At 40.8% G+C, this 62,432-nt stretch overlaps 1 protein-coding gene across 1 annotated transcript; it reads left to right on the top strand.

Annotated features, from left to right (window-relative positions):
* The first annotated feature begins 12,837 nt into the window (after window positions 1-12,837).
* Window positions 12,838-51,627, top strand: CBLL2 (Cbl proto-oncogene like 2). The gene is given in 8 exon segments (XM_060086555.1): window positions 12,838-13,014; window positions 13,017-13,067; window positions 13,069-13,477; window positions 13,480-13,712; window positions 20,736-20,851; window positions 22,454-22,603; window positions 33,668-33,815; window positions 51,337-51,627. Coding segments are annotated over 8 exon segments (1,575 nt in total).
* Window positions 51,628-62,432: the final 10,805 nt, after the last annotated feature.

Below are 62,432 nucleotides of genomic sequence, written 5' to 3'. Positions count from 1 at the left end.
GATCTAACCACAGTTACCAGTGTTCTTTTCCCTCCCCTCCTCATCTTTTTTGGCCCCTGTTGATAAGTAAAAATTTCTTCCGGAGCATTCATGACAAATCCACCCTAGCATTCTCCTAGACGCATTCACAGGCAACTCTGGAAGGTAGACAGAGATACATTCCTTTCAACTGAATTGTCCAAAGACTAAGTTATATGGCTTTAGGAGAAATGGGAAATACCAAATGCTCATGCATGCTTGTTTTATTAAAATAACGAAAGAAAAACTAGGATTGGCTTCTGCATAAAATAAAACTTGCCAGTATTCAGGTAGGAGTGTCCCTAGGATGTTGAGGAAGAGCAAGGAGGCTAGTGAGGCAAGGAAGAGTGCGGGACAAGGTCATGTCAGAATGCAAAGTGGCATTCCGATAGTTGATGGTCATGTAGACCATTGTAAGAATTCTTGTTTTCACTCTATGTGAGATGGGAAGCCGTTGGAGACTCTTGAGCCGAAAAGTGACAAGATCTGCCTGCTGATTTCCAGGACGATTCTGGCTGTGTTGAGACTAGACTGTGGGTGAACAAGGGAAGAAGTAGGAAAACCAGTTAGAGGCTGTGGCACTCATCCAGGTGAGAGATCATAGTGACTGTGTCTAGGAGAGTAGCTGGGGAGGTCATGAACGAATGCACAGTGACAACATTTGAAAAAGAAACTCTTTTAGAGTCTGGAACCTTAAACCTTCCAAGTATTTCTTTTTCATTTGTCGTTTTCCATGTTGCTCCCTGGATCCATGCATGATTATATGGTATAATCTTAGAGCATTATATGATTTTGCATGATATTTTTTCATTTAATAGTATTGGCATGCATCCATGGTATTTAATAATCGTGCATTTTAATGGCAGCATAATAATATTCTTTAGAGTTTCTGTGACATTTTATTCAATCATTTCTTTATTGTTAGAAGTTTATTATTGATTTCATTTGTAACTATTGTAAATAATACAGAGATAAGTATCTTAATGTGTAGAGTTTTTTCCTTTCCTCTTGATTGTTTCCTTTAGAATAAATACTTGAGAGTGAATTTACTTGACCAAAGGGGGCATGTTTAAGCTTTTGAAATATACTGACAAATTGCTTTTTAGCACGGTTGTATATATGAGGGTACATACTTCATTTTACAGCAGAAGTGGAGCAGGAAAGGGTCCTGTCCATAAGAAAGTTATGGTGTACTGGAGGAAGCAGGTGTGTAAGCCAAAAACTACAATAACAAGCATAATGAAGAACAGTATAAGAAGGCGCCACATTTAGTAAAACCTGCTAAGTTCTAGGCGTTATTAATTTCAACTTTACTAATACTTTGCATCTATTAAATATATAGAAGTGTGACTGGTTGTTTAATTTTAGTAATTAGCTTTTTGGTTTTTACTTCTCTTGATATAAATTACCTGCACATCAATGCCTTTTGCCCTTTAAGCTATTAAGATCTTGTTTTTTTCTTTTCAATTATATGAGATTTTTATTGCTTATTATTTTTAGTCATTAATTGAAACAAAAGTTCTATTGCTATGCTCTGATCATTGTTCTGTACTTTTGCAACTAGTATTCTTTTTTTCAATGCTAGAAACTTTTTAAAAATTTTATTTAAACAATTTTTTATTGGAGTATAGTTGATTGACAGTGTTGTGTTTCAGACGTGCAGCAATAGTGTTCTTTTGTCAAGTAGTGGAGAAAGGGCAGAGCGCTGTACTTCACAAGGTTTGCCTTGTTGGACTGAGCTTTAGACAAAGGAGTAAAAAGATAGTTAATACAGATTTAGGAAGAATACTATGTTAAATGCGTATCAGTTAACTGAACAAATATTTATTGAACCACTTGCTAGATATTATTCTAGGGCTGGGAATACAATGATGAATAAGAGCTCTAACTCCTAATTATTTAGTGATTTAAAAATTACTTAATTCATAAGGAAAAGTAGATATGTAAATAACAATTTCAGCAGTGTAGTATATCACAGAACAGAGTTGAACTCAGGGTTCTTTGGGCATAGGACTGGATAAAAACATTTCTAGAGCTAAGCAATGAAAGAATTACAATGTCCTCAGCTGTGAAATCTAAATAATAATAAATTAATAAGGCAGACAACTCAATAGGAAATTGGGCAGATGACATGTTCACAAAAGAGGATATCTGAATTGCCAACAAATATATGAAAAAGTGCTTAAACTTCACTAATCATTGAAACCATAATGTGACTCATTTGTATACCCCTCCCTGCAGAATGGCTAAAATTAAAATGGATTTAGACAAACAGAACTCTCATATAATGCTGATGAGATTATAAATTGGTATGGCCACTGTAGAAAACTATTAGGCCAGTATCTTCTAAAGGTAAATATGCATGTAACCGATGACCTAGCAATTCCACTTCTAGGTAGTAATAAGTTGCCATCTTAGTAGGTCGAAAATGGTTGAATATTGGCAATTTCATATTGTTCAACCTAATGTTTACCCAACAGAAATGCACACATATGTTAACCAGAAGACATTGTAGAAGATGTTCATAGAAGCACTAATACTCGTAATAGTTCAAAACTGGAAACTACCCAGATGCCCATCAACAGTAGAGTAAGTAAATACTTGAATATTAGTCTACAATAACAATGAAGAAACTACAGCTACATACATATGTTTATCACAAGCATGATATTGAATGAAAGAAGCTGAATTTTATGATTCTGTTTATATGAAACCAAAATATGCAAAAGTAATCTGCGCTATTAGAAGTCAGGGGAATGGTTGCCCTTTGAGTGTTAGTGACTGGAAGGTCCCACAAGGGGGCTTTTGAGCTACTGGTAATATTAGGTTTGTTGATCTGGAAGCTATTTACATTAACAATTTGTACACTTTTATATATGTATATTTCACTATAAAGTTTTTAAACTAACAGTAAAATAAATACAAGGAAGTCCATGTACGTTCTGATTTTTTTCCCCATGATAGCTACTTTGATGCTTTTTGAGGGAAATAATGAATATCAAATTCTTTCAAAAATCTTTTCTCTGCTTGTTTTTTGAGTTCTTGCTTTGCTGGTACTCTTGGGGAATCCTGCAGTTGTCATAGGAATGTACATAAGAGACAAGACTGGGTGTGGGGTCTCTTGGAAGAGATGAAGCTGGACCTGAGTTTTGTAGCATCCATTGGAGACAGCCAGGGGAGCTAGCAGAGAGCAGAGTTCCAGGCAGAAAGGCCAGGCTGCTGGAAAACAAGATGAGGGGGAAAAAACTGTTGGGAGGGGCTGGAAATGGCTTATTAGAGCTGGAGCTTGAAGAGTGGCTGAGGAGGGGTTAGTGTTAGGCAAGATAGTTTGGCAGAGGCCAGATGGAGAAAGGCCTTGAAGGACTGTGCTGCTGAGTCTGGACTTGATCCTCTAGGCATCTGGGAGCCACTGAACAATTTAAATCAAACCATTGATGCAAATAGATTTCTGGTTAATGAAGAGTGAGCTGGTGATGGTGTGGAGAACACTCGGAGAGGGATAAGACTGAAGCCTGGGGGACCAGTTAAGAGGCCACTGCAGTAATCGAAGGGAGGTATGACATGCTGGTGTCATGGGATGGAGATGTAGGGATAGATGTGAGAGCTCTTGAGACAGAATTGTTCTGACGGGACTTGGTAAATTGATGGGTTTGGAGTTGATATGTAGGTGTGGTGCTACATCCATAAAAAGATAAAACCTTTCATTCAATAAATGGTGAAACACATACAGCCTTCTTCCTGTCTTTTTTTCCCCCTTTAACACCTTCCTACAGTTACATAGGTCAAAGGATGTTGCCGTGACAAGGAAGAGAAAGCTTACCAGCTACTTACCATTGCTTCTTAGAATGAAGACTCAATGAAACATTTCGTATTTTTTCAGTGGAGGATCAGGTAGGTCATCTTGTGCACTAGCACACAAACTTCTTGATTTTGCCAAATAAGCCAGTCGAAAGGGAAATGGTAATTTATCTGAGAAGCCCTGTGTTAATGCCCTTCTGGAAATAGAAAAGAAGTGGTACCTATATATATTGTCATATACTATTGTAAACAAAAAACAACTTGTGCATGTGTTTATATGATTATATAGGTACAAAAATATGTATACACATATGAATAAACATACACATATGTGTATATACACACAAACATATATACACACTAGGAACTTATACAACTATGTAATACCCTTGAGATATTAGACAGAGAGATTATCTAGGTATATAAAGAGTAACAAAGTTTTATTTAATTTTCTCTGTCTTCTTAAGCATAATATTTGGGTGGGAGAGGATCTGGAGGCTATTTTCCTTACTTTAATTACCTCACTGCAATTCCTTCCTTTCAATTTTGGTTTTTATAAACGGGAACACTGTATTAATCCATTCTAATTAAAAACCAGTCATGCAACCCTTCAGTTAAAGAAACAATTTTTAGTCTGCCTTTGATATCATTTAGTCAGAAATTGCCTGTATGGCTTTTGGAATTATCACCACTACAGTGCTCTGGTGACCACTGGGGCAACAGCTTTACTTGCTGATTTTATTCTAAAAATATCAGGAATTGGCCAAGTGCTTTTCCTCTGGAGAAAGGTTCAGAGCTCTTCCAAGGGTGCCTGACAGAGTGCAGAAATTTCTATTCCTGCAGTAAAGGAAGAGGGAGAGTTATGGAAGGGGTGGCAAGAAAAGCCCCAAGTTCACCTTCTGCTTGTCCACATAACACCTCTTCACCTTCCGGCTGCCAGAGGAGCTATGCTATTCTTAGCCATCTCCTGCGAAGGTAATTACACAAAACCCCTCTGAAACCCATTTCTGTATTTGTCCAAGAAATGTTTTTATCTTCTGTAAATCCCCTGTGCTGTAACTAAGCCCTTGGTCTGCCCTTGGCTGGATGGGAGGACAGCCAGGCTTCCTTTCTCCAACAGAGCCCTTTCTGTACCTGAAGACAATTAGCTCATCATCAGGCCACCCTCCTTCCCCTCCTCCAGACTGAAAATGTTCATCTTTAGCTTTTTCTTGTTTTTCTCCTTGTTATTTCTTCGATCCCTTTCCTTTTCACTATTGCCAAGCACTTTTCAGAACTGGACCTCCTGCTATGCAGAAAGCCCAGTTGACCTTGCTCTCCAAACGATGGGGAAAAGGTAGAGTTAAACAGGGTCTGGGGGAGCAACAGAGAAAGTCAAGGCAGGTGCCTCTTACCCGCAGCTGTGGAGTACAGTTGAGTCATGGGTCAGGAAACCCAGATGTCAGTACAAAATCAAGGCCCCCAATCCAAGGTAGCATCCTCAAAAAACAAAGCCAAGTCCAAAGGTATTGTTGATCCAAAAACCCAGGGAAAATCCAGCAGAATTGCTCAGTGAGGGGAGCAGCCTGGACGTGGGCTGGGGTAGTGAGTGGGTAGCTGCAGCCTTAAAATTCAAGTCTTAACTGTCATGGGGTGGGGAGGGGCGGGTATCTCCCAAACGATGGAAGAATTGATCAGTAGTGAGTTCAGGATACTGTTCTGATGACCTTTTCAGACCAAGACAAAATTTCTCCATGTCACTAAGCATAGGCCTCAGACCCTCTGGTGGACCAGGGCCAGACTTACGAGGATGTTGACGAAGCAGATGTGGTCCATGCCAAATGGTTCCTTCCTAATTGGATCATGTGATAGTCTTTTGGGCTTGAAAACTTGGAGTCATTTCCCTTTCCCTCCTCTCCATTGCCAGTTAGTCCCATTAAGTTAGTTGCCAAACTCTGGCCTTTCGGCACCTCCCACATGCTCGTTTCTTTTGGTCTCTATTTCCCACTCAGACCTGAACAACCTCAGTCCTGAACTGTGAATTGCTTCCTCATAGGACTGTCTGACTCCTGTCCCAGTTTGCCAATCTACACTATGCTCTGTTCCCTTTCTTTTATATCTTTATTTGATGATTTTGAATTGCCTAGAGGGATAAGTTTATACCCCTCACTATTCCATCCAGACCCTTCAACATTTGGTCCTAAATGCCCTTTCCCAACTGTATCTCCCATCTCTTCCGTATGTGAGCCCTCGATTGAGTCAAGCATATTGCCCTTGAACACATCTGCTTTCCACATCTGTCTTTGTCCATGTGGTTCCCTAGTCACTGTCTTCTATGCCCATTTAAATTCTATCTTTAAGGATGCAGATCTAGTCTCAGTTCATCCAAGATCATCTTGGCCAGAAGTTCTCTACGTCCCCAGAATTCCTGTAGCACTTCGTGTCCGTTTCCCTCTTCCAACGCTGTATGGCACCAGGCTGTTAGCTGGCCTTTCATATGTGTGTATTGACTTCCCTGTCTAGAGTTTTAAATACTTTGATGGCAAAAGTGGGCTTTTAGTGGTAAGGATATCACTCTAAACAGCTTAGCATTGTCCTGAAGGTTGGGATTTTGCTGTGGATTCAGTGTACTTACTGTACTACAATGCAGTGATTCTCAATATTTTTCAAAGGCGAGGATCACTTTGTTCCCTTTTCATTGTTAAAAAATTTTTTATCTCCCACATTTACGTCCTGATTCACTGATTGAAATTTTTAAAAAAACAATGATCAAAGCTTTTGTGCATTTGATGACGCTTTACAATGGAATTTTGGGTATAAGAACACCCACATGTATTTGAAAATAAGTAGTGTGGTGTTTGTAAGATGTTTTTATTTCTTTGGTCTCTAGATGACTCTTAGTGAGCATGCGGTTTTGCTGACCCTGACAATAAGATCGGCTCCCCTTGTGCCCTGCTGCCCCATTATTTGGTCATGTCATCGTTATTATCTCACAGGCTGTTGTGAAGATTAGACGAGATACCATATATTAGGTGCATGGCACAATGCTTGGTGTTTAAGTGATCCTGATCTTTCTTTCCCTTCTCCTTGTCACCGTCAGCTAATTTTGAAGGTGAGGAAGTTCTGGGACCTTCTGGGCAATTTGATTAGGATGGGACTGAGTTTGGGGGAGTGAATGTGGGGAAGGCAGTGTCTCTCAGAGGAAAGGTGAAAGAGCATTAAAGATCACCTAGAGGAGCAGTTCTTAAACATTTTACTCTCAGGACTCCCTGCCCGTCTTAAATATTATTGAGGACCTCAAAGAGCCTTTGTTTATGTGGAATATCGAGAAACTTAAAATATTTATTATTTTATTTAAAAAGAATAATAAGCCATTACACACTAATATAAATTATGCATTCTTATGAAAAATATATTTTCCAAAAGAAAAAAAAGTCAGTGGGAAGAGTGGCATTGTTTTAAATTTTTACAAATCTCTTTAATATCTAGTTTAATAGAAGGCAGCTGTATTCTTACACCTGCTTCTGAGTTCAATTTTTGTGATATTTGGCTTTGGTGAAATTAAGAAAATCTAGGTTCATACAGATGTATTGTTGGAAAAAGGAGGAGTATTAGAATAGCCTTTCAGTTAATTGTGAATATTCTTTGAAATGAAACCTAACTCAACAAATGGTAGTTTGTTTTCTTTTTGTAAATTTAGTTATTTATCTTGGTTGCATTGGGTCTTCGTTGCTGTGTGGGCTTTCTCTTGTTGCGGCAAGCGGGGACTACTCTTCATTGTGGTGCGCGGGCTTCTCATTGCGATGGCTTCTCTTGTTGTGGAGCACGGGCTCTAGGTGTGCGGGCTTCAGTAGTTGTGGCACACAGGCTTCAGTAGTTGTGGCTTGCAGGCTCTAGAGCGCAGGCTCAGTAGTTGTGGTGCACAGGCTTAGTTGCTCCGCAGCATGTGGGATCTTCCTGGACCAGGGCTCGAACCTGTGTCCCCTGCATTGGCAGGAGGATTCTTAACTACTGTGCCACCAGGGAAGTCCCTACAAATGGTAGTTTCTTAAAGGTTAGTTGCAATATGGAATCTGAAACAGCCATGAAGTTTTCATACTCTGTTACACTAACATCTACTCCTGTCTTGATTTTAAATGGGTCTTTTAATTATGTATGATTTTGTAACATCAACCATTGGTCATTTGGAAAATATTGGTTCACTGAGTTATGCAGAACTTCCAAGTGTTGACACATTTCATTATACAGTTTCAAAAAATTACATTCATTATTAATTACCACTGATCTCATCAGATAAGTCTTTAGTACTGGGACGCTGCCAGGATCGTGGCAGATACAAGATTTTCAAAATTCGAATTTTCATTCAAAAGCTTGAATTTTATAATTGGCAACAAATACTGTCAGTTGTTTTTCTTGAAGTGACAGGCTAACTCTGTTCAGTTTTGAGAAAATGTCTGCCACATACCCAAGTTTGAATAGTCATAGTTTGTCAGTTGTTCTTTCAAATGAAAATAATGTCCCACACAAAAAAGCAGATAGTTTACCTTCCAACTCAGATGATGACATAAATGCTTTTCCTTGAGATAGCCACTGTACTTTGGTATGCCCCCAAAGTACTTCGGTGTACTTTCTTTCCATTTTGTCACACAAAATATGAAAAAGATGTGTACTCAAGGGTTGAGACTTAATAAAATTAATATTTTGTAGAGCTTCATCACATACATTCTTAAGTGAAACTAGCATTTTCTCTTTACTGTGTGGCAGTAAAAAATACAGTGACTACTAGGATACTTTGATACCACTGCCTTGCTTCGTGCTAAGAAGCCAGCAGTTTTATCCCCCATTGCTTTTGCATCATCATGACAAATGTCAAACTGTGGAAAAGCAAATAACATCTTAGTATTATTATGGAAATAGTTTTGACCTCCAGGACCCTCAGAAAGGGCCTTGGGAATCCCTAGGGGTCTGTGGACCACATTTTGAGAAACACTGCTCTAAACTTTTGCAAATGGCTGGCCCTCCCAGGATGTAAAATATAGCTACCAACACACGTGGGAGGAGGGCCGAAGGCTTTTTCACACCGGGCAGTTGCCTTACTTTTTGGAACCTGAGATGGCCTTTTTATTTCTTTGCAGAACTGAAGGCATCTGGCTTGGAAACATGATTATTCTCCACTCACCTTTAAACTGCCTCAGCTCTTACTAAGTCTCTGGCAGTGATATGTTGATTATGTGAATTTAAAGCCCACAGGAGCCAGAGGAATGACAGATCAGATTCCCTTAAAGGCGAAATGAAATCCAGGAGCCCCTGCCGACCTTTGGTGTCATTCTGGTAGAATGACTGCTTCTGGGCCAGATGGCATGTGGCTTAAGCAGAGATGTCTCAACCTGTTTCCTAGCATCAACTGTGCACGTTGATACTTCTTCATTGTGCAGTCCATAATTCTTCATTGTCACCCTCATTTAGATTTTTTTTGAGGCAGCCAAATTCTAACAAGACTCCCATGAATCCAAGCAATTTCAAAAGGTCCAATTTCTCTTAAATCTCCGAACTCAAACCTTTTTGTATCCAATCATTGTTACAGGCAGACAGACACTGAATCTCTCTTTTGTCAATCGAATTTAAGTCTAGCAACTTTTAAGAGCAGTGAGATTGAAGGACAGAGTCTCTATGCCCTGAAGGAGGTGACTGAATGGGAGCCCATTTAACTTTTTGTTTAAGGGCACTAAATAAGGATCAGTTTGTAAAGGCAGCTTTCCTAGTGTGGCAAAGTTAGCTTCTCATATCTGATGTGGATAAATGGAGGGTCAATACCCTTTATCGTATCAACAATTTCACCAAAAAATATTTATTAAGGGCTTTCAGGTCAGGCTTCTCAGCTATAAACAAGCAAATACTCCAAGCAAAGCTGTCGGAACCCACTTCTGAGGGTTGTTGCTCATTAGGTCAACTTCAGATTATTTTAGAAATAAATTCTAAGCTCAGCTTTTGAGTCCTGTTAACTTCTAGACAACCTCCACCCAGGAGCTGCTTTGGTTCACCACTTTGAAGTTGACCTAATGAGCAACAAAAGTAAATTTAGCCAACTAGGAAAGAGAGCTGGCTTTTTTTCACCCAGGGTTATGTGTAAGGACAGCATTCTGTCATATGAGAATGTCACAGTTTAGACAGAAGAACACTAGTTCCAGGGAAGAAGGGAAAATAAGTTTTGGATATTTTATTTGACAGACTTTTACCCGTTTATATTTATTGTTTTTGAATTATATGCATACCACTAACCCACACCCCGCCACATGACCTTCTTAAAGAGCCTGCAAACAAGTCATTGTAATTGTAAAACAGGAACATTTGCATATGCCTTCATGCTCTAAATTTTAGGTTTTACTTAGAATTTTGGTTTATTGCTTACAATAGGGGCAGAACATCCATGGCTTAGTAAATAAGAACCACTTTGACTTATTAAAATGTACTGCTTTTTTTTAAAAGCCAACAAATTTCAAATTACCTAAAATTTAAATCAACATGTAATGGGGGGCTTGGTTTGAGAGAATAAAGCGTGTTGTCTTTAGAGTTTAGGCAGGTTAGGAGACTCCAGGAGATGGGCCCATAAGAAATTTATTTGCATGAGGAATGAAGTTGCCTCCTGGGAGTGAGTGAATCCTAAGAGAAGACAGCATTGCTGGAATAAAACGTTTCCAGAACTAGGGGAGGGTGTCAGAGGTGAGTGGCATTGTATATTCACATTCAAACCAGCTACCATGAGCTAGCAGTGCCTCAGTCCTTACTAGGGGAGTAATAATTAAGAGCAAGTAAAAACTACCAGAGCAATTTCAGGAAAATCTCTTTAGCACATTGGCAAGTATTAATCTGAAGTGCTTTGTAGCCCATGTAATAGAGTGAAAGAAAAGAGGGCAAGGAAGTCCATTGATCTTCTTAGACTACACAGCACCTTCAATGTTTCCTTGTTTCCTTGCTGGCGCAGCAGTGACTTTGGGCATTAGTGAGCACTGGTACCTTTGGTGGGTATCTGGGCATTGTTATGTTTTCACCACTGGCGTAGCCAAGAAGCAACACCCCAACAAGCCAGGGAAAAGGAAACCAACATAGTTCCCTGTCACCATGTAAAATGATAATTGGACTGGGGATAGTTTTCTGTTATGTTAAAAACTTCTGGGAATAAGCAAATTTACCTACTTGTTCCAGGAATTACTTTTTACTGAAAGATAAAATTGTGAGCCAACCAAAAGAGTTTATTTTTGTTGATTTTTATGGCTGTGGATGGACCTAGAGTCTGTCCTACGGAGTGAAGTAAGTCAGAAAGAGAAAAACAAATACCGTATGCTGACACATATATATGGAATCTAAGAAAAAAAAAAAAGGTCATGAAGAACCTAGGGGTAAGACGGGAATAAAGACACAGACCTACTGGAGCATGGACTTGAGGATATGGGGAGGGGAAGGGTGAGCTGGGACAAAGTGAGAGAGTGGCATGGACATATATACATTACCAAACATAAAATAGATAGCTAGTGGGAAGCAGCCGCATAGCACAGGGAGATCAGCTTGGTGGTTTGTGACCACCTAGAGGGGTGGGATAGGGAAGGTGGGAGGGAGGGAGACACAAGAGGGAAGAGATATGGGAACATATGTGTATGTATAACTGATTCACTTTGTTATAAAGCAGAAACTAGCACACCATTGTAAAGCAATTTTACTCCGATAAAGATGTTAAAAAAAAGTTTACTTAACAAGAATAACATATTGCCCATTAATACTCATGTCAATATTCTCAATTCCCTGTGCCTGCCAATCTTTAGGTGTCATGTTATAAAATCTGCACAATTCTCCTTGTAAGACCTGCCCTAAAATCACCCAGCCCAGCCCCTAATATCCTATCCTGCCATCCCTCTTCTGAGATACTATTTAGACTCTTGTTAAGGTAGTATTCTCCTATGTTGCAGGAAGTCTAAAAAACTTTGATTGATCAATGTTTCTTGTTTAGTGTTTTTTTGGGGAGACTTGACAGTCAGCATAGCCAAAAGGGTGAATGTCTCCACATTCAGGAGAGACCCCCCCCCCAAGGTGCAGAGGAGCCACAATTATGGGCGGGGTGGAGCCAAGTAAATACCGTTTGTTGCTATTTTTGTGGTCCAGTTTCTACTTGCAGGAAGGTGAGACCTGGGGAAATTTGGCTTAAATACCCATAATCATTCTCTAAGCATGAACAGCAAATGTCTAGCACTGTCAAATTACCACGTTCACTACTTTTTACATGATTTTTCCTTGATAAGATACATACAGTGCTCCCTTCCTCCAAAGCTGATTTTACATTCATTATATCATGACGAAATCTTAGAGGTGTGTGTATGCCTGACTGCATACATACATGTAAACACACACACACACACACACACACACACCCCTGAGCAATTTAAGGCAGGTTACAAAAATGCAGTGGGATAAAAATAAAGCTGCCCCAGAAGGCAGCGCTCTAATAAGCTGGGAACGTATACTTTTGGCTGCTGGTGCGCTCCCCTTCCCCATTCCCATCAGCCTCTTTTTCCACAGTTAAAGGCCACTTTCATGGCACATGAAGAGCAGCCTTAGCAACCTCAACAGTGAAGCTCTTTCTCCCTTGTCCAAACTATGTCTGACTCCCTCACCCGAGTAGTGAGATGGGGTAGGGAAAAGGAGAAGAAAGCTCTCAGAAGTCAAAGCTACAGAGACGGGGTTGGGATCTGATCTAATCTGATCTAACTCTCGCCTCCTGGGCTCGGGGAAGCTCGGGGAAGCTCGGGGAAGCTCGGGGAAGCTCGGGGAAGCTCGGGGAAGCTCGTGCCGCGCATGCGGACTCTGATTTCCGCGCCCGGGTGCCTTCCTAGCTGAAGAGCCAAACACGAATCCCGCTGACGCCGACTATGGGCCACCACGCGCTCAGAGTTCTGGATCATCCGGTGGCCTTGAGGTTCGAAGACGAATTCCTTTAAAGCTCATTTCTAAGCAGGTGAGTAAAAGCAATCTGTGTCTCGTATTCCAAGGACTATGAATTGGTCGCCTGCTGGTGAAAAAGAATTTGAACGTAATGGAGGAGGGCGGTATGATTGTAAAGGGGGTGAGCTATTGGGAAGAAAGAAAACATTTCCTAAATGCATTTGGGAGGACTTTAAGATAAACATCATAGGTGAAAAGTTTGATTTACCAGTTCATTTCTGTGACAAATGTGTGATTTGCCTATTAAAATCTGTGGGCGTATAATTCCGTGCAAGTATGCTTTTCTGCTATGACTGTGCTAATTTATATGAAAGAAAAGGAGGTAAGATATGACCAGGCTGTAGTATTCCTGTGCTGCAAATTGTGGAGCATACACGAGGTTCTGTCTTCGTGTGTAGCGCTGGCCAAGAGTGCAGGAAAACTTATTTGTCTCAAAGAGAGTTAGAAGCTCATATCAACTACCGCCATAAGAGAGCTGAAAAACTTGTTAAATGTGCTCCACTTAAAAAAGTTCACCCTCGTATTGCTTCACCAACAACTGAAATCCCTGAAATGCTGCTAGACCAGGACCATATGAGCCATATTCCACCAGAGTTGCACAGCATTATGTCACCATCTCCTGTGCAGTGTGTATCACACAAGCGCAGTAACCAGCCACGCAAGGATCTTTATGCTCCTCCAGCAGAATTGTCGCCACCCCACCTCCTTTGCTCCATCAGGAAGTCGTTAGTATTTCAACAAGAGAACACAGCAATTTAATAATCACCCCTATTCAGGGTGACTCAAATTCTGGTGCCAAAGAACTATCACCTCCTGCCCCAGCACTGGCTCACCATCATCCTGAATATCAAAGTCAGCCAGTGGTATTGCCCCCTTATATTATGCCTCCAGAGGCACATGCACTACCCGCATCTACTCCACCACCAGTAAGCCATCCAATGTCATATTCTCTCCAGGATTCAGGTACTCCTCAGTTGGTTTGTAGTCACGTGCCACCTCCACCCATGACTTCTGATCCATCACCAGTAACTTCTTCCCCTGGATGTATTATTTGCCCTTGTGCCACCTTATATGAATCCTTCTCTGCCAGGATCTCCTCTATCTCATAATGGTGGTCCTCCTGTAAGTGAATTCCCTTCTGACCATCATAATCCTAACTCTTTACCCCAGTTCACTGAAGAACAAGAAATTCTGAGCCCTCCGTTTATACAACGGGATGGAACAAATCCTGGTATGTGACCTCTGTCGAAAGGATTTTCACCTCCTTCACCAGCACAAGGTCCACCTTCCCCAACCCCACTTTCTGGATCACATTGCTCAGATCAGACAAGATATAGACCATATTCACATTGATAATAGTATTTTGAACTGATGAGGACAAAAACCTTAAATATAGTCAACTTTTCAATTAAACTGTGTTTTGGGAAGGAAAAGCACCTCTTACAGAGATAGTAAAACACTTAGGATCTTGACTCTTAAAATGATTTTAAACCTTGGCTTTAGGATTTATTTCAAGTTTTATACTATAGAGTGGATAAATGGCTCAGTGGAGCATATCTGTATTTTAACAACTTTGTTCCTTTAGTGTGGTAAATTGACTCAGAGGTGACCTTTTATAATCTGAGTTCCTGAAATAAATTTGCATTGTTCCACTTGCAAAAGTTTTGTTTTGTTTAGGTTTTTTCTGTGATATATTTCGTTAACCTGTGTAAGAGGATTAAATTTCAGTATGGTTGTAAAAGTGCTATTTTTATTTGAATTTAAGCACAGTCACACAGTTTTTTTCCTTCCAGTTTTATTGAGATATAATTGACATATAGCACTGTATAAATTTAAGGTGTACAGTGTAATGATTTGACATACTGTTTTTTTTTAAGACAATGTTTTACCTCTGATTTCCCAAAGTGCAATAAAAATCCTGGAAGTAAACATCTAGAATATAGTGTAAGGCAGACAGCTAAATGGTAGAGAATTATTTCACATTTTTAGGCACTGAGATTTTGTGGTATTGTATAATAACTGTATAGTGAATTTCGCTTGGATGCCTTCTCACTTTTAGGCAGCCCTAGAAGCACCAAAATACATCAGAATTCCAGTACTGTGATAGATTTATGTTTGTAATGTTAAAAGGCATTACTAAATCATTTGGAAAGATATGGCCAAAGTAATTGATTCTGTAGGCTCCAAGCTGGTGGGGATGCTGTTACTTGTTACTACTTTTTTTCAGAATGCTTGGAATCACATAATGCACCACACTGGTTAGTCTTAAGTAACAGTATATTATAGCACTGTTTAAATGGTGTCATTTAGATGAAGTGTGTGCTACTCTGTTCATTGTCTTAACGTCTATTCAGCCCTAAATATTTAGTTTATTATAATTCCTCATTTCATAGTAGAGTTTGGTCCTGTTCTTATGGTTTCTTGTTTATTGGGTTTTAAACTACAGTTTAAGTGCCATGGAGGAATTTGAATAATATCTTAATGATAGGCATTCGTATAGTCACCAAGTCGCCATTTGCTTGGGTTTTATTACTGTGTGATAAGTGTTTTCCCTCTAACCTGAAATTTTAAAAAACTATTATTTCTTGCCTGTTTATTTTATTGGTAAAGATTCTAAACTTGGAATGTTTTAGCATGAAGTTAAATGAAGACTACCAGATGACTTTGTATTAGAGAAGAGAAAAGTAAATTATATGAATGACTATGACTAAGTTATATGAATTTCATCACTTTATAAGGTGTCTTTAGAATTAATTTTTGCATTATAGGGACTTGTTATGTTTCTGCTAAGGTGACCACTTACACTTTATACAGAATTCATACATATAAATTGACATTCTTGGTGTATTACTATATGTCATTTGAATAAACCCTCATGAAGTTTTTCTTCCATTAAGTGGTATATAATGTAAATATGAAATGTGTATTATGTGGATATGATTTATTATATAGTTTATAATATATAAATTTAGAACATATTTCTTTTTGGCAAAGGACAGACTTATTGCTAATTTATCATTTTATTCTGTTGGATACAAGCAAAACAAATTCTCATTTTGGCTAATCAGATGCAAACACATCTGAGCTTAGAGCTGAAATTAGAAATAATGTAAGAGGCCATTTTAACCTTGACCAGCCTAAAATAATTAACACTTAAAAAAAAAAAAAAAGTAAGTGATTTTCACACCTGGCAATTTGAGAGTCCAGTGTTAATACTTCTAGTGAGAAAGCTTTGCTATTAGAAGTACAGACTGAGGTAGTGTGAGATGGTGGTGGTGAATGCTTCTATCATATTATTGTAGGTACTTGGACTGGTCCAAACTTGATTCCCTTTTCTGCCCGACTTTAGGAGTTGTTAAAATATTTCTCTTAAGATACAATACCATTCTTTGTTTCCTGTAATAAGAAAATAGTCAAATTCACTAAAGTCTTCTCGACTATCTATGATGAACTCTCCTGCTTTTATTGAAATTCACTACAGATGAATGTAGTATGAAACCACTTAAATAATATATTGGACAAAAAAATAAGTATCATAAAATGCACACATGTTAAAAGAGATAGACTTAAAAATGATTTATTTTTAGTTAGGTTTAGGAAATATATGTTATGCAGCAAAGCAGATCAGATGAATGTGTTGTAGCAGACAAAAATTTTAAGTTGCATGAGGTGTGAACTCATGCAGTTATTGTTTGAGTGACTGTGGTGGGTAGAAAGATAACAAAATTAATGTTTCTTTCTCTAAGGAAAAAAATGATGTGAATTGCACTTTATATCAGAGAAGGCTTTGAAGCTGGAATAGGCACAAGTCTAAATTACCTGTATGTACAGTGCATTATAGTACTCTGAAGACTGCTGAAATGGCAGTTTAATTCTTAAAAACAATAAAATGGATGCATAAATACTAAAAAACAGTATTTATAAAAAATAAAAATAAGTATCAGGGAAAGGGGAAATGAAGGTAGAAATAAATAGTAAAATCAAGCCCAAGTTAAAGTTGGAACCAAAAAAAAACTGAACTGGAAAATGCTGCACAGTTGTTAATGATGGATGAAATGTGTTTAAAGCAAAGAGGCAAGATCAAAACATGTACATTTCAGAGAGCCTAAGCCAGACACTGAGCAAAAGTTCTTTTGTGGGTTTTCATGAAATGGCCACTGCATAATGTAGGATAGCGATTCCTGATTCTGACAGCAGGAGAGAATCTCTTGGAGAATCCGCTAAAAATACCGGCCTCTACCTTATCCCCCCAAGATTCTGGTTCAGTAGGTTCGGGGAATGCATGGGGCTTAGTAATATGTCCTTTCAGTAAATATGCTAGATGATTTGGAAGTTGCTGCGTGACAAATTTAGTCACTGGTCACTAGTCTCCATTCTCTCAACTAGTCTCCATTCTCTCGGCAGCCTGCCATCCTTTCTGCACACAGCAACAAGGGTAACCATTGGAGGACGGAACTCGGCCCTCAGATGGTTTCGCATTGCACTTCAGGGCCAGTTCCTTCTTCATGACAGCATACAATTAGACTGCTGGTGGATTTCCCAAACTCATGACCTACCATTCTTGCCTCATTCCCTCTATTCTAGCCACACAGGCTTTTCTTTGATCCTCGGACCACCAAGCTCATTCCTGCGTCCGCAGTTTGCACTTACTGTTTTTTCTGCCAGACCATCTTCCCGCAGATCTTCATACGGCTGGCCTTCTCACTCATGTTCTGTTCAGATGCCTTCCTTGCTACTCTGTGGAAAACAGTACCCCACCTCCCAAATATCTCTCCATATCTCCTCACCCTGCTCTATTTTTCTTCATGGCGCTGTCACTAATTATTATGTAGTGAACTGCTTTCTTATTTTTGTTTCCTCCATGAGGATGTCGCTTTAAGAGAGGTGGCTTTTTGTACTGGTCCATCAGAGAAAGACAAAGAGTGATACGTAATTGTAAAACAATTTAATTTTTGTTTCCTGCTTTTTTTTCATTTTAATTTTTAATTTTTTGGCCGCACAGCACGGATTGTGGGATCTTAGTTCCCCCACTAGGGATCGAACCCGTGCCCTTGGTAATGAAAGCGTGGAGTCTTCACTACTGGACCACCAGGGAATTCCCTCCTGCTTTTTACATTTTATTTTGTCCCAGGTGAAAATTGGGGCCCTCTCATGACTTTTGTCTATACTCCTAGATGATAGAAAGCCCTGTGGTCAGTAGTTAAAATGTCCAGTCCAATGTGATGGTCAAACTTTGGAACTGACTTAAGAGCGAGGCCTTTCCCCACCTCCCCAGCTGTGGCTGGTGGAAAACTAGCAGTTGGGAGAGAACGTTGTGGTCAACTTCTTATCCAAATTTGCTTTTACTTCTTCTCACCTAGTTCACTAAGTAGAGGTCTTGGTCCTCCAGAGTTGGAGTGCAAGGGATTGGGGGAGGGGAGGGGAGGGAAGTAGGAAGGGTCTTACTTGATTGGTACTATATGAAACTGGGTTAGTGCTTTCTGGGCCTGACTACAGGTTTTAAGAATTGATTCTTTCTTTCACAGGCACTTTTGTAGTTGATAAGAATTGCTCTCATTGCTCTGGATCTCTTCCTGTAGTTCCCTTGATGAAGATGAATGCATCTCTTTTCCAGCTAGTTTCTTATTTCTTCTTCAGCCCCTGAGAATCTGGCAATTCCTACAGCTTCCCTCCACTGAGTTGTATTCATCCCTCCAGGTGCTCCTCTGGAACAGGACATAAGAAGACCTCCGCAGGAGCTCCCTCTAGCGAGGGGCAGTGTCTGGCCCATGAGAAATACATTCTTTTCCCTAATAAACTCTGGCAGTGCTGGCCAGTCCCAAACTTGTTAGCTCCTTCTTCCTCAGCTGTCAGAGAAGTTAGTCAGCTTGTCTCCTGCAACTTAGATTTCCCAGACAACAGTCTAGAGTGTCTCTAATGCTCCAGAGAACACATATATCGCCATTGCAAGGGTCTCATTAAAGTGTCTGTCTCCTGGGAGGTGAAGTAGGAGGCATCTTTCATCCCTTCTTGCAAGCAGAGAGGAGGGAGTGGGACTCACAGCAGAGCAAAAGCCTGTGCCAGCCTATGTTCTGATTGGTCAGTGCCCAGGCTATACTGTTTGTTAAATTTTTTTTTTATTATTACTCTGGATCCAGCTATTCTTGATTTTCAAATGGCTCAGGAACCACAGATGGGAAAATACAGCCTGCTTGGACTGTGTCTCTAAAACTAAGGAAGGGGAAGAAGCAGGTAATTAATTGGATAATTTAGGAAAAAATGCCTCAGGTATTGGAATTTTCCTGGCAAAGTTTTAGCTGAGTCATTCTGCAAAGTGTCAGTATTTGGCACATCTCATATTCCAACAACGTTATGTTGAATAAAATAATACATTTTTTCTTTAAAAAAATAGTCAATAGATATATTTCATTTCCAATAGGAAGAACTCAATTATATTTTAAGCATCTTTCAAGGTCAGACCTAGTAAAAATGTGATATAAATGGAGTTCCTATTTGGCTGGGATAAAATAGAGATACAGAACTCTTTTTCCTCTGACGAATGAAACTGGTGGTGTTTTTTTTCATCAGGTCATCATGCATTAGGAAAGAGATGGATTGCTTACTTCATTGACCATCACTTGCTGTGTTTTAACTTTTTCCCTAATATTTGACTTGGATTTTCTTTTTGGTTTATGCATGTCAGACTGATTGCAAAATTGGCATCAGTTCTTCACCCCTTCCTGTGGTCTTCACAGTTCCTCTTACCAGGGGATGGAGTCTATTTTCTCACCCCCTTGAATATGGGCTGGGCTTGTGTTTACTTTGGCCAATAGAATATGGTAGAAGTGTCGATGTGCCAGTTCTGAGCCTAGAGACCTTATGTCCTTCTATTCTCTCTCAGAGCTCTGTCACCATGAGAACAAACTTGGCCAACCTTGCTGGAAGATGAGAGAACACACTGAGGAGAGCTCATTTTTCCCATTCAAAGCCATACTAGGCCAGCCTAAAGTCAGCCAACCTCAAAACATGTGGGAGTGTGTAGCCCAAACCAGCAGAGCTACCATCCCAACCCACACCCGACTGCAGACCCACGCAGGAGCTCATCTGAGGCCAGAGGAACCGCCCAGATTACCTATAGTTTTATGAGCGATAATAGAAATGCTTATTGTTTTAAGTCACTGAGTTTTGGGATGCTTTGTTGCACAGTGATCGCTAACTCACACTGGCCATTTTTGCCCTCACTTTCCCCCTGTGGTCAGAGAATTCCACACTGTCCAGTTTTACAAGTAAAATTTGCTCTAATGTAAGGAGGCATTTTAAAAAACACGAATTACAAATATCTGATGTTAAGACATGGGGAGAGCTCGCCTTTGAAAGGGTTTAATATACTAAATATTTCAGGTTTTATCATCTTCACATATTCATTTCTAGTTTTCTCATTAATATCCAAGTTACAAGGATGACTAGCCTTCAATGAACTGTGTAGTAACATTGGACACATTGTGGAGGATTTAGTTTAAGCAGATATTACATACGCAGCTGGTGTTTCCTAGAGTCTTGGTGATCAAATTCCTGAGGACTATATGCGAAGTCTTGTGCTTATCGGCATAAATCCTTATTCCAGATTTTCTTTTCTGAATTGGTATCTTGGGATCTCCTAAGTCGTGGGAGCCATTTGTGCAATAGCTGAGCTATGGTGGCCTGCTCTTATCTTGATGATTTCTCTCTGCTCTATGGCCGGCAGATCTGTATTTAGGGAGTATAGAGCCATAGTCACCCTGGTGCATATTCTTTATCTTTGCATCTCAGGAGGCTCAAGTTAGCATGGGCTACCTTGGAGAAAACCCCTCCTTTTAACCCCGTCATTTCATGGTTCCCAACAATCTGAAATGGCTTTTTAAAATTGATGTCCTAAAACTTTCTTTTCCCTGTTTAGGCCATATTTCCCATCTCTCTCTGTTATATTGCAGTCACATATGAGCGAGCTGTTAGCCTCCCAGCTCTGCATAAGCCTGATGTTTGTCACCAAGACCGACATCACTTTGGATGCCACTTGGCTGCATTTTAGACAGCGAGTTGGGCAAACGTCTGTTTTACGGACAGATGCCTGCACAATCTTAGGTTTTCAGTTCAGAATATACTTTAAAATGTATTTTTAAATGCTTTTATTTTTTATTAGGGAAAATAGCCTTAACATTTTTAACGCTTTAGTTTAAAAAAGCAATACATGCTCATTATTTAATAGTTATACAATATAGGAAAGGATAAATAAAAATAAAAATTATCTGTAACTCTATAGCTGATTTTTTGGTATATTTCATGTGCATTTATATGGTACTCTGTAAAAAAATAGTTTTCATGTTTCTACCTTTTCTATAATCTCTCTCTTTTATTACTTAATCATTTAAATTACATTTGCTAGAGTCAACTTTGTTTTTATCTTTTAAAACCCACATGACTTATTTGCATTTTAACATATAATAGCATTTGATATGTTTTAGTTAGTGTTCAATATACATAAATTACTTAGGTTCTTAATGTAATATACCTGTGTGGTTGCTTAAAACTGAAAACATTAACTCTAGTTTACTCCACACTTTGCCTATGTTTCACTGCAGTCACAAACCTGGTTCTCTCTTGAGGGTAAAGATAGAACATATCCACAAGTCCATGTATATTTGTAGAGGAGAAGGAGCAAAGTAGTAGCCAACTCCAGAACAGGTGCTTTGAGAAAGAGCACCTACCTCGGTCAGTATAATTATCATTAGGTGTATTTTATCACAAATAATTTTATTTGTTTGTTTGTTTGTTTGTTTGTTTGGCTGCATTGGGTCTTAGTTGCGGTGCGTGGGCTTCTCTCTAGTTGTGGCACACCAGGGATCAAACCTGCGTCCCCTGCATTGGAAGGTGGATTCTTAACTACTGGACCGCCAGGGAAGTCCCTATCACAAATAATGTTAACTTAGTGTCCCTTCCTATTCTCCTTTTTCTTTTCCGATGCTGTTGACTCCGAAAGGGGCTGGCCACACATTGTTAGGCCAGGGAGGAGTGGGAGGACGTCATGCACTGTTCTATGAAAAGTAGCTGATGAAACTAAAACTACTTTTGTTATTTTTAAAAAGTCTAAAAGTAAACAGCTTTATTTAATTTGAACATTGTTTCATTTTGTGCTTTGATATACTAGCAACTCATAGCTGTTCACAACTATTATCTGGCCGACTTCCCTTGGATATAATCCAGGCACCTCAATCCCCACGAATACATCATCACCTCCGGCCAGCAGACTCCTTGTGGGGTGTTTCCTCTCTGGCTGAATGGTTGGTTCCCTTAGCCAACTCATCGTACAGTTCAGAACGCTAGCGCTCATCCTTTAGACCTCCACACCCCTCCCTCACTTCCTCATATTTCATTGGTTGCCAAGGTCTGTAGATTCTACTTTTTTTTTTTTTTTTTTTTTTCTTTTTGCGGTATGCGGGCCTCTCACTGTTGTGGCCTCTCCCGTTGCGGAGCACAGGCTCCGGATGCGCAGGCCCAGCGGCCATGGCTCACGGGCCCAGCCGCTCCGCGGCATATGGGATCCTCCCAGACCGGGGCACGAACCCGTATCCCCTGCATCGGCAGGCGGACTCTCAACCACTTGCGCCACCAGGGAAGCCCTGTAGATTCTACTTTTGCGCTCCTCTCTCAGCTGTGCCATCAGAGCCATCGCCTTTACCATAGCGCACACATTTGTCGCTTCTCTGGGAACTGCTGGAAGTGCCTTCTTATCGCTTCTCCTCCTTCTGGTCTCACCATCAGCCTCACTCATCCAACAGCTGCTAAGGAAGCCCTCTAACATGTAAGTCTGTTTATGGACACTAACATACAGCTCTAGAATTTGGGTTAAAATCAGATTCCTTTGCTTGGCACAGAAAGGCCTTCATATCTGGCCTGTCTCCCTCTCTGGCCTCATTTCCCACCACTTGCCTGTGGACATCCTTTTGTCCAGTTGTATATTTTCAGTGTCTTCCTAAAAAAAAAATAGTAGTTTCCCCCCATGTCTTCCCATACACATTTCCCTCTGCGAGATATTTCATTCCTTGTTTTCCCCCATCCACTTGTCCTTGTCTTTTCTGTTTTTTTTTTAATTACATTCTTCAAGCCTCAGCAGAACTCTCACTTCTTTCTAAAACCTTTCTCCAACCAAGTCCATGATTTTGATGCTTCTGCACTGTGATTACTGTACCATTTGTATGATTACACCATGTCAGTTAGCACACTGTATTTTAATTGTTTGTTTACGTGCCTTTGTATTCCACTAGACTAGTGGGTTTCAAAGTGTGGTCCCCTGACCAACAGCATCAGCTTTGCCTGGGAGTTCGTTAGAAATGCAAATTTCCAGGCCTCACTCCAGATCAGAAACTCTGGGGGTAGAGCCCAGCAACTTGTGTTGGGGGCAAATCATTTACTCTCTTATGATAGGGGAAGACTGGCTGGCCATAGCGGCATGCTAAGAAACATGGCAATTATTGAGAAGATACATGAATACTGACAAATACTGTACTCCATGCCAGCTTTTCTTAAGGTGACTGGCAACATCAAGGAAGTCCAACATGCCCCAAAGCATCTCAACACTTATATTAATTTGCTGCTGTAACAGATTACCACAAATTTAGTGGCTTAAAACAACAAAGACCGGGCTTTCCTGGTGGTGCAGTGGTTAAGAATCTGCCAATGCAGGGGACCCGGGTTCGAGCCCTGGTCCGGGAAGATCCCACATGCTGCAGAGCAACTAAGCCCATGCGCCACAACTACTGAGCCTGCGCTCTAGAGCCCGGGAGCCACAACTACTGAGCCTGCATGCTACAACTACTGAAGCCCATGCGACTAGAGCCTGTGCTCTGCAACAAGAGAAGCCACCGCAATGAGAAGCCCATGCACCAGAACAAAGAGTAGCCCCCCTCGCTGCAACTAGAGAAAGCCTGCGCAGCAACGAAGACCCAACACAGCCAAAAATAAAGAAATTAAATTAATAAATTAAACAACAACAACAACAAAGACTTTTTGTCTTACAGTTTGGAAGGCCAGAAGTCTGAAATGGGTCTCACTTGGCTAAAATCAGGATATTGGCAGGGCTGAGTTCCTTCTGGAGGCTCTAGGGGAGAATCCATTTCCTCATATTTTCTAGATTTCGAAGCTACCTGCATTCCTTGGCTTGCGACCTCTTCCTCCATCTTCAAAGCTATCAATGGCTGATCGAATCTTTCTCATGATGCCATCTCTCTGCTTTTGATCTTCTGCCTTCCTCTTTCCCACTTAAGGACCTGTGTGATTATATTGGGTTCACCTGGATAATTACCAAGCTGATCTTATTTTAAGGTCAGCTGATTAGCCACCTTAATTCCATTTTGCTAAGTAACATAAAATATTCAGAGATTCTAGGGATGAGGACCTGGACATTTTGGGGGTGGAGGCGTTATTCTGCCTACCATGACATTTGTTCTTGACTTCTGGAGATTTAAATAAGATTAATATTGCCTTTTACCTTAATGCATGGGCTCTTTGGAGAAATCTAGGATTTCCTTTTCTCATTGTCACTTCTTGTGAAGAAAGTGATTTGAACATTCTTTGATGATTTAGAACATTTTATTGAAAAGAGACCCCCTCTCCCCATGATTTATAGTTGTAAATGTAAACTGAACTTAACTCAAGGTTAACCAGGAAAACATGTCCCAGGTGGCAATTAGAGCCTGTGAGATCTATGAAAATAAGTGTGTCAATATGTTAAAAATAAATCAGGTTCAAATATTTTAAAAAGAGGAATAATGTGTTACAAAATAATATATTTTTGGAGAAGGAGCAGGCAAATGCTTTTTGTTTTAAAAAAATACATCTTTATTGGAGTATAATTGCTTCACGATACGATGTTAGTTTCTGTTGCACAACAAAACAAATCAGCCATAGGCATACACATGTCCCCATATCCCCTCCCTCTTGAGCCTCCCTCCCATCCTCCCCATCCCACCCCTCTAGGTCATCGCAAAGCACCGAGCTGATCTCCCTGTGCTATGCTGCTGCTTCCCACTAGCTAACTATCTTACATTCGGTAGCGTATATACGTCGATGCTACTCTCACTTCGCCCCAGCTTTGCCCTCCCACCCCATGTCATCAAGTCCATTCTCTATGTCTACCTCTTTATTCCTGCCCTGCAACTAGGTTCATCAGTACCATTTTTTTTCTTTTTTAGGTTCCATATATATGTGTTAGCATACTGTATTTGTTTTTCTCTTTCTGACTTACTTCACTCTGTATGACAGACTCTAGGTCCATCCACCTCACTACAAATAACTCAATTTCGTTTCTTTTTATGGCTGAGTAATATTCCATTGCGTATATGTGCCACGTCTTCTTTATCTATTCATCTGTTGATGGACACTTAGGTTGCTTCCATGTCCTGGCTAAATAGTGCTGCAATGAACATTGTGGTGCATGTCTCTTTTTCAGTTATGGTTTTCTCAGGGTGTATGCCCAATAGTGGGATTGCTGGGTTGTATGGTAGTTCTATTTTTACTTCTTTAAGGAACCTCCATACTGTTCCCCATAGTGGCTGTATCAATTTACATTCCCACCAACAGTGCAAGAGGGTTCCCTTTTCTCCACACTCTGTCCAGCATTTATTGTTTGTAGATTTTTTGATGATGGCCACTCTGACTGGTGTGAGGTGATAGCTCATTGTAGTTTTGATTTGCATTTCTCTAATGATTAATGATGTTGAGCATTCTTTCATGTGTTTATTGGCAATCTGTATATCTTCTTTGGAGAAATGTCTGTTTAGGTCTTCTGCCCATGTTTGGATTGGGTTGTTTGTTGTCTTGATATTGAGCTGCATGAGCTGTTTGTATATTTTGGAGATTAATCCTTTGCCTGTTGTTTCATTTGCAAATATTTTCTTCCATTCTGAGTGTTGTCTTTTTGTCTTGTTTATGGTTTCCTTTGCTGTGCAAAAGCTTTTAAGTTTAATTAAGTCCCATTTGTTTATTTTCATTTTTATTTCCGTTACTCTAGGAGTTGGGTCAAAAAAGATCTTGCTGGGCTTCCCTGGTGGCGCAGTGGTTGAGAGTCCGCCTGCCGATGCAGGGGACACGGGTTCGTGCCCCGATCCCGGAAGATCCCACATGCCGCGGAGCGGCTGGGCCCGCGAGCCATGGCCGCGGAGCCTGTGTGTCCGGAGCCTGTGCTCCGCAACGGGAGAGGCCACAGCAGTGAGAGGCCCGCGTACAGCAAAAAAAAAAAAAAAAAAAAAAAGATCTTGCTGTGGTTTATCTCAAAGAGTGTTTTTCCTATGTTTTCCTCTAAAAGTTTTATAGTGTCTGGTCTTACATTTAGGTCTTTAATCCATTTGGAGTTTATTTTTGTGTATGGTGTTAGGTAGTGTTCTAATTTCATTCTTTTACATGTAGCTGTCCAGTTTTCCCAGCACCACTTATTTCGGAGGCTGTCTTTTCTCCATTGCATGTTCTTGCCTCCTTTGTCGTAAATTAGGTGCCCATGTGTGTGTGGGTTTATCTCTGGGCATTCTATCCTGTACCATTGATCTATATTTCTGTTTTTGTGCCAGTACCATACTGTCTTGATTACTGTAGCTTTGTGGTATAGTTTGAAGTCAGGGAGCCTGATTCCTCCAGCTCTGTTTTTCTTTCTCAGGATTGCTTTGGCTGTTCAGGGTCTTTTGTGTTTCCATATAAATTGTAAGATTTTTTGGTTCTAGTTCTGTGAAAAATGCCATTGGTAGTTTGATAGGGATTGCATTGAATCTGTAGATTGCTTTAGGTAGTATAGTCATTTTCACAATATTGATTCTTCCCATCTAAGAACATGGTATATTTCTCCATCTGTTTATGGCATCTTTGATTTCCTTCATCAGTGTTTTATAGTTTTCTGAGTACAAGTCTTTTGCCTCCTTAGGCAGGTTTATTCCTAGGTATTTTATTCTTTTTGTTGCAGTGGTAAATGGGAGTGTTTCCTTAATTTCTCTTGCTTTTTTTTCGTTGTTGCTGTATAGGAATGCCAGAGATTTCTGTGCATTAATTTTGTATCCTGCAACCTTACCAAATTCATTGATTCGTTCTATTAGTTTTCTGGTGGCATCTTTAGGATTTTTTATGTATAGTATCATGTCATTAGCAAATAATGACAGTTTTACTTCTTCTTCTCCGGTTTGGATTCCTTTTATTTCTTTTTCTTCTCTGATTGCCATGGCTTGGACTTCCAAAGCTATGTTGAATAAGAGTGGCGAGAGTGGACGTCCTTGTCTTCTTCCTGATCCTAGTGGAAATGCTTTCTGTTTTTCACCATTGAATATGATGCTTGTTGTGGGTTTGTCATATACGGCCTTTATTATTTTGAGGTAGTTTCCATCTGTGCCTATTTTCTGGAGAGTTTTCGTCATAAATGGGTGTTGAGTTTTCTCAAAAGCTTTTTCTGCATCTATTGAGATGATCATATGGTTTTATCCCTTAATTTGTTAATGTGGTGTATCACATTGATTGATTTCCATATATTGAAGAATCCTTGCATCCCTGGGGTAAATCCCACTTGATCATGGTGTATGATCCTTTTAATGTGCTGTTGGATTCTGTTTGCTAGTATTTTGTTCAGGATTTTTGCATCTATGTTCATCAGTGGTATTGGTTTATAATTTTCTTTTTCTGTGATATCTTTTTTTGGTTTTGGTATCAGGGTGATGGTGGCTTCATAGAATGAATTTGGGAGTGTTTCTCCCTCTGCAATTTTTTGGAAGAGTTTGAGAAGGATCGGTGTTAGCTCTTCTCTAAGTGTTTGATAGAATTCGCTTGTGAAGCCATCTGGTCCTGGACTTTGCTTTGTTGGAAGATTTTAAATTATGGTTTCAGTTTTATTACTTGTGATACGTCTGTTTATATTTTCTAATTTTTCCTGGTTCAGTCTTGGAAAATTGTACCTTTTCAAGAATTTGTCCTTTTTTTCGTGGTTGTCCATTTTATTGGCATATAGTTGTTTGTAGTAGTCTCTTATAATCCTTTGTATTTCTGCAGTGTCAGTTGTGATTTCTCCTTTCTAATTTTATTGATTTGCATCCTCTCCCTTTCTTCTTGATGAGTCTGGCTAAGGGTTTGTCAATTTTGTTTATCTTCTCAAAGAACCAGCTTTTAGTTTTATTGATCTTTGCTATTGTTTTCTTCGTTTCTATTTCATTTATTTCTGCTCTGATCTTTATGATTTCTTTCCTTCTGCTGACTTTGAGTTTTCTTTGTTCTTCTTTCTTTAGTTGTTTTAAGAGTAGGGTTAGATTGTTTATTTGAGATTTTTCTTGTTTCTTGAGGTGAGATTGAATTGCTATAATCGTCCCTCTTAGAACTGCTTTTGCTGCGTCCTATAGGTTTTGGGTCGTCATGTTTTCGTTGTCATTTGTTTCTATGTATTTTTAAATTTCTTCTTTGATTTCTTCAGTGATCTCTTGGTTATTTAGAAGCGAACTGTTTAGCCTCCATATATTTGTGTTTTTTTACAGTTTTTTTCCTATAATTGATTTCCAGTCTTATAGTGTTGTAGTCAGAAAAGATGCTTGATATGATTTTAATTTTCTTAAATTTTCTGAGGCTTGATTTGTGAACCAGGATGTGATCTATCCTGGAGAATGTTCCATGTGCACTTGAGAAGAAAGTGTATTCTGCCACTTTGGGGTGGAATGTTCTATAAATATCAAATAGATCTATCTGGTCTCTTGTGTCATTTAAAGCTTGTGTTTCCTTATTTATTTTCTGTTTGGATGATCTGTCCATTGGTGTAAGTTGGGTGTTAAAGTCCCCTATTATTATTGTGTTACTGTCGATTTCTCATTTCATGGTTGTTAGCATTTGCCTTATGTATTGAGGTGCTCCTATGTTGGGTGCATAAACATTTATAATTGTTATATCTTCTTCTTGGGTTGATCCCTTGATCATTATGTAGTGTCCCTCCTTATCTCTTATAAAAGTCTTTATTTTAAAGTCTATTTTATCTGATATGAGTATTGCTACTCCAGCTTTCTTTTGATTTCCATATGCATGGAATATCTTTTTCCATCCTTTCACTTTCAGTCTGTGTGTGTCACTAGGTCTAAAGTGGGTGTCTTGTAGACAGCATATATATGGATCTTGTTTTTGTATCCATTCAGCCAGTCTGGGTCTTTTGGTTGGGGCATTTAATCCATTTACATTCAAGGTTATTATCGAAATGTATGTTCCTATTACCATTTTCTTAATTGTTTTGGGTTTGTTTTTGTAGTTCTTTTCCTTCTCTTGTGTTTCCTGCCTAGAGAAGCTCCTTTAGCATTTGTCGTAAAGCTGGTTCGGTGGTGCTGAATTCTCTTCACTTTTGCTTGTCTGTAAAGATTTTAATTTCTCTATCGAATCTGAATGAGATCCTTGCTGGGTAGAGTAATCTTGGTTGTAGGTTTTTCTCTTTTATCATTTTAAGCATATGCTGCCACTCCCTTCTGGCCTACAGAGTTTACACTCAAAAATCTGCTGATAACCTTATGTGGATTCCTTTGTATGTTATTTGTTGTTTTTCCCTTGCTGCTTTTAATATTTTTCTTTGAATTTATATTTTGTTAGTTTGATTAATATGTGTCTTGGTGTGTTTTTCCTACGGTTTATACTGTGTGGGACTCTCTGTGCTTCCTGGACTTGGGTGACTATTTCCTTTCCCATGTTAGGGAAGTTTTCCACTATAATCTCTTCAAATATTTTCTCAGACCCTTTCTTTTTCTCTTCTTCTTCTGGAACCCCTATAATTCGAATGTTGGTGCGTTTAGTGTTGTCCAAGAGGTCTCTGAGATTGTCTTCAATTATTTTTTCTTTATTTTGCTCTTCAGCAGTTATTTCCACCATTTTGTCTTCCAGCTCACTTATTCGTTCTTCTGCCTCTGTTATTCTGTTATTAATTCGTTCTAGTGTATTTTTCATTTCAGTTATTGTGTTGTTCATCTCTGTTTGTTTGTTCTTTAGTTCTTCTAGATGTTTGTTAAACATTTCTTGTATTTTTTCAATCCATGCTTCCATTCTGAGAGTCTGGATCATCTTTACTATCATTACTCTGAATTCATTTTCAGGTAGATTGCCTATTTCCTCTTCATTTATTTGGTCTTGTAGGTTTTTACCTTGCTCCTTCATCTGTGACATATTTCTTTGCTGTCTCATTTTTTTTTTTATTAGTGGCATTGTGTTCCTGTTTTACTGGTTGTTTGGCCTGAGGATTCCAACACTGGAGTTTGTTGTAGGCTCTTGGGTAAAGCTGGGTCTTGGTGCTGAGATGAGGAACTCTGTGAGACTTCACTCAATGAATATTCCCTGGGGTGTGAGGTTCTCTATTAGTCCAGTGGTTTGGACTTGGAGCTCCCACCGCAGGAGCTTCTGCCTCACCCTGGGCTCGCCAATCAAGATCCCTCAAGCTGCATGGGGCAGCAAAAAAAAAAAAAAAAAAAGACAATAACAAGTAAAAAATACAATTAGACTAGGAAACTAACAGATATGTTAGAAAGAATGTAAAAATAAAAATATAGATGAGTCAACAACCAGAAGGTACATCAGTACCACAGTAGTAAAAAAGAGGAGGAGGGAAAAGAAAAAAAAAAGGGCTGTGGGGGAGGGGAGGCCTTGGCTGTGGAGAGCGGGGCCTAAACAAGGGCGAGGTTTGGGTGGTGGGCGGGGCCAGTGCTCAGGACCCACAGGGCTGGAAAAGGCCCTGGGGCTTTGGGTGGGTGGGGCTTATGCTCAAGGAACAGAAGGGGCCCCCCACCCCTGGTGTCAGAGGGCAGGAGACCTCACCTGGGAGCCCAGCAGGCTTCCTGGGCTCGAGCAGGTGGGGCAACTGCCCTCCTCTCCTCTCCTGCTCCATGGTCTGGGGCCTGGGATGGCAGCTCCCACCTGCCTCTCCTGATCTTCTGGGCCTCCCTCCTATGCCTCCAGGACTAGTGTGGGGTGGGGGTGGGGGGGAAGGGGGGCCCTTGGAGGGCAGGGGACCAGCCTGGGAGCTCAGCAGGCTCCCCATGCCCTAGTGGCCCAGGTGATAGCCCTCCGCTCCTCTCCCGCTCTTCCTGGAGTGTCCCTCCCACCTGCCTCTCCTGATCTCCCCGGCCTCAGGGGCCCCGATCTTGTCTGGCCTCCACTTCTCCTCCCCCCTCGGTCCCCCTACGTCCTACGGGTTCACTCTGGGGTTCCTCCCGTCTCCTTGGGGGTCATAGTTCCCCACCAGCGGCCAGCAGGTGCCCTAGTTTGGCAAATGCTTTTTAAAATTTTTCTCAAGACCTGGTTTTAGATCAAACTTGCCAAGTCTTTTTCTTTTCCCGCCTGAAGATAGGTCTATGGAACCCCTACAGACACAATTGTAGGATGCTTTGTCTTGCAGGCACTTGGCAGAGGGTATTATAGAACTCATTTATACTGCAGAATAGTTATAACCTTCATGTCTTTCACTTGGACAGATCTGTGCACTAGCAAATAGCGATGGAAATGGAGCAGTAGAAATGTACTTGATGAAGGCTATGAATTTTAAATATTGAACTTTGATAAGTTACTCTTTGGAAAGTGAGAATACTTTTCAAATGCAATATGTATCACCTCTGACATAAGGGCGGGACCAGTCTGATGTGGACCAGTTTGGACCAGCATTGGGCAGTACAGAAATGTATTTGTGGACAATGCACCAGTAACATGGTGATAGAGGAAGTGAATTGCAGAATCAGATGGGAAGTGTTTTCATCCATTTCCTTGTGAGAAAGGATTGGTAGTTCAACCAGAATCCCTCTGGACCTCTCTGTGACTATTCACACCCAATAGCTATAGTTGCTTGTTTATGGGATGTGATTAATTGTTAACCAAGCTGAGTTTATCCTGTATTGTGAATTCAGAACTTAATTTAAAAAATCTTTACAAATCCTGAATTGAAAGCCACCCCCCGCCAATATTGTTATGAGAACAGTGTGTACTAGGTAGGACCCACCTGACATTTCTAGTCACCACCTTACATGAAAATGGAAAGACCTGGGAAACAGCACCTTGAGCCATTGAAATCGTCCAGAACAAAATTTCCCTCGGTTTAAGTATGGTGGCGGTAGCAAGGATTGTGATTCTTTAGCCAATGAAAGAGAAGTTGTGAGAAATTACCTGGGCAGTCTAAGTATAAAACCACCAATTTTTTGCTCATGTGTGTTTTATTTTAGGACAATATGTTATTTTGTTATGATCTTGGATAACCTTTTGGCTTGGCTTCTCATGTATCGTTAGAACGACACACAATCACCCAGATCATTATAATTGCAGACATTTAGGAGCCATGGTTATGGATTCACTCTGAAAGTGGAATGCGTCTATAGTAACGCACCCAACAATTACCTGGCCACCTAAGAGGTATTACCTTGAATTATACCCTTGGGACACCTGGTTATTCAGTAACATAGATCAGGAGAGCAGTATAGGAGGACACTGATATTCAACATTCCTTAGCCCTTTAATAAAGGGAATTTGTAGGATGTGTTGTCTTTTAAGAGACCAGCTTTCATCCCCTTTGTTCATGACTCCGCCTTAGAGAAGTTCACACTTTTAAGAAATGACGTTGTTGGGGCTTCCCTGGTGGCGCAGTGGTTGGGAGTCCGCCTGCCGGTGCAGGGGGCACGGGTTCGTGCCCCGGTCTGGGAGGATCCCACATGACACGGAGCGGCTGGGCCCGTGAGCCATGGTCGCTTGGCCTGCGCGTCCGGGGCCTGTGCTCCGCGGGGGGAGAGGCCGCAGCAGTGAAAGGCCCGCGTACCGCAAAAAAAAAAAGAAATGACGTTGTTCCCTCCCAGGCTCCAAATGGAAACTTTTCAAGGCCATATTTGCTATGAGGGATATTTATCATGGAAGTTAAGTAACTTACACTTTAATTCAAGTGTCCTCTAGGCATTGAGAATAGGTTTTTTCCTCCAGGAGGCCCGGGCAGTTTCCTGTTTTAAAGAAATTGAAAAGAAATATATTGCTTTCAGCAGCCCCAAAATCAATACAGTTTCAAATATAGATGGGACCAAGTTTCTTGTGCTTCTTATATGGGCTGAAGGATGGTGCTGACATGAAGTCCTTTGTGATCATAATACATAGACGGAAGCCCTTGTGCTGTGGGGAATGAATGATTGTGGCACATCTCTCGCCATTCCAGATTCAGGTGATCAGCCCTCGTACACACCACGGTAATAATGGCCTCCCATCCATCCATCTTTAGAAACTTCCCCACAGAATATATTTAGGACCAGACCATTTAAACATCAAAACGTATTCCTTTTTCTTTACCTTTAGAAAAACAAAATAGAGCCTCAAGGCATTGCCAGTCAGTGCTATTTTGAATAGGATAACATGTATGATAAATAAATCCAGCCATAAGCTATAAAGTCGTTTGATAGCAGGGTACCAGTGTTTTATTTATCTTCCTGTCTCCCTCAGCATCTAACGGTGGCTTATACAGAAAACTAGCTCAATATACGCCTGTTAAATAAGTGAATCAAAAATTTTATATACCAGTGCTACAAAGAATGTCCACTTGTTTTTGGATTTAACATGGAGATTTTTCATGCTGGGAGAAGGACCTTGATTCTTTTGTATAGTTTGTATTTCTCTGCTGCAGTTGCTTTTTCTTTGAATTTTGTGAGCATGTTTATTTAAAGTGTTTGGTAACTCTTAACATCCTCCCTTGTCATTCTATTTTTATTTATTTTTTCCTGCTGCTCTTAATTCATGTTGTCTTGTCTTCAGCCTGTCTGCTTTTGTTTGCATTTTAGACATTGTATTTGAAAAATTCTTTGTAGAAATAGTTTGAGGCCCAAGATGATGCTATCTTCCTCCAGAGAGGATTCCCATTTGTTTCTGCCAGATGCCCAGAGGCACTAGCAATTTTGATCACCTCTGTCCAGTTTCAGGGATTGCAGGGATTAGAAGATGACCTGCAGTTCCCGCCGCAGTCCATGTACTTTCTGGTCACGCTGATTTTAGGGTACAGACCTTTGGAGATCCAACCCAGAGTAAGGAAGAATGACCAAAGCCTCCCCCTGCCCCAGACTTTCTTGGTGGCTCCCAGACACCAGTGTCTGTTCCTTTAGCTCCACCAGGTTGACTGAATTATTGCTTAACCTCTCAGCCCCTCACTTGTCCCTCCAGGACCATCAAACATTCCCAGGAGTAGAGACTCTACACACAGGGTTCATTTCTCCGGGCATCCGTTCTCCCCTGCATCCTGTCCAGGTAATACTTCTCTACCTTGTTAACATTGTGAGGCCTTTGGGCAGATTAAAAAAATATTTTGTTATAATTTTCTAGTGGTTCTTAGTGGGAGAGTGTGTCCAAAAATTACCTAATCTGTTATTAGCAGAAGCAGAGGTCCGTCCATTTTATTTTTGGTCGTAATTGCTTGTTTTTATATCTTTAAAAAATCCTTTATTGTTTGGTCAGTTTTATTTCTTGTTTTTTTGTGTGAGTCTCTTCTGATAATTGGAAATGAAATGTTCATATATTTGTTTTGGTGGCTAGCTTTATAATTATAACTTCACATAATACTTTTAACCCTCCCTTTTTTCAGAAAATATCTATTAATCTTTTATTTTGAGAATTGATAAAATTAGAACACTTCCTTCTCATCCCATTCTACCACTTGATTTGAGTTGATTGCATCATACTCCTTAGTGTTTATCATGACACTTAAATGTATTTCTGTTATTTAATTTTTCAGTTTAAAGCAGTAGTATTTGGCATACAGCTATTAAGAAGGGCAGAATATAAGTAATACATGTATAGAGTCAAAAAGAACAGACTGGGAAAATGTTTTAAGTAAAATATTACTTTTGAAGGTCTCATTTTTATACTGCATAAATGGCCAATTAAATTTAATTCTCTTAATATGATTAGGGATCTATCTACTTCTGCTTTTAGTTCTGTCCGTTTTTAGTTTCCATATTTTGAAGCTATGTTATTGGGTTCACATGGCTATAGACTTTTGATATCTTCCTGGTCATTAAACCCTTTATTGTTAGAAAATATCTTTCTTACTCTCAAATATTGCTTTTTGCCTTAAAATCTATTTTTCTGATATTAGTATAGCAATACTAATTTTCTTTTGGTTATCGTTTGCATGGTACATCTTTTTTTTTTCTTTTTGCGGTATGCGGGCCTCTCACTGCTGTGGCCTCTCCCGTTGCGGAGCACAGGCTCCGGATGCGCAGGCCCAGAGGCCATGGCTCACGGGCCCAGCCGCTCTGCGGCATATGGGATCCTCCCAGACCGGGGCACGAACCCGTATCCCCTGCATCGGCAGGCGGACTCTCAACCACTGCGCCACCAGGGAGGCCCCATGGTACATCTTTTAAAAATAATTTTAATTTTAAACTTTATGTGTCCTTATATTCAAGATGTTTCTCTTATAGGCATCATATACTTGGCATTTGAGTTTTTAATCCACTAAGACCAGTTACATTAATGCAATTACTGATATATTTGAGTTTATATTCTCCCATATTACTATATGTTTTCTAATTGATCTACCTGTTCTTGTGATCCTTTTTCTCTCCTTTCTTACCTTCTTTTGGGTAATCAATATTTTTTTATTACTTGATTTCCCCCCCTTGATTGTCTTGTTAGTTACATAGTTTTTGGCTATTCATTTACTGGTTTCTGTAGAGACTGGCATGCTTTGATTTATTAGTTTAATGTACCTTTTTACTTTTTCCACTTCCCTGACAATGCTAGATCTTAGATGAGTTGAACTTTATTTCTTCCCTTTCTGCCTTTTGTGATATTATTGTCATGCAACATAATTATACATATATTTTAAACTCCACAAGAAAATCTTTTGATTATTTTACGTATTTAGTACTCATTTATTTACCTTCACGTTTACCTTGTTTTTGTTCTTCACTCCTTTCGGTATTTCCATATTTCTCTCTGAGATAATTTTCTTCCTTCCAGAAAAACTGGTTTTAGTATTTCTTGTACTGCAGGCCTGCTGGTGATGAATTCTCTCAGTGTTTGCTGTAAGAATATCTTTATTTCACTTACATTTTTTGAGGACTATTTTACTGCATATAGAATTCTAGGTTGGCAGTTATTTTCTTTCAGTACTCTAAAAGTGTCACTTCCATTGCCTTCTGGGTTCCATCACTTCTTTAGAGAAGCTAGCTATAGATCTTAATGTTTTACCTTAACCTCTGATTTTAAAGTTTTGTCTTTATCTTTGATTTTTACAAGTTTTACTATTATGTGCCTAGCTTTGGTTTTCTTTGTGTTTATCTTGTCTAGGGTATACGAAGCTTCTTGAATCTGTGGGTTGGTGCTTTTCATCAATTGGGAAGTCTCAGACATTACCTTTTCAAATATTGTTTCGGCCCCATTCTGTCTTTCCTTTTCTCTGCAACTGTGTGTTAGGTATTTTACTTTTCCCATATGTGTATATTCCTTTTAGTATTTTCCATTCTTTTCTTCTCTCTGTGCTTCAGTCTGTATAGTTTCTGTTGACCTGTCCTCTGATCTATGAATCCTCTTTTTTGCTATGTCTTTTCTCTTGCTAAATGCAATTGTTCAGTTCTTAGTTTCAAATACTGTATTTTTAAGTTTTAGGATTTTCATTTGATTCCTTTTTATAGATGCCATTTCTCTGATGATATTTTCCATCTTTTCATCCATTCTCTCTCTTTTCTGTTATTTTTCTAGAAGTTATTAATCTTAGGTATTTTAAAGTTCTTGCTTGATAATTCGTAAATCTGGATAATCTGTGGGCGTCAATGAATATTATCCATTTTCCTCTTGATTTTGGGCCTCTTCTGATAGTATTTGATTAAATGTCAGATACTGTATGAAAAGTTTAAGAGGGGCTGGATGATGTCATTTTTCCCCAGAGAGGTTTTATCTTTTTCTCTTCAATGCAGATGGGGGTGGGGGCGGCAACTGATTATCCTAATTTAATCAGAGAAGAGGCTTCAAGATTGTGTTGCTTTTTCTCAAGTGTCTACCAGTTGTTTCCTTCATGCTCCTCAGGTATAGCCCCCAAGGTTTCTCACTGAGAACCTGAGGTATTCTGTGAGGTGCCTCTACTGTTGTTGATCCCAAGCTCTTAGTTCCTCCACATAGAAAAACTGTTAAGTGCAAGCCTTTGCTTTTTAGAGGCTTTCTGCTTAGCTTCTTGCCTCCTGTCTTGTGCAGCTTCAGAATTCAGCAGATATTTTGAGGGCAAAATTGCTCAAGTGTAGAACTCAGATCTCTGTTCCTTCCTTCTCACTGGGATCCTAGACCATCAAAACTCTGATTGTTTCTCTGCCTTTTAGTAGAAGTCGTTTCTCTGGGAAGAGCCTGTATTCTCAGCCTATTGTCCTATGGCTAGAATTGCCAATTGCCCTCAGGAAAAAGCAGCTCAATTTTCTGCAGCTTTCCCTTTTTTAGAGTTTTGCTTGCCTTAGCATCTCTGATGCTTTCAAACAGACCTTCCTTCCTTCCTCCCTCCATTCCTCTTTCCTTCCTTTCATTTCTTCCTCTTTCAAATAAACTTATTTATTTATTAATTATTCAACAAATATTTGATAAGACACTAGTATAATACACAAGATACAAAGATGAAAAAGATAAAATCTCTGCTCTTAGTAGCTCATCTGTGATTATAATTATTGAAATATGAGTATCTTGTACTTTATGCCCTGCATTATTTTTTATTTTGTTTTATCTTTAAGAAACAGATTTGCTAATGTTCCAAAGACTGAGTCTTTTTCTTCCAGCTTTGAGATATAATTGACATATAACACTGTGTAAGATTAAGATGTACAACTGTGATGATTTGATGCATGTATATATCATGAAATGATTACCACAGAAAGGTTAGTTAACACTTCTATCACCTTACTAATTACTTATAATTAACTTTTTTTGTACTGAGAACATTTAAGATCTATTCTCAGCAACTTTCAAGTATATAATACAGTATATATTTTTTAAACACCCTTCCTTTATTTATTTATTTTAAAATTTATTTTTGGCTGTGTTGGGTCTTCGTTGCTGCGTGCAGGCTTTCTCTAGTTGCAGCGAGCGGGGGCTACTCTTCGTTGTGGTGCATGGACTTCTCATTGTGGTGGCTTCTCTTGTTGCAGAGCACAGGCTCTAGGCACGTGGGCTTCAGTAGTTGTGGCACGTGGGCTCACTAGTTGTGGCTCACGGGCTCTAGAGCGCAGGCTCGGCAGTTGTGGTACACACGCTTAGTTGCTCTGTGGCATGTGGGATCTTCCCGGATTAGGGCTCGAACCTGTGTCCCCTGCATTGGCAGGCAGATTCTTAACCACTGCGCCACCAGGGAAGTCCTATAATACAGTACTGTTAACAATAATCACCTTGTTGTACATTAGATCCCTAGAACCTATTCATCTTATAACTGAAAGTTTGTACTGTTTGACCAATATCTCCCCATTTTTCCCAACCCCCCAGCTCCTGGAAAACCACTATTCTACTCTCTGTATCTGTGAGTTTGGTTTTTTAAGATTCCACATATATGTAAGATCATGCAGTATTTGTCTTTCTCTGTCTGACTTATTTCACTTAGCGTAATGCCCTCAGAGTTCATACTTGTTGTCACAAAAGGCTGATTTTCTTCTTTGGATTTGTATATATACACCACATTTTTTTTTATCCATTCTTCTTTTGATGGACACTTAGCTTGTTTCCATATATTGGCTATTTATTGTGAATAATGCTGTGATGAACATGGGGTGCAGATACCTGTTTGAGATAGTGATTCCATTTCCCCATATATGTACCCCAGAAGTGAGATTGCTAGATCATATGTTAGTTATATTTTTAACTTTTTGAGGAACCTTCATACTGTTTTCCATAGTGACTGTACCAATTTACATTCCCACCAACAGAGCACAAGGGTTCCCTTTTGTCCACATCCTCACCAACACTTGTTATCCAAGAACTAAGTCTTGAATGGATCAGTTCTGATAATGACATTTTCAAGTTTGTTTTCTATATGTCTCCTTTATTTCAACTTCTTCTTTCCTTTAGTTTTTCATGGAGTTGTTTTTGCCTTTTTTTTAAGATGGAACTGATCTGGCACATTTGATTTATTTATCTCATTGTGAACTTCCTGTATTATAATCACTTTCATTCCTAGTAAATGGTAACAACCTACACTCATAGTTATAATAGCTAACACTTACAAACTACCTGCCATGAATTATTCTAAGTACTTCACATACATTAACTCAGTTAATCACCACAACATAATTTATGAGGTAAGTACGATTATTATCCCTATTTTATAGCCGAGGGAACTTGGGCACAGAAATATTACACAAATTGTCCAAAGTTACATAGCTAATAAGTGGCAGGGATGGAATTCAGACTTCAACAGTCTAGCTTCAGAGGCCAAGCAGTTAATCTTGCTGATACCACTTTACCTCTTCCAATGATTCCTACTCTCAAATTCTTCTGTCTGACTGCAGTATCCTAACTTTACGCCCCAAGCACCAAGATTTGGTTTTCAGCCCCTTCATCTGGTATAAGTCTAGTTACTTTCCCCAAGGTCCTTTCACCTCCTAACCCAGCCTGAATCTTAGGTTATCTTATGTTATGAATCAGTTTTCTGGGTTCCTTGATCATCAGCCCTCTCAAAGCCCAACCCTCTGCCCGAACTGCTTTATGTGAATTTTTTCGTAATCCTGGGCCTCTGGGCCCCTGGGCCCCATAGGAGGTAATTGGGAGTGTACCTAGGTGAGCCTCATTGCAAATGATGCTTGTCAACCCCAGGTAGGTCCTTCTTACTCTAACCATTCTTTATGTTTTCCTCTGTGTACTCACTTTCCCATTTCCCCACTGTGACTTTCTAAACATTTGTTTCTCTCATTGAATTTTCTGCCCAACTCTGCCACCTAACATTTTAGCAGATAACCTCAGCATCTATGCCCTGAAGGGAAAAAGTCAGAACTGAGCTTTCTAAACTCCTTTTCCTCCTCCAGAAAATTTACCTGTAGTGTCATCCATTTTTTCTTCTTCTTCTCTCCTGTATTTATTCATTTTCTTGCTCACTCCCCTTTTTTAAAAAAAAAACCTATTTATTTATTTATTTATTTATGGCTGCGTTGGATCTTCATTGCTGCGTGCGGGCTTTCTCTAGTTGTGACGAGCAGGGGCTACTCTTCGTTGAGGTGCGCAGGCTTCTCATTGTGGTGGCTTCTCTTGTTGCGGAGCACGGGCTCTAGGCACGCGGGCTTCAGTAGTTGTGGCATGTGGGCTCAGTAGTTGTGGCTCGTGGGCTCTAGAGCGCAGGCTCAGTAGTTGTGGCGCACGGGCTTAGTGGCTCCGCGGCACGTAGGATCTTCCCGGACCAGGGTTGGAACCCGTGTCCCCTGAATTGGCAGGCAGATTCTTAACTACTGCGCCACCTTTCTTTCCTTCCTTCCACGAATATCTTTTAAATATCTACTATATGCCAGGCACTGTTCTAGTTTCTGTGGATGCCACAGTGAATAAGACAGAATTCCTGCCCACATTCTTTTTTTTTTTAACATCTTTATTGGCGTATGATTGCTTTACAGTGGTGTGTCAGTTTCTGCCCCACAACAAAGTGAATCAGCCATACATATACATATGTTCCCATATCTCTTCCCTCTTGCGTCTCCCTCCCTCCCACCCTCCCTATCCCACCCCTCTAGGTGGTCACAAACCACTGAGCTGATCTCCCTGTGCTATGCGGCTGCTTCCCACTAGCTATCTGTTTTACATTTGGTAGTGTATATATGTCCATGCCACTCTCTCACTTTGTCACAGCTTACCCTTCCCCCTTCCCATATCCTCAGGTCCATGCTCTAGTAGGTCTGTGTCTTTATTCCTGTCTTACCCCTAGACTTTTTTTTTTCTTAGATTCCATATATATGTGTCAGCATACGGTATTTGTTTTTCTCTTTCTGACTTACTTCACTCTGACTCTAGGTCCATCCACCTCACTACAAATAACTCAATTTTGTTTCTTTTTATGGCTGAGTACTATTCCATTGTATATATGTGCCACATCTTCTTTATCCATTCATCTGTCGATGGACACTTAGGTTGCTTCCATGTCCTGGCTATTGTAAATAGAGCTGCAATGAACATTTTGGTACATGACTCTTTTTGAATTACGGTTTTCTCAGGGTATATGCCCAGTAGTGGGATTGCTGGGTCCTATGGTAGTTCTATTTGTAGTTTTTAAGGAACCTCCATACTGTTCTCCATAGTGGCTGTATCAATTTACATTCCCACCAGCAGTAAAAGAGGGTTCCCTTTTCTCCACACCCTGTCCAGCATTTTTTGTTTGTAGATTTTTTGATGATGGCCATTCTGCCCGGTGTGAGATGATATCTCATTGTAGTTTTGATTTGCATTTCTCTAATGATTAATGATGTTGAGCATCCTTTCATGTGTTTGTTGGCAGTCTGTATATCTTCTTTGGAGAAATGTCTATTTAGATCTTCTGCCCATTTTTGGATTGGGTTTTTTTTTTTTTTTTTTTTTTGATATTGACCTGCATGAGCTGCTTGTAAATTTTGGAGATTAATCCTTTGTCAGTTGCTTCATTTGCAAATATTTTCTCCCATTCTGAGGGTTGTCTTTCGGTCTTGTTTATGGTTTCCTTTGCTGTGCAAAAGCTTTGAAGTTTCATTAGGTCCCATTTGTTTATTTTTGGTTTTATTTCCATTTCTCTAGAAGGTGGGTCAAAAAGGATCTTGCTGTGATTTATGTCATAGAGTGTTCTGCCTATGTTTTCCTCTAAGAGTTTGATAGTGTCTGGCCTTATATTTAGGTCTTCAATCCATTTTGAGTTTATTTTTGTGTATGGTGTTAGGGAGTGTTCTAATTTCATACTTTTACATGTAGCTGTCCAGTTTTCCCAGCACCACTTATTGAAGATAGCCCACATTCTAGTGGGGGAGACAAGTGAGAAACAAGTCAATGTATATCATGTCAGATAATGATCAACACTTTGAAAATAAATGAAGTGGAGTAAAGGAGCTAGAGAATTGTGGAGGGAGGGTGCTTCATTTTTATATTTGATAATCAGGGAGAGCCTTCTCTGAGTAAGTCCTAAAGGTAGGGTTGCCAGATTTAACAAATACAATTACAGGGTGTCCAGTTAAATTCGAATAAATATCAGATAAACAACTAATAATTTTTTAGTATGAGTATGTCTCATGCAGTACTGCAACTTATTCATTGTTTATCCACAATTAAAGTGTAACTGCACATCCTGAATTTTATCTGGCAACCCTATGAAGGAACTATGGTGATAAACCATGCTCGTATCTGGGGGAAGAGGTTTCAGGCAGAGGGAATGTCTTCGGGATATTAATTTTATGTCCGTAATGTCTCAGGCACTGGGGATACAAAAAAATCATTAAGACAGTGTTTTGCCTCCTAACTGGTCTAGCTGTGTCACTCACCTCTCTCCTCTAGTCTACCCTACATAAGGCAGCCAGAGTGAGCCTTTTAAATTATAAATCACGTCCTTTCTCTGCTCAAAAAACCCCTCCAGTGGCTTTCTTTCTCAGAGTAAAAGCCAGAATTTGTGAAATGGCCTTCAAAGACCTAGGTCAGTGGTTCTCATATTTTGCCACACATCAGTTACCTGGGGATCTGATGCCTGGGTCCCACCCCCAGATTTGGATTAAACTTGTTTGTGATGCAGGCTGACATTTAGGATTTTTTACAGCATCCCATGCGATTGTATTGTGCATTGGACTTTGAGATCCCCCCCCATCCCACTCCCCCACGCCCTCCACCCCTGTGTTACATGACCTCACCATCCTGCTACCTCTTGGACCTTAGCTCAGACAGCTCCCCACTTGCTCTCTCCAGTCCAGCCCCACTGGCCACCCCACTGGCCTCCACTCTGTTCCTCACACTCTTCAGTGATGCTCCTACTGCCTCAAGGCTTTTATTTTCGTTATCTCCTCTGTCTGGAATGCTCCTTCCAGGATATCCATATGACCCCTTCCTCCACTTTCATAGAGGAATCAATAGATTAATGAACTGGTTATTGCTATGGGAAACTGGGGCACACTACGACTCTGTTCAAGTGTCAGATTATCAGCAAAGCCTTCCCTGATCATCGTCATCCTCCCCTCTGGTGCCCTCATCCTCTTGTTTCCTGCTCTCATGGATGGCTTTCCTCTTATGTATGTCTTTATTTATGCCTGTCTCCCTCCAACTCCACCGTAAGCTCTGTGAGGGCACTTGGTTCACGACTTCAGTGCCTAGAACAGTGTCTGACCTGTAGGTTGAACTCAACAAGTATAGGTTCATGGAGGAGTTGAGTCTCGTGGGGAAATTTAGACCCATAAACAGCTGGGGGGTTTTTGGGGTTTTTTGCCGCACCATGTGGCATGCGGGATCTTAGTTCCCTGGCCAGGGATGGAACCCGTGCCCCCTGAAGTGGAAGCAGAGTTCCAACCCCTGGACCGCCAGGGAAGTCCCATAAACAGCTAATTATAATGCAGTAGGATAAACTATTATTAGTTTTAAACAGAATTCCCTAGTGAATATAATGCTATTGATTCCTGACTCCATCCCCTTTCTCTCCCTGAGGATGTCATTTTCCAAGTTTATCATTAAACATTTCACTTTCCGCAGTCTCCATACCCTTAGTCTACAAACCCACTCAAGCCCTCCTCTTCCTCCAACTCCCCATTTAGTGACTGCTTCGGGTGCGCTAGGCATTATATTAAGCACATATAAAGACCATCTCATTTAACTCTCACAACAATCCCAGTGTAGGAATTAGTATTAACCATATTTTACAGATGAGGAGACTGAAGCACAGAGAAGTTAGGAAAATTCCTGAAAACGCCTGGGAGTTCGTGCATGGGAGTGGCCCTCAACTAAGACGCCAAGGGGTTGGGGGATAAATGCCTCAGCTTCCTTGCCGTCATTCAGACGATTCTGAATTGTGTTCCATACTCTTTCTAGAGGGTTCCCAGTCGTATTGTGCCCCAGTTTCCCATAGCAATAACTAGTTCATTAATCTATTGTCGGCTCCTTTCCCTTTTCTTCCTACCTGGAATCCTCTCCCAAAAAATCTACTCATACCCAAATCCTTGACTCAGGATCTGCTTCTGGGAGATCCCAGATGGATAGAACATCATGCATTTTCCTCTAAGGAACAGAACAAAGTCCCCAGACAACCTCCAGCACCTTCTCAGTTGCTACTTGAATTGGGGAGACTAAGCTGACCTGTAGAGACCTTCTCCTTATGCCTTGCAACTGCCTAAACACTTCCCCACGCATATCAACCTTGCTTTTGACCACCGAGATTCTAGCTGTTTTTACAAAGTTCCTTTCATAACTGTTTGAAAATCACTTTCGGTATATTTGATCATATTAACCACCCATTTGATTCACAGAGATGGATGGAAATTTTGGCTTGACCAATCTGTGATCCAGGAATATTGTTGCCTAGGTAACAACCCATGTTGGTGTGGAATTAAGGATAATAAGGCCTAACGCTGCATATGGAAATAGAACAAATTGCCTGGTAGAAGGAGGTGCATTAGATTTCTCAAGCAACTTGAGATGCCATTTTGTTCACTGGAAGAGGCCATTTTCTAGGCAGTTAGAGGAGTAAATGACTCAGTAAGAGATGCTGTTGACAGTAGGGATTTCTGTAAGGGGATCTTCATCACCTCATTCCAGCTTCTTTCAGTTCATTGTAGTCATGAGGGAAGCTATGATATATATATACACATATATAGGATATGTGTTTAGGGAACACATATGTGTATAGGGAAAATACAAATATCTGAGACAGAAAGATAAACACAACCAGGCCCTGCTTGTGTAGGCCATTCCTTCATGCTCCATTGCATGGAAAGGATTTCTGTACAAAGGTAAATAGATGAAATCTTAATTCTGTCTCTCTGCCCAGGGATAGCAGTCAAATCAATATTCTGCGCCTCTAGGAGGAAATAGAGAGCATTTACACTGTGGACTCAGCTAAATGTGTACACATATTAGAATTTGTTGAGCTTCCTGGCCCTGGTGGCACAAAACAAGCACCGTATTGCTTCCTGCTTCTCAGCCAGCTTGAAGTGTGAAGTAAGAAGATTCGCTCAGCCAAGTCCGCACCCCAGAACTCTTCTGGCTGTTTCATTTGCTCACCTACCTTTAAAGGTGCTGATATAACAGCAAGCACCCCACATGGGATTCCTTCATACTGAAACAGCATGGAACTGCATTTTGTGGAAGATTGCTGTCTTCCAGAGACTTTCAAGCATCCCTTGAGAACCTAGGTGTTGGTTCTGCAATCTCAAGAAATCATAAGCAAACAGGTCCAGGGATTTAAGTTTTAGAGATAGCATCTCTTTATATATAATAAGGATTTTGATTATGACTTCAGAGCTTTGATAATGTTCTCATCACTTCAGGGCTTTTGTATCTAAAGTCATCATTTATGACCTTCTTAATCACATTCAGCCTCTCCATTAACCTTGCCTAGAGAGCAAACTGTAAAACCTATCTGTATCTTTTCTGACTCTCTTAATTTGCATGCTGTTGTCTTACATGCAAGTTCTTACTGTGGTGCATTGCAAAGATTCTTCAGGATAATCACCAGTGAATGTGCTGACATTATAAGGAAATGATATGGTCCAGTTAAAGAAACTTTCCATTTAGAGGAAAATTGTATGCATGTCAACATTTTATTTGTATTAATTGTTTGATGGAAATTTTTAATAAAGTATTTCTCTCCTTTTTGATTCCTTCACTTGAGAATTCTGAACATGGTCCAGATGTTTTGGATGAGTTAGGATCACCATGACTAGCCGTGGTGGTGCTGAGTCTTCAGGCCCTACTAATGTCATTAATGGGCTTTGATCCCTTTAATGGCCTGCCATTACTGTATCTTTTGAATACTAACTTGGGTTTCCCTTTTTAAGTTATTGTGTCTTTTCTCTCCCAGTCAGTGTCTCTTTCTACCAGTCTCCCCTTCAAACTTGCAGCCATTCTTCTCCTCCTCCTCCTCCTCCTCCTCCTCCTCCTCCTCCTCCCCCTCCCCTCCCCCTCCTTCTTTCTTCTTCTCCTTCTCCTTCTTCTCCTTTCTTCTTCTTCCTTTTTTAATACGGCACCCAGATAACTAAGTTTCTGGGAACAGCAATGTCAAGTTAGAATACACAAATTATGAATGAGGACCTGAATGAGGCTCTTTTCTATGAGTAAAGTGTATGAGCTTTACGCGTGAACTTGACACCATCTATTTTGATTGCTCAGGGGTTTTTTTTCTTTGTAATTTCCTATTTCTGTGTGGTTGAATTAGCTAGATAGGTAATTACAAGAGATAAGAGAATATTCTTTGTGTGTGTGTGTGTGTGTGTGTGTGTGTGTGTGTGTGTGTACCTCCCTCATACATTATTTACTTTGAATTTAGTGACTGCAGCAGCATTTCTTTCTGGTGCTCCAGTTGTTGGCTCTCGATTACATTTCCCTCTCTCTCAAGCATTAATGCTCACCAAGCCCTCCATGTCTAGCTCACTAAGTGGGTAGCTTCTATGCTTCTGACTGGAATGTTAGAGAGTGTAGCTGACAGGGTGTTGTATGGTAGAGTAGGCTAATATTTTTTAAAAATTGAAGTATAGTTGATTTACAATGTTGTGTTAGTTTCTGGTGTACAGCACAGTGATTCAATTATATATACACACACACACACACACACACACACACATATTATAGGATATTGAATATAGTTCCCTGTGCTATACAACAGGACCTAGTTGTTTATCTATTTTATATATGGTAGTTTGTAGCTAGTTTTCCCAAACTCCTAATTTATCCCTCCCCCCTTTCTCTTTTGGTAACCGTAAGTTTGTTTTCTATGTCTGTGAATCTGTTTCTGTTTTGTAAATAAGTTCATTTGTGTCATATTTTAGATTCCACATATAAGTGATACCATATGATGTTTGTCTTTCTCTTTCTGACTTATTTCACTGAATGTGATCATCTCTAGGTCCATCCATGTTGCTGCAAATGGCATTATTTCATTCTTTTTTATGGCTGAGTAGTATTCCATTGTGTATATATACCACATCTTTATTCATTCATCTGTCGATGGGCATTCAGGTTGCTTCCATGTCTTGCCTATTGTAAATAGTTAGGCTAACATTTTGCAGATGTTTGTTGTCGCATTGGCAGTCTCACCTGAGAGTGGGAGATGAATGTAATGGACTTTCTGGTTGAGTTTTCAGGCCCTGTTTGTCTTCAGGGTCCAAGCAATTTTGGAGGTTTCTCTTGGGCAAGGAACTCCCCCCAAAAAGGTTGAGCCCCGGAGGCAAACATGGCCCTAAAACCCAACTGGAGAGCTTATTACAATCACCTGTACTTGTTCTTAGGTGTACATTTCTACTTTTCAGTTTCTTTGTTTGCTTAAGTCAAGCCTGTGTCTTTAGAGAAGTGGAATTTTATATAAAAGGCTTCAGAGTTCTTCTCCAATGAGCATTATACAGATGGTGACACAGGAGCTCTGAGATTAATGATCCAATGAAGTTCTAACCCCTAGTTAGTAGTGATGGAGATGTGACAGAACTGGGTCCCCAGATTAGTTTTGTTATCTAGTATTTTTAGTACTTTAGTCACGCTGGCTCTTCCTTGTGAACTTTAGGTATCGCAAAGGCAGAAACACACTTGCAGAGTGAAGGCTGGCTTTATTGTGATGAGTTCCTCATCAGCTCTGGAATGGTGGGAAGCCTCACATTCACCACAGTATGAATTCCTAATTTATTTAGTCAAGGATGGGAAACTTCACAGAAGAGAGAGGGCTTCAGAGGTAGAAAGGAGAGCTCAGCAGAGCATCCTTTGATACTTTTGATCCTAGGATGAGGTTTGGTCTTGCTGGCCTGCGAGAGCTTCATTTTGTGCTATGACTGCATATTTTATAATCGGCTAATGTGAGAATTCAGGAAGAACTTCCACAGGGCAGCGTCTGTATACCGTTAACAGGAAATACTGATGAGTATCTGGGACCCTCCTGAATCTTGAATCAAACTCAGGGTCAGCAGGCTGCATCCTCACTGTGGGGGAAAGAGGATGCCAGCTCCAGGCAATGTGCGTAGTGGTTAAACACCCACACTCAAGGGCTGAACTCTGAGTTTGGGACTCTTAGCTGTCACTCAGATGCTGAGAGATCTCAGGAAAGTTATTTTTAACCTCTCAGCACCTCAGTTTCCCCATCTATAAGATGAAGACGGTAATAGTACCTACTCAGAGGGTTGTTAGGATTAAATGCGTTGCTATTTATAAAGTACTTAGAACAGTGCAGAACAGGAGCTTGGAATGATGTAAGGAGAGTATTAAGTATTAGTTGTTACTATCATGTTCCCTTCTTTTCCAGCATCTTATTTCCCTATAGGCTTTACTTAGGGAAGATGCTCAAATTTAAATCAATAATTAGCTTTCGGAATGGATGTGTAAAAGTGCAAGTTATGAATTTGACAAATGTTCTCTTCTGGATGTATCTCCAATTTTGCTATGAACAAATGCATAAATTAAGTACAATAAATTTATATTTCTCTAGAATGGTTATTGAAAGGGTTATGCTGATAAATTTTATATTCTACATAGCCTTAAGAGCATAAAAAACAAAACTGAACAATTTTATAGAGTTTAGAATTTCCAAAGTACTCTTGCATATATTATTTCATTTGATTTATGATACTTTGCTATGATAGCGTTATTAGCTCCATTTTACAGGTGAGGATTTTTGGAGCTCAGAAGGTTTAAATGAATTATCTCGAACTGCCAGCGGGTCTGGTCTTGAACTCAGGTTTTCAGTCCCTGAAGCCCATGGAAAATTCATCTACAGATAGACAATTTTCGAAGAATCTTAATATATTCCCTTCAAACCAGAAAACTGTCCTTCTATCATAATTCAGAAGCTACTTCAGGATATGTTAACACTTCAACCACCATTGTGAGCTTTTGTTATTGTGGAACATTACTGCAAAACTGTTCTGGCCATTAGAATTTTACTGGTGATGTGCAAGCTGAATAAATGGAAGCTTTACCAGGCTAAATAATAATCTGTGCTGAGAGACTAGAAACAAAGCTGATATTATTACTTAACCAGCCTAGTATATTATGAGGGAGAAATGCTTCTGTAATGTGCGTGTGTGTGGCTCTGTTGTAAACTTGCTGTTAGAACAGGAGATGAACGGCAGGAGAGGGTCAGAGAAGGGAAGCGTGTGTCTGTTTAATGGAAAACTTCAAAGTCCGTAAGTCTTGTTTTTGTTTCAGAAATTGTCACACGAACCCAGTTGCTGACCCACATGTATAAGCCGTCTGCAAGCACAGGCTGCAAGTTGATGCTTCTAGAATTCATCTTCGTAAGATTACTGGATAAACATAATATGATTTTCATTTCTATTACAAGATAATTCCAGCCGTCCTCTCCCTCCCTGATTGCAATAACAGAGCTTACTTTATCTTATTTGGGGCTCTTAAAAATGCTTCCCATACCTGTATCACTTCATAGATTATTCCAGAGAGAGAGAAATTTAATTCCTGTTAGCTGAGCTCTACGAGTCATTCTGGCAACTGGCAGCACCAACCACTTCCCCACCAGACTGGCCTTTGCCGAGGGCTCTAAATTTAGAAATGGAATGAGATTGCCTCGGGGTTACATAAGGAGGCGAGGCAGTTATTTTTAGCACACCGTGATACCTAAAGAGCCCTGGGCTGCGATCTGATTTGTTAACCACCGGCTGCGGGAAAACGTGGTTACTGATTCTCTCCACATGCTCTTTGGAAGCTGCACCCCTCAGGACCAAATGACATTTGCAGTTTTGTTTACTTGCAGTTCCTCCTGTTTATTTTTTCTATGCTATAAACACACTGGAAATCAATTGTGTTCCAACGCAATGGCAGTATTTTTTACTGCCCCCTTTATTTGAGGAAACTTCCCCAGTATGCATTATCATTACAATTTTATCTTTCCTTCCTCTCTCTCTCTCTCTCTGTCTCTCTGTCTCTCTCTCTCTCTCTCTCTCTGTCTCTGTCTCTAAGAATGGAAAGAAGTCATTCTGGCTCCTTCCTTTCTAAGGCTGCTGTCAGAGCTGATGACCGCACATGTCTGTCTAGACCGATGAAGCTTTCTTTGTGTTTTCCGTACCAGGCACTTGTTTTTACTTTCTTTTGCAAGGGGGTTGCTGCAGCTGATTGGGAAAAATAAAAGTGACAAAGGAAGCATTAGGAGGCATGCTGTCATCTGGGCAGAAAATGAATGGATGCAGCAGTGGCTAGAGAGAGACTCTGGACAGAGGCAGCGTTTTGCTTGTCAGTTTATCCCCATTGTTTCCCAGCCAATGTTGAAAGTCAGCATTAGCGCCTTCCGATTCTTCAAAGTTGTGTTTTAGCAGTACAGCATATCTACTTTGGAATTTTAGTGCAATGATAATCTCTCTTATTTATTTATTTATCTTTTTGATTGTTTGTTATTTTTGAAGGGATTGGTTGGTCATATGGCTAGTTGCCTAGGAAATCTGTCTACTTAGAGTCACATTCTTTTCTGTAATCAGTGTACATAGCTGAGGTCTTTAGCTGGTGTATATGTGCAGAGTAAGGAAAATGTAAGAAAAAGAAGTGAATGGTACACACGAATGTGAGGGCGTTTCTAGCAATAAAATTAGAACTACCAGCTGAAAGAGTTCACTGAGACATTGCTAAGACATGACTATTCTGCGGTGGTTCTGCAAAGTATTTTGCAAGGAGCTGGATTGTACAATAGTGACCCAGGTGGCTCACTCTGGGTGGCCTGGACAATGAGCTGGCTGGACTGGGGCCCCTCTTTCTCCCAGCAGGAGTGTCTGGGTACCCAGTAGTTACTGATAATCCTTTTTCTAGCTTTGCTCATAAAATTATTTTCTCAAAGATAAATCTGATCATGTCTCATTTGTTAAAAAGCAAATGGGCTATAACAGTCCCTAAATAAAGAAGATAACTAAGTGGCAACCAAATAAAAAGCAACTTATCTGTTTCTTATTAATAGGATTTACATAAATATGGAAACACGCTGTATAATATATGAAATGAGTCATTATGTTTCTCAGAAATGGGGAGAGAGAAAGTTCTGACAGTATTGCATTTCTAACTCTAATACTCGATTCAGCCTAGTCAGTGCTATTTCTCCCAGTGGGATTGGCTGCTCCCAAACTCAGCTTCCCATGAAACTAATGGTTCCCATACCTGGACAAAGGTGGCTCTAGCTTCCCATGCGCCCCCAGAAGCTCCAGATACCTTCCTGTTGATGGTTCCAGGCAACTCCTGCAAATAACTGGACCCAAATCTAGGACACTTTGGTGCCCAGGAGTGTGTTCGTGTTCTATCTGACAAGACCACTTTTTCTCATATTTGCTCTAAGATTGAGGGTGAATGGGCCAGAGGCTTTTTCCTGGAATGCAAACCCATGCCCTGTCCCTGGGATACCTCTCCACTTATGCCCTCTCTTCTCTTATGACCCTGGCCTTGTAAGTTTCCACTTTCTCTCTCTGTTATTCTCAGTCTTTTAACACAACAGATGATTACCACAAATGGACCCATGTGGCACATCAGGTGAAGAGAATTCCTGTTGTCCAGCAGGAAAGGGTCCAGTGGACCACCCCTGAAGTAGGAGATACTCCTCCTGAGGGTGCAGACAGGGTATTTGGAGGGCTGGCGAGCAGGGTCATTTGGGATGAGGGAAGGCCACTGGATGACCAGGGTCATCGTGATTCACCACAGCCCCCGAGAGGGCAGGCCAGGCTGCTCAGCCCAGAAATGGCCAGGGCTTCAGTAGCTTCAGTGTCCATCTGAAGTTGATGGGGACTTGTAGAAGCTGGCCACTTGGAAATCCTGGAGTGGTGGACTCACTGTGAGAGCGGAATCCTGGGTGCTGAAGGGTGGCATCAGGTGGCTGAAGCAGCCTCCCCTCCTCCCTTAAGAGTCCGAACACCCTGAGCGCTAGGGACGGAGGATGGAGAAAAAAGCCTCACCCAGGGCACTCGCTGGGCAGCTGGGGCATCCTAAACATACCACTGAGGAGGTGTTTGGAAAAAAGTCCAGTACAGATAGAAATGGAGCGTTACCAGGAAAGAGAATCAGGCTCCAGGCTAGCGCCTCACTCTTGGCTAGAAAAATTGCCAGAAGCTTGATTGCTTGTGTCTCTCTGTAAAGCTGAATGGTGGGCAGTAGGCAGGGCTTAAGGCAGGGCCCCTACTGCAAAATAAATTGCCGCACTGAGTGTATTGGACGTATCTTGTGCCCAGCCTCGTATCCTCTTGGCCCACATATCTTCCTGAGGTGGCAAGCAGCTCTCTGCAGATGGAACCTAACAACGTCTTGCCTCAGTGAGCTGACCCAAGGCTTCCCTGCAGCCTCTGCGTTCTGAGGGTATGCGCAGACCTTAAGAGAGTTAACTCCCCTGGGAAAGTCCTTGACTGCTATATGGAATGGCAGTCAGTAGATGAATATTAGTCCCTAGGGCAGACGATCCTGAGGTGCATTCTACATGGCCCCTCAGGGAATCTCCAGAAAGACTGAGCTCCTTAGATTGGCTTTCCATCCTCCCCATTTCACTCTTCCCAGTATCCTCATTTCTATTCCTTGGGATCACTTTGTAAAATAAACTATTTATATGCAAGCCATGTCATGAGAGCCTTCTCTCAGGTTCTGCCTTTTTTTTTTTTTTTTTTTTTTGTGGTACGCGGGCCTCTCACTGTTGTGGCCTCTCCCGTTGTGGAGCACAGGCTCCGGACGCGCAGGCCCAGTGGCCATGGCTCACAGGCCCAGCCGCTCCGTGGCATGTGGGATCTTCCCGGACCGGGGCACGAACCCATGTCCCCTGCATCGGCAGGCGGACTCTGAACCACTGCGCCACCAGGGAAGCCCAGGTTCTGGTTTTGAGGAGAACTAAAATCAGAAGGTAGGAGTGTGCCTATCTTCCTGTAGGATGCAAGATTAGCAGAGCAGATCTTTTGGAATTCTGAATCTACTTGGAGAGAGACCAGCATATTGGCAGAGTCCCTTTTGTGCAGGATTTATCAGCATCAGCACTACTGACACAGACCCGGGGGCAGACCTGTCTGTTGTAGGATGATTAACAGCATCTCTGGCATTTAGCCACTAGGTGCTAAAAGCACCCCTTCCAGTTATAATAATCAAAACTGTCTCTAGACACTACCAAATGACCCCTAGTCGCAATTCATTCCTGGTTGAGAACCCCTGCTCTAGGGGAACACCAACCCATGCTGCATGTCTGGCAGACTGTCCAAGTCTCAGCATGTCTCTTAGTGGAATAACAGGAGGATTGGGGACTTGTGGATTCCCGTTTTCCTGACCCTGGCTTGTAAATTTCCCTTTATTCCCCCAGTAAAGCCTATTCCTTAACTCACAGCGTGTGACATTGTGGAATTCATGCTGCACTCTGGTCCATGACTGACAGTGGTTCAGGAAGTGGTTTCAACAGCCTGTATGAAAGTTGGTGACCATGAAGGGATGTGTATGTATATACATGCATATATACACATACACGCATTTGCATACCAGCTCAGGGAATGTATAGACCCCCTGAAGGCGATCCATGGATATCCTAGGGTCCACAAGTCCCAGGTTAATAATAATGTGTGGGGAGAGTCTTGTTTTTTCCTCGGAAGACTTAATAATAAATTTGGATCATGAAATAGTCTGTTCCACTTGCTCAAATGAGTACATACATCTGGATTTTGAATCCCTAGATGGTGCTCCACTCAAGCAGGAGGTGCTAATCTCCTCCAACAGGTTTACTTTCGTTATCAGGTGGGAAAACGTCTTTCTCGCCAAAGAAAACCCTTGGCCTGCCCTAGATCACCTGCCATCGAAGCGCTCTACAGCCTCAAGTCATTCTCCTGCCCTTCCTCTCTAGCTTGGGCCTTCTCCCAGAAGATGACTGATTCATTCTGAAGTGGCCTGGAAGACTTTACTTTCATTACTAAATACTTAACAGACTATTGAGAATTAAGTGCATTATTTGAAATGAGGAATTCAAAGATCACAGTGTATGGCGGTGTGGGGCATGGGAGAAGGGTGGCAGGAGGGATACCTGGCAATAATCTGACATAGTGGAGGTAGGTTGCTTCGTGAGATGGAGTTTTAACCTCTTCTTAATTTTTTTCAGTTTCTGCTGCAAGGAAGAAAAATCCCAGTCTTTGCCATTATGAATATAATTAACATACACATACTACTGTATATAAAATAGATAACCAACAAGGACCTACTGTATAGCACAGGGAACTCTACTCAGTGTTCTGTAATAACCTATATGGGAAAAGAATCTGAAAAAAGAATGTATATATGTATACATATAACTGAATCACTTTGCCGTACAACTGAAACTAACACAACGTTGTAAATCAACTATACTTCAAAAAAAAAAAAAAAGGCTAACACTTATTGAGCACCAAGGTAAATACATTATTAGCTGTCCACCAAATATTTGTGCTTTTCCTTCCATAGTGTCATAATGTTGCTGGAAAGCAGCTGCCCAGCCAGAGACTACATTCCCAGACCCCTTTGCATCTAGAGGGGCCATGTGATTGAGTTCTGGCTAATTGAACGTAAATGGAATTGATCTATACCATATCCAGACCTAATCCTTAGAAGCTTCTCAAGAATTCCTCCACTCTGTCTCTTCTCCCATGTAACAGCTGCATGGCAACGCGCAAGGTGATCTTGGAAGCCACTTGTTGAAGAAGGCAGAAGCACCTCTCTTCCCCTTGAACCTTGAATGACTGCCTGGAGCAGGGTGTCATCCTTTCCTACCTTCAGCCTCTGAGTGGACTTCTCATTAATGAGAAATTAACCTCTCCTGTGTACAGCCAGTGAAACTTTGGGGCTTATCTGTAAGAGCAGCTAGTGTTATTTCAACTAAATGAAGCAGTTAAAATATGCTACACTACGTTTTTCACAGGCACTGTTTTCATTCTCATCACATCCCTATCATATATATATTTATAAATATCTATGCCTACATTTATAGATAAGACACGAGGCATAGAGAGCTTTCCCAGCTTTCCTAATGTCACACAGCAAGTAAATGGCTGAACTTGGATTCACACCTGGGTTGCCTATCTGTAGAACCTGTGTTTCTAAGTACACGCTCATACTGTCCCAGTAGAAGTACAACTGTCACTTAGGTTTCATAACATCTTCAAGTGAGTTCACGTGTCATATTGTTTCATATTCCAAAACAGTTATAATTTTCCCCTCTCTGGGATATTGGAACATTATGTGAAGATTTTATTTTGAGACACCAAAGGTGGGGGGGGCACAGTGCTATGTGCTAGAGACTTATCTGCTGCATCCTCCACAAGACTCTGCTGGTTTGTGCTTTTCATAGTGTGTACAGATACAAATCAACAGAATCATCTCACAATTCAAATGAGTCTGATAATGACTTAATTTCTTCAAAATTAAAAAAAATTATTAGTTTTTAGGGGCTTCCCTGGTGGCGCAGTGGTTGCGAGTCCGCCTGCCAATGCAGGGGACGCGGGTTTGTGCCCCGGTCCGGAAAGATCCCACGTGCCGCGGAGCGGCTGGGCCCTTGAACCATGGCTGCTGAGACTGTGCGTCCGGAGCCTGTGCTCTGCAACGGGAGAGGCCACAACGGTGAGAGGCCCGTGTACCACAAAAAAAAAAAAAAAAAAATTAATTTTAATATATTTTATTTCTTTTTTATAATTGACAAATAAAAATTATATATAAGGTCTACAATGTGATTATTTGGCATACCTATACATTGTGAAATGATTACCACATCAAGCCAATTACCACCCATCACCTCACATAGTTAACTTTTATGTGTGTTGAGAACACTTAAGATCTACTCTCTTAGGCAAATTTTAAATATCTAATACAGTATTATTAATTATAGTTATCATGCTGTACATTAGATCTCCAGAACTTATTAGTCTTATAAATGGAAGTTTGTACCCTTTGAGCAACATCTCCCCATTTCTCCCACACCCCAGCCCCTGGCAACCTCCATTCTACTCTCTGCTGCTGTGGTTAGACATTTTTAGATTCCACATATAAGTGAGATCGTACAGTATTTGGAAGACTTTCAGTTTCTGAGTGAAACTTTACAAGGTGGCAAATTTTTAGGGAGTGGAATGTATTATATCCCGTTTATCACAGGTTAACTTTGGTTACAAATTATTTGATATTTTTTCTATCAAAAGGTGAGCTCTGTGTCCCCTCTCCTTGAATATGGGCAAGTTCTGTGACTGATTTGACCACTAGAATACCGTGGAAGTGACACTATGGTAGTTTCTGTACTGAGGCCAGAAGAGACTGGCAAGTGCCTCATCCTGTCCCTTAGAACATCCTTAGAGCCCAGAGCTGTGCAAGAAGAAGTCTGGTCATCCTTAGATTGCCATGCTGCGAGAAGCACATGACACAGGGGAAGCCTTGGAGGATGATACGTGGAGAGAGAGAGGGAGAGAGAAACCATGAAGCCCCAGATATCTGACTAAAGAAGTTATCTTGGAAGGGGAGCCTCCAGCCCTCTTCCTCTGTTGATACCACGGGGATCAGAGATGAACTGCCCTCCTTTCCTGAATTCCTACAAAATCATGAGGAAAATAAGACCTTTGTTTTGTGCCACTACATTTTGGGGAAATTTGTTATACAGCAATTGATAACTAAAACACCAGTGATGGCTATAAGTTATTTAAGACCATACTAAGCTTAAGATTGAATCACCAAAAGGAAAAAGAACTTTATCTATGTAAGATTTTAAAAACCTCACAGTATATGAAAAGCAAGGAATCTGATTTTATTTTAAAAGTGAGAGTTTTTAAAAATTTAAAAATTTTATATTGGAGTATAGTTGATTAACAATGTGTTAGTTTCAGGTGTACAGCAGAGTGATCCAGTTATACATACACATGTATCTATTCTTTTTCAAGTTCTTTTCCCATTTAGATTATCACAGAGTTTTCAGTAGAGTTCCCTGTGCTATGCAGTAGGTCCTTGTTGGTTGGTTATCGATTTTAAATATAGCAGCATGTACATGTCAATCCCAAACTCCCAATCTATCCCTCCCCCCAACCCTTCCCCTCTGGTAACCATAAGTTCCTCCTCTAAGTCTGTGAGTCTGTTCCTGTTTTGTAAATAAGTTCATTTGTATCATAAAAGTGAGAGTTGGAACAGACAAATCCAGACCCAGATCCCAGCCCTGAGAGAGGATAGAACAAGAGAAAACATGACCCCCAAAGACCTGTGGAAACAGTAGTCAAATCCACAGAATTCTAATAGAAAACAAAAGGCAGGACTTTGCTTTGCCCAATTTAGTTTGCTCCCTAGGAAAAGATTTAAAACATGAACACCTAAGGACAGGATCTCTTAGCTCACATCTTGTGGGCATTTCATTACTATGGATCCACTCTTCTTCTGTTTCGTAATGATGGTTCCCCCAGAGGAGTTTCTTACTCCTAAATTCACATTTTCTGTCAAGTAGTCTTTGGGATTCTTGAAATTTTTTTTTACTGAGGTTCCCAACATCTCAGAGATTGTTTTCAGGCACCATAAAACTCATCCTGTAATTACCACATTTTCAGTTTGAATCATTATTATCCCATTTATAATAAATGTAGTGATAAACCATTTATCTCTAAGAAATATAAAACTTGGAATCACTCAAGCAGTAACACAGTGTTACTGGAAGTTCAAAAGGCCACAATAACAATCAAGGAATGGAATATTATGTGGCTATTAAAAAATGATGAGGAAGTTCTCTATGTCCTGAAATGGAAAGATCTTCAGGATACATTACGAAGTAAAAAAAAAAAAAAAGGTACAGAACAGTGGGTATAGTATGCTATTGTCTGTGTTAAAAATGAGAAAATTATAGTGCCATATTTCTATTTGCCTAAAGAAATTCTGGAAAAGTATATTTGAGAAATTAATAAAAATGAATAGTTGTGGGGTTTAGGGCGTGGGGAACTAAACTAATGTGGGACAGGATGGGAGGGAGAGTCTTCCTTTTGTATATACATGTAAATATGTAAACATATGTAAATACATATATACATATAGAAATGTTCAATCATGAGTGTATTACATTTTGAAAAAGTAATATATATGCATATGTGTAAATGTGTGTGTGTATATATATATAAAATTTAAAGGTACTGTGGTATATTATTGAGCAGCAATGTTAAGGTCCTGAATACTTTAGCTTTTTATTTTCACCTTCAATTTTTCTTTCCCTCTTATTTTCTCTATGACTTTTAGCTTCTTCAAACCCCAAAACAGAATATTATTAGCTTAGTACCTTGTTCTAGAATCAGGTGAGTCTTGTTGAAACCTGCGGGTGCTTACCTTCCCTCCCTTCGTGGGTTCAGATGGAGGAAGAAACACATGACACCAAAGGGCAGCATCAGGGCTTTTCCAGACCTCCCTCCTCACTGTCGTTGGCCACCTCCCATGTTTGACATGGAGGAGAGCTGCGTTTCTCAATTAAAATGTGCAAATAGAGATTTAGGCTCTCTTCAGCCCCCCCCGCCCCCCTCCCACTTATTACCTCTCTAAAGGTCCTTTTATGTAGAAGTCTTGGGGCTAATATTGAAGAAAAGGCTCATGTGAACAGGAAGATATTTTCTCTCTCCTAGACCTTTGTTTGTAGCTTGCTCTCACTTAGAGGGCCATGAGTCATGTAAGCTATAAAACCAGGTGTGTGAGACTCAGATAATGAATTTATCTGCATTGTTCCTTTTCAACACATTCAACCCAACGTTCCCCTGCAGACTATGTAAGGTGTATTAACCAGCTGTTGTCACAATAATGCTGTATAACAAACAATCCCCAAACTCAGTGGCTTATAACAACAAGGACCTAGTCTCCTGTTCATAGGTCTGTAAATTGATTGTGGTTTGGCTGGTTAGGGCTGGTGGCTGTTCTTCAGGCTGTGGGTTGGCTGGACTTGGCTCCAAGTTGAGGGTTGGGTTCAGGTGTGTCCTTATGGGGCCCAGGCTAAAGGAGTGGTGGCTCTTGTGGCACAGTCTTCCCATTGATGAATTTTGGAATGAAAAAGCCAGGCCCAATTATACAAGCACATTTGCCCTACACATAAGACTTTGCTCGCATTACGTCTTTTGACATGTCGTTCAAAGCAAGTGACATGACGAAGTCCAACATCAAGGGGGCAAGGAAGTATAGGGTATCCACAGTGGGCTGGGGTAGGAGGAGGGGAAGGAGTATTTGTTGAACAATAATCCAAACTATTAAAGAAGGTACATGAACTTCCCCTCTGGATTTCAGAGGGAAGAAAGCACTTCCTCTGCTCTCCTTGTAAATTTTCTGTGTGAATTGAGAACAAGGGTTTTAAGGACTGATGTTCCGTTTCACACTCATCTCCAGGAGGCCCACTTTTGCTCCCTGGAGTAGAGGTTTTGTTTCTTTACATGCTTATTTCCTCCTTGTTATATTAGTTCCTCCTCAGTCTATTCTTATAATGTTTGTCTACCTATTGTTTTTTATTCCTAGCTTATCCCTAATATTTTGTCCTTCACTATCCCACCCTTTACCTTCCCCTTGAGAAGTAACAGACCCAAAATAAACCAAACCCGAGCTCTTTTTCAAGGATCTTATATGTGCTCAGCCATATTCTAGTGTTGTATTAGATACAGAAAAATGTTCCTGCAATTCCCTACCCTTAGGAGCTCATAATTGCGTTTCTAAATTGGATTAACTATTGAACTGTGTGATATTGACTCAGTGTGATCACAGACAAGAGAAATTTTTCAAGGTAGAGCTAGTTAAGACAAAGGAGGACCTTGATGAATGGGTAGAATTTTGCATAGAGAGAAAGGAGGAGGAGGTGGGAGGGAGCTATTGGAAAGCAGAGCAGTGTAATCAGAGACCTGGAGGCTGCATCGCCAAATTTATGTTGTTTAAGGTTTCAGCTTTCAGACTTCAACATCCATAATCCAGAATGAAGAGAAATAGAAGTTGGCAAAGACATGACCTGGATGCTGAACAGGCTCTAGTAAACATGACTTTCTTGTCCATTTTCTAACTGCCATTGTGTTGGCAGCCAGGCAGGGAAGCCTGCACGAGGACAAGCCTCAGTCACACATGCTTCTGGTGATAACATCCAAGCCACTTGTGCTTCACTGGCCAGGACCAAAAAATCATCTTTGGGTCCTAGACTCCTCTTAGGTTCCCTAGACCAAGGACTGTGCTGCCCTTCGGGGGCTACCTAGCACTCAAAGACTGGCCATCTTTCTTCTTTTCCAAAACCTTCTTGTAGGTGAAAAATATCTACTTTGAAGATAAGTAATGTGTTGTCAGATAGAACCTTACTGAGGGGACACGTTAGGGTTGTAATCAGGGGACAGGGTACCAATATTGGACTTGAAGCTTGGGCATACTCATGAAGATTCTTTGCTTGACTAAACTTTAGTCAGGCTCCTGAACCTTCTCATAGGCCCAGCTTGTGCTTACTTATGAAATCCAGTTTGGGGAAGAACCCTGCCAAGTCATTTTAACCAGAACCATCTCCTCCCACCCTCAACACCTGATCACCCTCCGCATTTGATCAGGTTCCTCATCTTTTTTTTTTTTTTTTTTTTTTTTTTTTTTTTTTTTTTTTTGCGGTATGCGGGCCTCTCACTGTTGTGGCCTCCCCCGTTGCGGAGCACAGGCTCCGGACGCGCAGGCTCCGGACGCGCAGGCTCAGCGGCCATGGCTCACGGGCCCAGCCGCTCCGCGGCATATGGGATCCTCCCAGACCGGGGCACGAACCCGTATCCCCTGCATCGGCAGGCGGACTCTCAACCACTTGCGCCACCAGGGAGGCCCAAGGTTCCTCATCTTTGATCATCCCCCAGGTGATGCCTGACCACCCGGCCCTGTCTTCAGCAAGTATCCTTTTAGGTGGGTTTAGCTAGAACCCTCCCCCACCTTACCCCAACGTTTCTCTTAGTAATTTTCCATCCACTGACTCCCTCCCTGTTCCTTGGCTATAAATTCCCCCTTGCCCATGCTGTATTCAGAATCGAGCCTGGTTCTATACTGAGGTCTCTTTTTCCCCTATTGCAATAGTCCGGAACAACTCTGTTTTTATTGATTTAACTACTCTCCAGCTTGTTTCTTCTTTGACAATACCAGATAGCCATGTGACCCTGAGGAGGTCAGTTCAGCTTTTCGGGATTCAGTCTCGTCATCTGTAAAATGAGGGGGATTGTGCTGTGTCAGTAGTTTTCAACTCTGGCTATATATTGGGATCACTGGGAGAGATTAATAAACATCCCAATGCCCAGACCCCACCCAGATCAATTCAGTCACAATCTCCGGGGGTGGGGCCTGGAGGATCAGTACTAAAAACAAAATAAAACAATAACAACAGTGGAGTTTTAATGGGACGCCATTATTTATTTTTTTTAAATTTATTTATTTATTTATTTATTTATTTATTTATTATTTGGCTGTGTTGGGTCTTTGTTGCTGTGCGCGGGCTTTCTCTAGTTGTAGCGAGCGGGAGCTACTCTTTGTTGTGGTGCGAGGGCTTCTCATTGTGGTGGCTTCTCTTGTTGCGGAGCATGGGCTCTAGGCGCGCAGGCTTCAGTAGTTGTGGCACGTGGGCTCAGTAGTTGTGGCTCATGGGCTCTAGAGCGCAGTCTCAGTAGTTGTGGTGCATGGGCTTAGTTGTTCTGCGGCATGTAGGATCTCCCCGGAGCAGGGCTTGAACACATGTCCCCTGCATTGGCAGGTGGATTCTTTTTTTTTTTTTTTTTTTTGTGGTACGCGGGCCTCTCACTGTTGTGGCCTCTCCCGCTGCTGAGCACAGGCTCCAGACGCGCAGGCTCAGAGGCCATGGCTCACGAGCCTAGCCGCTCCGCGGCACGTGGGATCTTCCCGGACCGGGGCACGAACCCGTGTCCCCTGCATTGGCAGGCGGACTCTCAACCACTGTGCCACCAGGGAAGCCCTGGCAGGTGGATTCTTAACCACTGCGTCACCAGGGAAGTCCCTGGAGCCATTGTTTTTAATGCTTTTAAAACCTCTAATACCTTTAAGGTTTGACAATTCCATAGGATAACTATAATTATAATAATAGATAGCTGTTATTATTATTGGTGAAATTGAGTGTGTATTATATGCCACTCTGCTAAACATTTTATTTGCACTATAACATGTCTCACAACAACGCCATGAAAGATGTACTATTCTTATCCCATTTTGCAGGTGAAGAAACAGAGAGAGGTTCAAGTTATTTCTTCCAGGATTACATTGCCAGAAAGTGAAGGTGTTGGGTTCATATCCAGAAGTCACCTATCTTGACTACTTGACTATTTGACCAACACTAAATAGAGATTACAGAAATAATGCCGGAGGAGACCAAGTTGAGCCTGGGTATTTCGTAGTGGTGGGGGCACATGTGGTGAGGGAAATGCTAAGTCAGGTTGGAAGGGTGTGGTAAGGCCAGCCTTGCTTGTTCCTGACTTTTACCCAGTACTTGGAGTGCTTTTAGATGGAGCCATTAATTTATTCTTCAAGACGTGTCCTTTGGGTGGTAAGTTCCTGCTGTGCCATATTTTGTTACTTAAAAAGAACAGGTAAAAGACTCAACATGGAATATG

The sequence above is a fragment of the Mesoplodon densirostris genome, chromosome X (assembly GCF_025265405.1).
Source record: "Mesoplodon densirostris isolate mMesDen1 chromosome X, mMesDen1 primary haplotype, whole genome shotgun sequence".
Lineage (NCBI taxonomy): Eukaryota > Metazoa > Chordata > Mammalia > Artiodactyla > Ziphiidae > Mesoplodon > Mesoplodon densirostris.
Note: the sequence above shows the minus strand (reverse complement) of the source record. Positions and strands in the feature narration are given on the sequence as shown.